General features: G+C 44.6%; 3 protein-coding genes, 1 long non-coding RNA gene and 1 pseudogene across 4 annotated transcripts; 1 reads left to right on the top strand and 4 right to left on the bottom strand.

Annotated features, from left to right (window-relative positions):
• Window positions 1-13,030: 13,030 nt before the first annotated feature.
• Window positions 13,031-16,119, bottom strand: LOC125521773. Its single transcript, XR_007289426.1, has 3 exons — window positions 15,840-16,119; window positions 15,712-15,755; window positions 13,031-15,161 (listed from the first exon to the last, which is right to left on the bottom strand). It is a non-coding gene; the product is annotated as an uncharacterized LOC125521773 (long non-coding RNA).
• A 5,588-nt stretch (window positions 16,120-21,707) lies between these two features.
• Window positions 21,708-26,087, bottom strand: LOC125525804 (annotated as a pseudogene).
• A 1,145-nt stretch (window positions 26,088-27,232) lies between these two features.
• LOC125525124 lies at window positions 27,233-32,443 on the bottom strand. Its single transcript, XM_048690147.1, has 15 exons — window positions 31,980-32,443; window positions 31,603-31,881; window positions 31,304-31,483; window positions 31,070-31,205; window positions 30,475-30,809; window positions 29,958-30,087; window positions 29,373-29,507; window positions 29,050-29,094; window positions 28,885-28,964; window positions 28,691-28,787; window positions 28,188-28,277; window positions 28,047-28,094; window positions 27,903-27,968; window positions 27,656-27,824; window positions 27,233-27,576 (listed from the first exon to the last, which is right to left on the bottom strand). Exons 1-14 carry the CDS (start codon window positions 32,402-32,404, stop codon window positions 27,660-27,662), a joined length of 2,211 nt encoding a protein of 736 aa, XP_048546104.1. The 5' UTR covers window positions 32,405-32,443; the 3' UTR covers window positions 27,233-27,576; window positions 27,656-27,659.
• A 91-nt stretch (window positions 32,444-32,534) lies between these two features.
• Window positions 32,535-34,670, top strand: LOC125525125 (NADH dehydrogenase (ubiquinone) complex I, assembly factor 6). Its single transcript, XM_048690148.1, has 2 exons — window positions 32,535-32,683; window positions 33,462-34,670. Exon 2 carries the CDS (start codon window positions 33,490-33,492, stop codon window positions 34,396-34,398), a length of 909 nt encoding a protein of 302 aa, XP_048546105.1. The 5' UTR covers window positions 32,535-32,683; window positions 33,462-33,489; the 3' UTR covers window positions 34,399-34,670.
• A 3,901-nt stretch (window positions 34,671-38,571) lies between these two features.
• On the bottom strand, window positions 38,572-44,114 carry LOC125524242 (NAC domain-containing protein 7-like). The gene is made up of 5 exons (XM_048689319.1): window positions 43,661-44,114; window positions 43,243-43,424; window positions 41,515-41,710; window positions 41,110-41,384; window positions 38,572-40,989 (listed from the first exon to the last, which is right to left on the bottom strand). The coding sequence occupies exons 3-5, from the start codon at window positions 41,678-41,680 to the stop codon at window positions 40,420-40,422; spliced, it is 1,011 nt and encodes a 336-aa protein (XP_048545276.1). The 5' UTR covers window positions 41,681-41,710; window positions 43,243-43,424; window positions 43,661-44,114; the 3' UTR covers window positions 38,572-40,419.
• Window positions 44,115-72,089: the final 27,975 nt, after the last annotated feature.

Here is a 72,089-nt window from a genome sequence, read left to right on the forward strand (position 1 = left end):
CGAAATACGTGGCCATGGAATATTTGGGGCTTAGGAGGATGAGCGTGCAATGTGTGTCACTGCAGAAAACACGGAATGTTAAAAGAAAAACGATCGAAATCTAAGAATTCATATGTTACGGGGCGGTTGAGGGGAGGACTTACTCGGGAAAGTAAGGCACGAGGAAGTTATCCTTATCTTGGTTTGCCAGAATGACGCCTTCGAGGTAAGAACTCGCGACTTGCCGGTCCCCAGCGCTGCCCAAGATCTTGGCACGCATGTAGAAGGGGTCGACTATCACGATGTCCAGGGTCTTGTCGCGAATGATCCGCATCTCCATACTCAGCGAAAATAGCCGAACGAAGGTGTAGTGCAGCGGATGAAGGTTCAACATAGCGTGGATGTCATCAAACCGCAGGACGATCGTACCCCCGATGGAGTTATCCACAAAGCCCTTGCCCTCTGGCACCTTGGCCGCGAAAACCGGGTATGCCACATCCTTCTCTCCGAGACGCCGCTTCTCCAAAGAAAGAATACTGTCATGCAGACTCCGCATAGCACCGGTTGCAGCATCGAGCACATTTCTCGGTAGCATCGGCCTACCCGCCACATGCACCCTCCTCGAGATATCCTCAGGTGAAGGTGGCCCGTCCTGAGCACGGATCGTACTCGGTGCCGGCTGGCCCGCACCCTTGTTAGTCTTTCTTTTGCGTGCCTTCTTCTCCTGTAATGGGACCGAGTTCTGCTCACAGACCGCCTTCTTGAGTGTGTTGGGGCTGATCATATTTTGCACCTCGCCTATCTGAGGCTCGGTGAAGTCGGCAGCTGGAGGCGTCTCCTGAGAGCTGAACTGCAGACGACGCCTGTTGCAACTTGGCTTCTCCGCGGTACCAGCTAGATCGCGCACGTCTTTTGTTGGGTTGGGTTCTTGAGAAGGAGGCCCCATGAAGTCGCCACCGTACCCATGATCGGCAAAGTACTGATCGACGTTGGCAAATGTATCATCGTCATCGTCGTCGTTCTGATCCTGTGCCATATGCATGTTTGGATCCAGTGGCATAGGGATGTCCGGCACCGTTGCGGCGGTCTTGCCATGGGGCCGACTTGGCGCCGGCACGACTGGCGGTGTTGTCTTTGGGGTGGTGTCCCCCGCCCCCAAACGAATCTGGCTCTTCGGCCAAAGCAGGGGCCAGCTCAGGCAGGCGCTGAGGGTCATCACGTCATCATCGTCGGCCCCGACGGGTCGAATCGGAGGTAACAACTCGTCGCAGCCTGGCAGCACCCGAACCAGTTGAACCCTAAACAAGTTGGGTGGCATCTGGGTACCGTGGAACAAGGGGTTGCCCGGTTGAACGATTTTGCCCTTGGCGACATCGACCAACTCGTTGTTCACGAAGTGCAGGAGAGTGCACGGAACGTCGGCGGCGCCCTGCGAAAACATGTAGGGCGTTAGGGATGCCCAGTCAAAGGCAAGGAGATGAAGTCCTCGGCCGAGAGAGGCTTAATTAGTTACCGTGATGATGGCGTCGAGCTCGGCTAATGTCGAGGCACCGCCAACGGCGGGCGCGCAGTTGAAGGAGGGGCCGCTTGCTGCAGAGGTGCCCGCCGGCGTACACCCGGGTGCATTAAGCTCCTGTGCCGGCGTCGGAGACACCAATGCCGCCTCAGCCGGAGACACCAATGGCCCCGCCATCGCGTTCTGCGAGTTGCTGGCCGTGAAGCTAGGAATCGGGGGCGGCCCCTGTTGGCCGCCCGTAATCCACGCACTAATCCCCTGGATCAAGGTAGGCACAATGGCGGTGATCGTCGCTCCGAGTTGTTGTTGCACTTGCTCTTGGACAATCTCCGGAATCCGCGCCACCTGTGCCCTGAGTTCTTGAACCTCGCACGCCTGGCTTTCCGAGCTGGTCTTTTTCTCCTTTCGCCCACCAGTGTTATAGTATGACGACCATTTTGTCGACAAGCCTTTGCCGGCCACACGACCAGCTGACGTCGGCTTACTGAGCTTATCCTTGTTCTTCATTACATTCAACGCCCTATTTAGAGTGGTGTCCCAAGGGTTGCTCTTAGTCGACCCCGCGCTACTGCTTTCAGTCGCCTGCGGAAGGAATGTGAACCATTTAGAAATTTGGCTTCATTAATTAGAATGCAACCATATGGAGCTAATTACGCGGGGGTGTATTCCTTACCAGAACAAGCTCAAGCGCCCTGGTCTTTGGATCCGTGGTAAGCTCCTTTGTTTTCGGGTCCTTCTTGTACCGGGCCCTGACAAAGTTCCTGGTCTGCTTGTCACCGTATTTATCGAAGAGGGGCGGTAGGCCTTGCTCGGCACGGTCCGCCTCCTCCTTGTCCCATATAGGCTCCGCCACTCTGTAACCGCCGGGACCGAGTGTGTGTTCCCCTAAGTTCAGCTCCCGCATTTCTTTCCCCCACTTACTTGATTCGGAGTTTGCGGTGCTCGAGCAATTGATCTTGAAGTCGTTGTAGTCATCTTCGGTGATCAAAGGATTTTTCTCCTTGATCTTCTCATAACTCTCACCTTTCTCGATCATTCTCTTCACATTGCTTTTCCAAGTAGACAGGGCCTTGCTCATCTTCGTGAGGGCAGCATTGTTCACTTTATTCCCTTTGAGGCTTGTGTTTTCAAATTCAGCGGGGAACTTGTATCGTTCGTGCAGCTTCGTGAAGAGGAGGTTGCGCAAATTCCCTCGGTCAGGATGCGTCAGGTTCTCGGTGTTGATCGAGACGGTGCTCCGGAGAATGCACCAGAGCTGAAGCGAGTACCCCTTGACTATTCGTTCGGGCGCCGTTGGATTCCCGTCGGAGTCCACTTCAGTAACTTCCTCCTTGAGGGTGCGGAGCACGATCGGGCGCCGGTCCTTCCGTTGCCTCTTCGGTTGGCTGCCATCTGTGCGTGCGCCGCCATCATCAGTGGTGGCATCCTCGGCGGCACCATCAGTGGTGGCATCAGTGGGATCATCCTCGGCGGTACCATCAGTGGTCTCAGGATCGGTGGGGAAGGCGGCGTCCTCATACAAGTGAGGTTGTTCCTCCATCTCCTGGGACAGCTCCCAGAATTTCTTGCCGCCCGAACCCCCGGCCTCATCGTTGTTGGCCATGTTTCTCTATAAATAGGAACAAAGTTTGGTCAAAAAGTTGGTTATTGTCAGGGAACAAGATCATGGTCTCATCATTTAGGGTTTGTCGACACCGAGGCATCCTAAAAGCTAAGCTTTTATCATTGAGGGTTTTTCGACGCCGAGGCACCCTAAAAGCCTAAGCTTTCATCATTTCGGTTTTTATCGGCACCGAGGCACCCTAAAAGCCATGCATTAGTCACAAGTACGCCGGGGCACTTGATCCTACTTAATTAACTACTAAGATACCCCGGCCCATGCATTAGTCACAAGTACCCCATATGTCCTATTTTTAGCAAAGTCATGCTAAAATTCACGGAAAATTTCAGCATGACCTTTGCTGAAAATAGGACATATGGAGTACCCGAATTTGCCGGAACGGAAGTTAATCGACATTCCAGCAAACTCAAGGGCCTCTCGGGTGGACAAGGCAAAAAAGGCCTCCATCACAACATGGAAAATACATTGGCATGTGAAAAAAGGCCTCCATTGCTTAGGATGCACTGCCACTGAAGCATTGGGTACAAGACTGTTACATGAAAGTAAATGCAGCAGTTGAAGCAGAGATTGGTGTACAAGCAAGAACAGAGCAAGTTCTTCTTATCCTCTGCAATTATAATAGGATCCAATCAAATGGATAAAAGGAGAATTGGTTCATTGCAGGCAAGACTGAGCTGAAACAATCAAGGGAAGTGATCAGCAACAGTACGAAGGCTCTGCCAGACGGTGCTCTGAGCCGGCTGGACACATACAAGAAACTAGAATGACTCAGTCAGGTCACTATGTGGCTGAGCCTCTTCAGTCCATGGTTTCGCTACTTATAATAAGGCCTGATGTATTGTATTTTGAGTGTCAACAAGCAATGATCAGGCATTAGCAGACAGCCGTATAAAACCAGCAACTTTGCAGTACGTAATCAGGAAGCTCGGCAAGGTGGCGAGTAATCAAATCAGATCAATTAGTGTGCTAGAAACAAGATGTTGACTAATCGACCAAATTAACCGTGTGCTAGAAACAGATCTGGATGAAGAAGATAGAAAACCCAATCTAGTAAAAATTCCGAAATGTCCACAACCTCCCAGGAAGAAAAAAAAACAAAAACACGTTGTAAATAATGCTCAGAAAACTTCACTTTTTACCCACACAAAAGATGAAGGCCTTTTCCTTCAGCTGGTTGGAAGCTACACTTTCCAGGTTTGACAACAGTTGATCAACTAGGATTAAAATTAAAATATGCAGGCAAAAACATGAGACGACTGTTGTTTGTACCAAGTACGGGGTAAATGAGACGGGTGCCACTTGATGCAAACAAGCAACAGAGGCACACTACTTGGCCACAAACAAACAAAAATGTAGTTGATCAACTATGGATTATTATTCCCCTCAAACAAACAAACAAAAATTAATGGACTGTTATCGTCCTGGGGACAGTGGAGTGGAAAACATCAAAACCTAATTTGTCAGACACTCTCAACATCTAGAGTCCTAACCAATAGTTCTGAGCAAAGAAACATTTGCATAATCAGTTTATCATCATCACACATGGCACTGACTAGCACAAGACTCTGGCAGAGCATATAAACAACTGGATCAAACATTTCAGATTAATGACCGAACACATAAAGCAGCAGTGGAGTATTTTGTCTTTGGGGACACACTGGAGTTTTCCCCTTGTAGTTTAAGACAACTATTTTGTCTCGGAGACACTGGAGTTTTCCTCTTGTAGTTGAAGACATCCAGGGTGGAAGTGGGAAAACATCAAAGCCTAACCTATCAGACCCTCTGACATAACAACTATTCCTAACCAATGGTTATGAGCAAAGAAACATAGGCAATATCAATTTACATCATCATAGCCGGCACTAGCTAGCAGAGGACTCTGGCAGCATGCAAACAACTTGACCAAACATTTCAGACAAATGACTGAAAATAAACTGCAGCACAGAGAAGAGCACTACTAAGCTTGCACGTTGATATAGAGTACTAAATGGCAGAATGATCAGCTAAAATGGCGGTAAATGTGAATAAACCAATTCATTCTATTACATCGTGCAAGCTGCCTGCACCTCATCATAAAGCCCACTGGCGAATCTCAACTAGCAACGAAATCAATCACAGTAACTAAATCGATCCAGCACAGAAAACGAAGCCGACAGGTCCGTAGAGCCGGCCGTGAGGAGGCGTAGGGGAGGGAAGGGGAAGGGAAGGGCGGCGGTTGCTCACCTGCGCTTGGCGGCGGGAGGGGAGCGGCGATGAGGAGGACGACGAGAGGGAGCGGGAGCGCGAGCGCGAGTGGGAGGAGCCCGAGGACGCGGAGCGGGAGGAGGAGCCCGACGAGGTGGATGGGGCGGTGTGGACGGGGTGGCGTCCGGGCCGCCGGCGACGAGGGGGAGGAAGGGGAGAGGGAGGCGGCGGGGGCGCGTGGGCGGCTGCGACGCAGTGGGTCGGGGCAGCGGCGGCGGCGGCGCGGTGGAGGAAGGGAAAGGGAACTGGCGAGGGGGAGAGGGAAGGGGGGATCGGGCGAAGGGGGAGAGGGAAGAGGGGATCGGGCACAATACTAATGGCACACCACCCCTCGGTGCGCCATAAGTACATCCATACTAATGGCGCACCTCACCGTGGTGCGCCATTGGTAGTTTTTTTTCTTATAGCAATGGCACAATACTAATGGCGCACCAGCCCTCGGTGCGCCATAAGTACATCCATACTAATGGCGCACCTCACCGTGGTGCGCCATTAGTATTTTTTTTTGATTTCTGCTCGAGCCAACAGGTTATTTTCCACCTGACCTGATCCACACCAAGTCCCCTCTACTAGCTCGACTGGTCAGCAGCTAGTTCTCACACCAGGAGGTCCTGGGTTTGATTCCTAGGCTCCACAAATTTTTTTATGCATTTAAAATGTTGTTTCATACTTATTTGTGTTTAAATATGTTCAAACTTGTTTAAATCATAACAGTAATATTTTTTTTATAAGACAGTAAATTTTTTTAAAAAATATCATCAAACAGTAATGCCAGTGGAGCGAGGGAGGGTGCGCGGGGTGCGGGGGGTCGGCGGCGGCGGTTGAGTAGGGGAGGGGTGCGGGGGGTCGGCGGTGGCGGTTGAGTAGGGGAATCGAGGGTGCGGGGGGTCGGCGGCGGCGGCCGGTGGACCGGGGGGGTGCTCGGCGGCGAGGGGGACCGGATCTGGCGAGGTGGGATAGCGATCGAGATGGAGGGGGATCGAGATCGAGTGTCCATGAAATTTAAAAATATTCATGATAGTTCAAAAAGTGCCCATGAAATACAATCGAGAAATGAAGGCTACGATTTAAATACAATCGATCTTAGCTAGCTATCTGTTCACAATCTTCTTGCCCTTCTTTTTCGCAAATGGAGTTCTTCTGTGGAACGGACGTCCTTTAGGTAGGGTGGTCCTGCTTCTTCTTGTGGTGTATGCTGCTACTTCATCATCGTCGTCATGTTCGATCCTTGGGTCGCCGTACTTGTCGAAGTCTTGCTCATTGGCTACTCCATCCATTCCGATGATCTTCCTTTTGCCTCTCCTCACGACAACACGACTGGGCTTTGACGGGTCGGTAATGAGGAAGCATTGGTCCACTTGGGAAGTCAGTACCCATGGCTCATTTTTCGCGGTGACGTTTGCGCCCGCGGTCTTGGATTTGGCTTCGGGTATAACCATGATGGTGAAATACCGGTCTTCTTTTAGGACGCTCTTGGCCCATCTGACACGGAACATCGGGACCTTCTCTCCAGCGTAGCTCAGCTCCTAGATCTCCTCGATCCTTCCGTAGTATCTGTCCTTATTGTTACCGGTGTAGGATTCCATCGTTACCCCGGAGTTCTGATAATCATCGCTCTTCATGTCCTTAGCCTCGGTGTAGAATGTGTAGCCGTTGATATCGTACGCCTCATAGGTCATCAGGTTGTGCTCGGCGCCCTGTGACAAGGCGAATATGAGTTGTTCTTCCGCGGAAGAATCCTCATGTAAAGGGTACGACAGAAGCTTCTGCTTGAACTAACGCGTGAAACATGAGTTGTGCTCTTTGAGTATATCTCCGTCCGTCCTTTGTTGGCCTCGGTCATTGTACGTCTTCTTAATAAAGGTTTTGTGCTGTACCACCCAAGGATCGACCACGTCTATGTGTTGTAGCGCGACTAGGTTTGCTCTTTCAAAGTCGGCGAGTCGACCCTCGAAGTCGACATGCATTTCGCGACGACCCTCACGGTGACCCCATCCAGCGAGCCTGCCGAGGTGCCTGTTGACGGGCACACCAACGGGGTTCTCGATGCCTAGATAATTCGTGCAGTAGGAGATGCACTCTTCGGTCAGAAAGCCCCTGGCTATGCTTCCCTCTAGACGTGACATGTTGCGAACGTATCCTTTGATGACACCATTCATCCTTTCGAATGGTATCATGCTGTGCAGGAACGTCGGCCCGAGTTGGATGATATCGTCCACGATATGGACCAGCAGATGCACCATAACGTCGAAGAATGCGGGCGGGAAGTACATCTCAAGCTCGCATAGTATCACCACGATCTCTTCCTGTAGCCTTCTGAGTTGCCTCACGCCAACAGACTTCCGAGAGATGACATCGAAAAAGTTGCATAGGCCAAATAGGGTTTCACGGACGTGCGCGTCCATGATCCCACGGATTGCAACTGGAAGTATCTGCGTCATCAGCACGTGACAGTCGTGAGACTTCATCCCGCTGAACTTCAGCTTCGCTGGGTCTAGGTATCTGCTTATCTTCCCCGCGTAACCGTAAGGAAGTTTTACTCCTACGAGGCAGGTGAAAAACTGCTCGATCTCCTCCTGACTTAGAGTGAAGCACGCGGGAGAGTAGTCATTTCCGGTCTTCTTGGCCTTTTTGCCTTTGCGACGACTTTCCGTGTCCTGCTTCGCCTCATCATCATCATCATCATCATGATCATCATATATAGCGTGAAGCTCCTGCCTGATGCCCATTGATTTCAAGTCTGCCCTTGCTTTCGGCCCATCTTTGGTCCTCTCTGGCATGTTGAGCAGGGTACCAAGCAGACTCTCGCACACGTTCTTCGTGATATGCATGACATCAAGGCTGTGAGGCACACGGTGGATCTTCCAGTACGGCAAGTCCCAGAAAACAGACCTCGTTTTCCATACCTTCAGCAGCGGCTCTGGCGCCTTTCGCTTCTTTCCCGGCTCTGGCGCATTTTGCTTCTTTCCCGGCAGTGGGCAGTCTTTCCAATTTTTCAACAGCTCGTCTATTTCCTCGCCGCTCCTCGTACGCGGGCGTCCTCGGGGTTCGGTTTCACCATTGAACAGATCCTTGCATTTTCTCCACGGGTCATCGTCGCGAAGCCACCTTCGATGTCCCCTGAACACGGTTTTCGAAGACCCGGGATCTCTATCTAGCTGGCGATACGTTGTGTCATCCATGCACCTGACGCATCCAGAAAATCCATGGACCACCTGCCCCGCGACATATCCGTAACCAAGATAGTCGTGCACCGTCGTGAGCAGCGCGGCTCTCATAGGGAAATATTCTTTCTCTACGGCGTCCCACGTATTGGCTGGCGTTTTCCACAGCGTGTCAAGCTCCTCTTTCAGCAGCCCCAGATACAGATTGATGTCGTTCCCTGGTTGTTTCGGTCCTTCAATTAGCATACTCATGTGAATGTACTTCCTCTTCATGCACAACCAGGGGGGAAGGTTGTACATCCACACAAACACAGGCCAGGTGCTATGTGTGCTTCTCTGGCTGCCAAACGGATTGACTCCATCGGTGCTCGCGCCCAGCACGATGTTCCTTGGATCGTTCCCAAATTCTGGGTCTTCAAAGTTCAACGCTTGCCACTGGCTTGCATCCTTAGGGTGACTCAGCATCTTGTCTTTTTTATCTATCTCCGGATCATTTGCGTCATCTTCTCGCTTCTTCTCCTCCCTATCCGCGTGCCAACGCAGGAGCTTTGCTACCTTAGGGTCCGCGAAATACCGCTGCAGACGAGGAGTGATCGGAAAGTACCACACCACTTTTTGAGGAGCTTTCTTCCTCTTCTTGTATCGAGTGACGCCGCACACCGGACATATGGTAGACTCCGCGTGCTCGTCCCGATAAATGATGCAATTGTTCATGCACACATGGTATTTCACGTGCGGTAAATCCAGAGGACACACGATTTTCTTCGCCTCCTCCAAATTGGCCGGGCACTTGTTCCCCTTGGGAAGACGTTCGTGCCAGAATGACATGTTCTCGCCGAAGCATGCGTCGGTCATTTTGTGTTTTACTTTCATCTCCAGAGCCATGAGCGTTAATTTCAGGCGGGTATCCTCGGGCCTGCATCCTTCATACAATGGAGTAACCGCGTCTAACTCAAGTTGATCCATCTTGGCTTTCTCTCGGGCGGCAGCTCTTGCGTTATCCATCTGCTTGAGAAGCAGCTCTTGAATATGAGGGTCCTGCACCCAGCCCATCGATGGTCCAGCGTCGTCTGCTCCGCCGGCATCATCATCTTCATGATCATGCCCGTCGTCTGCTCCGGCATCTTCCTCATCATCATGTCCTGCATCTTCTACATGATGACTGTGTACAGCATCACCGTCGTGATCATCTCCTGGGGATTCTTCGTCTTCTCGCCCGCCCGAGCCGCGGTGGTTGTCTTGCTGCCCTTCCTCATTTCTTGCCCGGCCCCCATGGACGACTTCGTAGTCATCTTCATCACCTTGCAACCGATAGCCATCCATGAAACCACGCAAGAGCAGGTGGTCCCGCACCTGCCCGGATTCCGGGTCCGCAATAAGGCTCTTCAGCTTGCATCTTCGACACGGACATCTTATCTCCGTCTCGTTCTTTTGAAGCATCTCGGCCTTCGCGGACCTCAAAAACCTATTCACGATGCCTTCGGTCATCATGCGGACCATGGTCGCCTGCGGGGTAGAGCAAAACGATATTTTAGAACCAAGAAAAAATTTGGCATGAGTTTCCCTAAAAATAGGACCAAAAAGAATGCTTAATGCCAAAATTCTCGCCGAAACAGAAATGAATCAACATTCCGGCAAAATATTGGCAACTATCGCATTTCAAATACCGGTACACCTCCAAACACAAACACATATGCAACACCACAAACATATGCAACACCACGAACATACATAGATCTAGCTAGGCCATAAAAAGTGCATGTGCACATTGTTGTAGGGAGAACAACATAAATATAGCTTCCCCCCTTACTTACCTATCAAAACAAGGTAATTTAACCACTTAAATTGAATGAATCTATGGTGGAAATGAGGTGAAAAAGAGGAGGCACCCGAGACAAGGAGGAGGTGGAGAGAATGAAGTGGGGAGAAAGTGAGTGTGGGTAGGAGAGGCTGTCCAAAATATCTTGTTGTTGCCCACTTACTAATGGCGCACCAACTCCAAATACGCCATTAGTAATCCAGGTTACTAATGGCGCACCTTCTGGTGGTGCGCCATTAGTAGTTTTGCAAAAAAAAAACATACTAATGGCGCACTCTTCCACAGTGCGCCATTACTAGTTTAAACTAGTAATGGCGCACGGTGGAACAGTGCGCCATTAGTAGTTTTGCAAAAAAGGGAATAAAAAATATAATAGAAAAAACAACATTAGTGGCGTACTTTCCGGCAGGTGCGCCATTACTAGTTACAACTAGTAATGGCGCACTGTGTCTGGATGCGCCATTAGTATGTTTGGACAGGCGCACTAGTTAAAAAAAATTTGATACTAATGGCGCACCCTGGGCCAGGTGCGCCATTAGTAGTTTCAACTCTAATGGCGTATCAAAAGGTGGTGCGCCATTAGTATATACTAATGGCGCACCGCTTGTCTGGTGCGCCATTAGTGTCAATCCCATCTATAACCCTTTTTCTAGTAGTGTTGTGTATTCAAAAAAATCCCTTACTGATGAACAACACTTGGCAACAGCAACAACCACTAATTATAACTGATGGGCAAAACAATGTATATAATGAGCATAAGGATTTTCCTCCAAGATCAATCTTTGCAACCCACGGAATTCCCCTCTCATGTTTGAAGCCACATCATAACCCTGTCCTCTCAAATTAGACATAGATAAGCCAAGAGTAGCAAACATACCATCCAAAGCTACCTTCAGTGAAGTTGATCTTGTGTCAGGAACATGCTCAACTGCCATGAATCTCTCAATCACCTCCCCTCGTTTGCCGAGATACCTACACAAGACAAAGGAGCATGATTAATATAAAACTTCAACAAAATCCACCTACAAGTCTACAACAACAAACACATACAATACGAGGAAAGGTACTAACCTCAAACACATAGCCATTTGCTCTTTCATAGATGCATCTCTGGACTCATCAACAAGTAAAGCAAATTTCCTATCTCCAATATCCTCTATAATCACTTTGGTGGTCTCTTGTGCACAAGCCTTGCATAAATCCAATTGTATCTCATGTGAAGTCAGTAGATGGTTCCCTCCTGCATCACCAAACAATTTTTCCACCTTTGGGTCTTTCTTTATGAACAAGTCCAACAACTCTTTGAAGTTACCCTTATTCATTGAGCTAGCAGACTCATCATGACCACGAAAAACAAGAGCTTGTAGTGTCAAAATTTTGACAATACCCAATATAATGAAGAGACGAGCTTTGTATTCTTCTTCTCTCTTCTTAGAACCCCTATCAAACACATGTGGCAAATTTTGTCTTTGATTTTTGAAATCATCATAATGTTGTCTAGATTTATTATGAGCACTATCATGCTTGCCAACATGCTGATTAAAAACTTTAGGTCCATCCTTCCAAGATTTAAATCCATTTTTCGTGAACGCCTCAACACCATAGTTTGCAGCTCTTGGTTGCTTAAATAGAAAACAATAAAAGCAAAAGGCTGCTTTTTTTTCAATGCTATATTCCAACCAGCCGCGATGATCATTATACCAGTAATCATGAAAGCTTCTACCATTTATCTGCTCATATGTATGATTAGTTGGTTGACATGGACCCATACTAATGTACTCCCTTCTAGCAAGATCTCTAATGTCTGCATCCAAATCCTCAATTGGTATTCTCTTACCAGGGTCTGATTCAATATCACCAGGTTTAAGTTAAGCCATAACACTAGGGGCATTATCAGTTGTTCGAGTTGAAGGACCTGTTTCTGCAGTTTCCGTGGTTCGAACTTGAAAAAATGAATTCAATGTCTTGTTTCTTTTACTCATATTGCCTTCCTGTAACATTTATAGAAACAAAATTACTATCTGTCTACATAGGTTTCCACATCTAACAAAAAGTGGCATCAAGCAAACAATGGTGGCATCTAGCAATTACAGAGTACAGGAACTCTACCTAGTGAATCCTAAGTGAGAGGGCCATGCTTACAAGATTAGAATAGAGCTCCACGCCTCCAACGAACAGAGCTCAACGCTGCACTGTCTCTGTCCTAAAAGCTATACATCAGAATCCAGAAGTTCAGAATAGAGCTCCACGCCTCCACCGAACAGAGTTGTACATCGAAATCGAAGAAAACTAGGAAGCAAGGAAGGGATACCTTTGCTCTTGGCCTCTTGCTCTGCTGTCTGCTATGTGCTGCGGCTCGCCGGACGCCGGGTAGCCTGCCGCCTCGCCGAGGTCGCCGCCTCGTCGGACAGGGCAGCAGCCCGCAGCACCGCAGCGGCGCAACCTGATGCCGCAGAAGGGGGTCGAAGGGGACGGAGCTGGCCGGCAGGGTAGGCGGCGGGCGGCGCCTAGGGTTCGTCCAAGTCAGGGGAACAGGTTGCGGGTGGCTGGCTGGTTCGTGTTCGTCCAGACTCGAAGTAGACGCACAGGCAGGCCGCAGGCAGATGAGGCAGGCAACGAACGAGATGGGCCTCACGCCCCAGGCAGCCGCCTGGGCTGCCTGGGGCCTGTCTCCGCCCATGCCTGCAACAGACCCCATGGCCATGCAAACCTAGGCATAACCATAACCGAGACGAAGGCAAGAACGCAACTAAAACAGACTTAAACTAACAGAGCCAATCCCTAGGTGTAGGAACCACAGCAACCAAAGCATAGAAACATATGTAAAATCATCTCCTAGAAGCATCGCACAACAGATCTAACATGGCAAACCCTCATCCATGTCTAGGAAAACAAAGGAACGATCTCAGACCGGCAAAAACCCAGTCACGCATTTCATCGAGCAGATGAGAAGCAGGGGAGCACGCAAAACCTCACCTCACAAAGAAAGAACAAGCAAACGCGCAGGCAGACAACAAAGCAGACGCAGCAGCCCTGCAAACAAGAAGAAAGGAGAGGGAACAGACAAGAACAAGTCAGTACAGATCAATCTACAATGAGGCCAGAAGGAATTGACCAAACAAAACAAGAAACTCTCCCTAGCCAAACGCAACAGCAGCAGCGCGAGGAGCCATGACGAAACAAGCCGACGACAGGATAAGCAGGCAATGAGCAAGCCGCTGGTTATCAATGACCAACTACGACGAGCGACAATGGCGACTGGATGAGAGCAAGACAAGGAGGCACAGGCGAGGGGAAGTGGGCTGAGAGGCGAGCCACAGAGGCAGAGAAGAGCAGAAGGAAACCACGCACCCGGTCAGAAATGCCTCTCGTGGGCGCTGTAACTTCTAGGGAAACCTGAAGAGAAACACAACTCGCCCGACGCGTGGGACCAAGGATAGAAAGGGACCACCTGCAGCGAGACGAGGCCAAGCAATCCCGCGTAGCCACATGTAGAGACCGAAAACCCTGTTTTACCCAGCGAACCGAGCGGAGGTGCTCACATGACCAAGGACGACCAAACCGCCGCGCACCCACGATACCGACAGATGGGGCCAGACGCGGTTGAAGTGGAGGCGCCGCTGCTGGGTGCAAACGAACACGGTAAAAAACGCCCTGACAACCCCACGATCGATTGGCCGCAGCCCACGAGCGATCCGGCCCTGCTTTTCATCGACAGAAGCACGCCCCGACCGCGTCGCTGCGAGGCTGGCCCGCGCGCAAGCCTGGCCCACTCATCAGTTGCTCCTAGCCCCAATACGCGGCATACAAAATAATGAGCGACTGGATCTTTACCAGGTCAACGAAAAGTACTTTTACCAGGGCCAGCGAGGCGAATCGAGCGGGCAGGATGAATTTGAGACACTAAGGACACTGGAATGGCGGGTACTCTAGCTGGATTTATATGTTCAATCAAGTGATTGTGATCCCATGCTGACATTGCTGCAAAGTGAACACACTTAACCAAGATTACGATGGAATCACCTTCAAAAGGATTGATGACTCTGGATCAGTATGCAAAATTTACAATAGGCTACTCTCCTTATGTTATGACATTCAAAACCGAAGAATAAAACCATCCACTCTCCTATATTATCTGAAAACCAATCCTGCTGAATCAAAACAGTGAGTGTTTTACTTTGAAAGGACTGTGCTTCTTTGGCAGTTCTATGCTTTTACTTAAGGTACCCTGATTGTTTTTAACATTCAGTGAGATGACAAAACTTATTTCACAAAGCTGCAATGAAAATTAGAATAGTAGTGGTGATTGAGGATAACTTTTGATGTACTTTATGCGATGCTGAAAGTTATAGCACTATTACATATAGTTAGAGTTCTTGCGGAGAAGCAAAACCGAGATATTGCTGCGACACTAAGCCCCACTGGAGTAAGAAAGCTTTCTTATTCATAAACTAATCCATGCTCATTTCTGATGACACTTAATCGCGTTCGAGCTTACTATAATGCAGATGTAAATTAATTATCGCAATGAAGGGGAAACTACCATTCCGTTTCGATGGCAAGAAATGTTTTCACTTGTAATTAGTTAGATTCACGCATTTTGTAAGATAAATACAATGATGAGATCCATAAACGCCCAATCCATCTAGTTGTGTATGTATCAGTGGTTAAAGTCATGCCTCGAAGACCATAGAAGATCAACCGTGCCTTGGTAGTACTACAGCAGTATGAGAAGACAAAGGTCAAACAGGAAGCACAAACCTTGATAGCAAGCAGATGACGAGCCAGCGAGGGGAGAGGAAGTAATGATAACAACGCCTGTAGAACAAAAGGAAATCGGAAACCTGAAAGGAATCAGAGGTTTATGAAAGATAAAAGAAAAAGCAAGCATGTTTAAAAACAATAAGCAAGTGGTGTATATGTCTGACTGTATTTTGTAACCTACATATTTATTTTCTATTGATGGAGGCATCATTCCTTTATTAGCAAGCAGCAACTATCACTTGCTGCATATGTTTCTTTTAATGCACTAACTTGAGCAAGTCTTGTAGTTTACTGGGAATTAGCAAAAGGTAAGAAAATAGGCCATACTATACAAGCACGGGCATGAACCAATGGCCTACAAGCACCTAATCAACCAGGAAGAGGACCGTGTATGCATAGGACTAAACCAGCAGTACAACCGTAAAGATAGAAGGAAAGTTGTTTTCCTGACGAGATCTGAAGCAAAAACCCCATACATAGTACGACAAGCATGGTAGATGAACCAAAAAAAACAAATAGATAGGGAAGCTGGCCGCACAAACACATAGATTCATAGGCTGTTCATCAAGCACTAATCAACCAAGCGAATCAGAACAGATCCAACCTTGTTGGTTAACGACACAGAAGTCCCACGAACCAACAAAGAACCTACACGACAAGGAAACATGAAACACAGAATGGTTCAGCTCACAGATATTTTATCAAACAAGAGATGAGCAAGCAAGATCTTACCTCGCGGAGCAAATAAACAGAGGATAAAGTCAGCAAGAACGAGTTCATGTAGTAGGCCAGAAGCATCTTCTTTGTGCTAACTGTAGAAAAAAGATTCTTATGAAGATATTGTAGTGGTGGGTATTTAAACTTTTCAATATATAGAATGCACGCTCCTGCTGTAACTAAACTTCCAAAGGAAAGCAAAGTTTCACCTTTTCCCAATATAACCATGACACCACTAAAAACAGTTAACTGTAATGCGTGAATCTAATGACCTGAAATAATGAGAGAGAGAGAGAGAGAGAGAGAGAGAGAGAGAGAGAGAGAAAGGGCAACATTCCACTACTGATTACAACAAATACTGGAATGAGCAGATTTAGGTTACACTAAAATGCAGAAATTTCTTACAAACAAAAGAATGATCCAACAGATAAAAAGAGCAATTCCAAAAAAACTAAGGCAAGTTTGAGGCTAGGCATTCATATTGGTGGAAGGAGAGCCCAGCTCGCTGAGCACCGTTTTGTAAAATTCCTTGTTCGTCCTGCCAGCTCTCTCACCTGAATGGCATTTAATCACACAACTTCGTTGTGTTGTTGTAATAGCAGGTAATTCAAATTCAGAATGAAAGTGGTTATCGATGATCTCATTCTTTCTACACCATTAATCCGGGAGGGTTGCTCGTGTACTACCTATTTTAGTATGTGGTCAAGCTTTTCTAATTTGACTGTACTAATATACCCCCCTCCAATACACACAAATTGTATCGATAAGATGAAATATATTATTAGGTTTGCCATTAATCATATTTTATTAACAACCATGATGCATGTATGACAAAGCATGAGCAACATCCCTAACAATATTTAACCTCCTCGTCCAATCCATTTCAACTGCAGTTTCTAGACAATTTAAAGATGTTGCTAAGCTCCCTCTGTTCATGTATTCATATACAAGGAATCTCCCCTGAGTTGCAGAGCAGTAACCAAATAACTTTGCAATGTTGCGATGCCGAATGTGCACCAATGAGTGCATTTCACGGTTAAATTGCTCATCGTCTTCTGCCACATGGATCTTCTTCACCGCTAATAATTCACCTGTTGGGAACTAAGCCCTATAGACAGATCCATTCCCTCCAGATCTGATGCAAAAATCATTGCTGAAATTGATTGTGGCATCAACAATTTTCTTGTACACATCTTCCACATCAAAGTTCCAGATGGCGTACATCATGGTCTGTTGTACTTCATTTGATGTTTCTATCTTATTTTTCTTCCTTTTGCAATGCCATGTTACTAGTGTAATGACAAACACAAAAGATATAACAACTGGTATAATAACTAGTAAACTAGCATCAGATGTTTTCCCTTGTTTACTACTTCAAGGAAGGTCACAAGGGGGCAAAACTTTCACAACACCACACAATTTCTTATTATTCCTGAACCATTTGATTGGAGCTTCTTCGAAAAACTTAGTATGTGGCACTGACCCTTCTAGTTTGTTGTATGACACATCGATGGATAGGAGACTGGTCATGCTTCGAAATGATGGCGGAATGTTGTCATTCAGTGCATTGCGAGAAAGATTCAAGGCTTCAAGCATACCAAGATCGCCTAACAAACTTGGAATAGAGCCAACAATTGAATTGTCACTTAGATCCAACCTATCTTGTAGGTTTACTAACATCCCAAGTTCGATAGGAATTGTACCATTTAGGTGATTGTGGCTCAAGTTTAGAAAGTGAATCTTTAGGCAGTGCTCAATTGATTTTTGTATTTGCCCAGTTAGGTTGTTTGATGACAAATCTAGATACTCCAAGTTGTTCAGTGATCCAATTTCTTGTGGCATATTTCCCTGAAGCAAGTTACTAGAAAAGGCTCAGGTTAAACAACATCTTTGCGTTGCTGATTTCTCTCGGAATCTGTCCTTCAAGCTTGTTTGATGAAACATCAAGTATCCCCAGATGAGTTAATTTCCCTATACTTGATGGTATTACTCCAGTTATATTGTTGTTTGATGCACGTAGCACAGTAAGTTTGTAGCACTCACCCCAAAGATGAGATTATCTGTTGAACAATTTATTTGAACTGACATCACTATAGAGAACATTTGGATAAGTTCCCATCCCGGTGATATCTCCTTCAAGGTTATTTCGTTCAAGTTGAACCCTTACTAGGCTCTTACAACTTAGCAAGCTTGATGGTAAGGGTCCAATCATGTTGTTGCCAGTAGCAGACAAATGTTGTAGCTGACCGTCCAGCAGCAGACAAATGGTAGTGCTAGTGGTAGTAGAGCAGGAAGGAGATGTTGCAAATGTTTTTTGGTGGGTCGTGTTGGGTTGCTGCCCTCCAGATTAAGGGCTCGGCGGGCCTCGGAGCGCCGACTACGATCAACAGTTCGCACCTACGCATCCTCGCCGCTTCGTCCGGCGAGGAGCCTGACCCTGAGCTTGGGCTCGACGGTAGGATCGCGGTGCCGGCACCGACTTGGACGACATCACTCTGGCGCACACGCTCAGGCCTCGTGCAGGGCACTTAGGAGGATGTCGCAGTGGCCATGGTGAAGGCCATGCTCGGCGGCAACGCGGCGGGTCGTGCCGGCCTCATGCAGGTCACCGAGGAGGATGCCGCAGTGGCCATGGTGAAGGCGATGCAAAGGCAGAGCAATGTGTTAATATGAGGGGGCCAATGCCCCCCTCCCCAGCTTTGAACCAATTTTTGAAAGAAAAAAGGGAGGGCTTACATGGGTGTAAATTGCAAAAAAACCACCACAATTGGGGACCCTAATTCCGAAAACCACTACCATTCAGATTTTTTTTCAAAAACCCACCATCTTTGTGATGACAGTTTGCAGAAAACGTTGATTAGTTGATTAGAGCTGTTTGACGGAAAAACTGACAGCTGCGTCCCTCTATATATGATGACGTGGCATGAAACAACTCACAACGTTTGATTCAAATATTAGGCTGGTGTAGGGCCCACCCGTCATTCTCACTCCCACTCCTCTTCCTCATTTGGTCAATACCAACGCACTCGTCATGAACTCATCGGTGCCCTCGCCATCGTCGTTCTAGCCTCGGGTGCTTGCCAGGAGACTCAGGAGAGCTAGAGAAAGGGAAGGCGGAGCTCACCAGGAGCTTGTAGTCGATGCAGGGGTGGCAGGGGAGCTCGGGTTTCGATGGCTTGGTGCGTGGCGGCTATTGCCGGAGCTAGCAGGGTAATGACGGGAGGTAGGAGGAGGTTGTGGGGCTCATCGTGAAGATGCCCTACGGCACTGGGGTGTTGATGCAAAGCATCTGGGGGACACGGCGAGGTCTGGCGCTTGACTTCCTGACCAAACCGAGCTTCGTGTTGACTATGCAGACTGAGCTATGTGTTTCATGGCCATGATCTCTTAATGATTGGACTTTTGGTTGCTCTAATGTTGTCCTAAATTATGATTATTATTTGGTGTTCCTCTTGGAGTTCAGGCACCTAATGAGGTATCACATTTGCGATTGAAAAAGGCCAATTTATGTTTTTGGACTGATCACCTAATTATTATTATCTCATCAATCGGATGTTTATCAACAAGTTTTATTATTGTGCTTCGTAATCATGAAGTATATATATTTTTTTCAATTCAGGCATGCATTGCAGCGAATATTGTTCTTTTACTATATGTATGGACCAAGTGTGCTCACAAGGAGCGCTGATTGAGCGCCTGAGAGTTGAACGACCTTTTTTAATATTATGAAATTGTATTTAGGTTGACAATTGAAAATATATCCCTACTCTTACATATTTTTGCTTTCTGTATAATTGCAACTCTTTGGAATACAACAAGTATGTGTGTAGATGATATATGAGAACGTGTTCTAGAGGCTGCCCTCGTATTTTCCGCCTTAAATTGTTTATTGGAATGTTATTACTTTTTTTCAGCCAAATGTTGGTGAGATTTTCTTTCAAATGTATAAACAGGTTAACGACTTATAACATTACTTCTGCCAACCTTCACCACTCAATATCTTTTTGTACAATATCTCTTTATTGACTAAAAATTCCACTAGATGTTTAATTGCGATGAAGTGTAATAATGCTCAAAAACATTATTGGTAGCATAACATTCCGCAGCAACACGCGGAGAATCATCTAGTTAATATATATGACCTTGCCAAGTATAACTGCATGTGGCCGCATCGTCGTGCAGCCAGCCAGCCCACAAGCTCGATGAAAAGGACTTGGGGAGCTGATTCTCCTCATCGACTTTGTATAGATACTTGGAGAAGAAACTTGACATCATATCCTACTCCCTCTGTTCTCAAATATTCGTCTTTCTAGATATTTCAAACAGACTACAACATACGGATGTATGTATATATATTTTAGAATGTAGATTCAGTCATTTTGTTCCGTATGTAATTACTTGTTGAAATCTTCAGAAAGACAAATATTTAGGAACGGAGGGAGTATATGATAGGAATGATATGAGAGCTAGCCTAGCCATCGTAGCCTTCATCGTATGTATGGATACGTGGTGCAAGTTGGATATTTCATGCGTGCGCAATTCCTACGCTCAACGTCAGACCTAACACATATCGATGGTTACCCACTCTTCACCGACTCAACTGAGTTGAGATTTTCCACATAGCACTCTAGCACGAGTCTTCTTCATCTCGGCAAAGTTCGGTGCTTAAATAACTCGTGGGTGATTTTATTAAAAAAATGACAAGATAATCCTGCTGGGCAGTTTTACCGTGCACCAAATAACCTGTAATTTTCTGCACGCCATAACAAAATGAAGATTTAATATCCCTACGGACAACTCCACTGAGTCATTGCAAACTGCGTTGCCGACTTGTTTGCGAATTGTCCATTGGTGATACCTGTGAATTTGTGGGAATTTCTACTTTGGGCCAAATTGACTCAAAATTTGTGGTAATTGATCTGGTGTATGCCTGTCCCGAGAGTAGTTTTCTGTCAACAACAGTGAATTCTCTGCATAAGTTTGCTCTTTCAGCCAGAGCTTCAGTTTGTCAATCCAGATCAGAAATCATGAATCAAACTACAGACATAAGGTATGGACTCCTCACGGTTACATCAAAATTTTCATACATAAACATGCCATACCTGATACTTCTTTTGCCCATTAGATCTCCTGGACATCATATACCAAATGGGTATGGATTTGCAGCCAGGATATAGCTGCACCCTCAGGAAAAACAACACTAAATGGAAATGGAACTCTAAGAGGCAGAAAAGGGAAATGCCAAAAACCCACCGCATACTCTGGTTCTGCAAATGCTACAGGTAACGGGTATAATCAATCATACGAAGAAAAGATGGTCACACAATTTCATAATGAGCAGAGTTTGGCCCCTCCTCCTTTTTCCGGGCTTGAGACCGGCTATGCAACATGAAGCGTAACATCATCTTAGCATAGGCGGAGTTACACCCCCACTCCACACACCCCCATATACACATCAAACCCACCTAAACCAAAAACTAAAACCCAAAGAACAGGACACACACAAACACACGAAGGCACAATCTCCAATACCAAGACCCAAGATAGAAACCTAAACGACACACACCAAATAAATGGTAAAGAAAACCCAAGACCCTCTTTTAGAATTCTTTTTCCGAGTGAACAACGAAGCAACAGACTACTCGACCTCAAAACAATTTTTTTGCGTTTTTTCCATTACTACAAAAGGGAGAGAAATAAACATGTTTTTTTTGTGATTTTCATTTTCTTTTACTACAAAAGGCAGTAAAACAAACAAGCATTTTTTTATTTTTATTCTGCTAAAAAATAGAACATAGCAAAAAAAACACTTCTTTTTAGTTTGTGCGGCTTTTCCATTTCTTGAAAAGATAGTAAAATAAGTAGATATTTTTGTGTTTTTTCCCTTTGCTTAAAAGACAATAAATAGAGCAAACAAACAGAAGCCTCCCAATCCCTTTTCTTTTTCTGCTGTGATTTGTTAACACTGCTGCCCGCCTGCATAAATGGAGTAACTCTCAGAAAATGTGTTTGTGGAGTATCAATGGTTACTATTTAAAACAGTGAAAAAATAGCACGCTATAGCGTCCTGAGCAATATCTAACTAAATAAATCGATGTACAATGTCTCTCTAATAGCGTATTTTAAGGGCCACGCTATTTTGTCATAGCATGTTATTTTTTCATTGATTTAAAATGATGAGAAAAATATATGTATCGTGTGGGCAGATTTGTAGTTGCTTTTTTACAGTTGATTGGCAGTTCCTTTTATTTAATCTTGCCTAAATAGAAAAAAAAACAAGGTGCAGATAAATACTCTACTTAGATAGGGAGTACGTACCTTGTTTCGTGGAGGTGGAGTTGCATGGCTAGATTAGCTCAATCGATGTTTTAATCTGGGAAAGAAAGGAAAAGGAGATCTGTGAGATACACGGGTAGCGCTGCCCATGGAGATCAGCACTGACGAATAAATAAATATACACTTGGTTACCTCCGACGCCAGTTCTCTGTAGCCCTTGGTATGATAGAATGCTCGACACGGTTGGGAAGCATATCCATTGCACGCTTCGCCGTTTCCTTGGCCTTCTCGTCGTCCGCACGAGGGGCATATAAAGTGATGACGACTCTCTTAAGCAAAGGGAGGTTCCCTAGGCTAGCAAAGTCAAAGTCAAAGCTAATGCCATCATCACTGGACTGTGCTACGACCTCAAACTGGAGTGATTCAAGGACCGGCATATCCCCCTCTTGAAACGAGTCAAGCGTTGCTTCTGTCCTGAAGAACCTTAGCTTGGGGAACGCACCTGCACCGCCGCCAATGGTGTCATGGTGGAGAGTTGACACCGTCTCCAGCTTGAGGGCGACAAGCTCTCGAAAACTTCCAAAGACCTCCATATCTGGACTGCATACATGTAGTTTTAAATGGGACAGATTCGGAAGAAGCGAGGGATTGATCCTTGCCATCATCCCAGGTTCTAGGCAGGACATGTGTAGAACACGTATTTGTGGAGACAGAACAATCCGTTCCCAGGGGTTCTCTTCGTGACTGTGACTGGAATCCCTACACCCGACAACTAACCAATGTCTATGACTTGGATCTTGCTCAGTTTGGCTACAGACTTGGCCCAACTATTCATTCTCCTATCACCATGTACATATACGCTTTTAAAAATGCGGAGCTTCCTCAACTCTGTCAGCTTGCCCAGCTCTGTCACAAAGTTGGAGTGCCCATGAACTCCTCCTAGGCACAACTCTTCCAGAGATGTCAAATTTCCGATACAGTATGGCACTTCAATGTCTGTTTCCCAGATGTTCAAGCACTTCAGTTCACTCAATCGACCAATACTCTCTGGAAGTTCCCTTATGCTATTTCTACCCAAGTCCAGTACCAGCAAAAACTTCAGATGTCCTATTTCCTTTGGGAGCTCACTGATACCAATGCTCCCTAGTTTGAGGTGCCTCAAGTGAACTAACTTCCCAACATGTTCAAGATTATAGCTACACTTATTCAAAGTGCCATTGCCTTCCAAAGCTAGGACACGCAAAACTTCAAAGCATGAAAGTGATGGCAACAAATCAACACTGCACATGGCATTAAATGACCTTGCTTGTAATGTTGACGTGGTAGCCAGGGGCTGGGCTCTATGATGAACAACTAGCCTGCGAGCATTGCAATGTGAAGATGTATATTGCTCCTTACTATCCAATAGAGTAACAAACTTTTCCTCCTTTGACAATAGGCATATCATATCAACCATCATGTCATGGACAAGACACCCAGTTATGATGCCAATATGTTCATCTCCCTCTACCGCCATTATCATGCTTTTGTTCACCAGCTCATTGAAGTACCTCTCACCAATCTCGAATAGTCCTACCCCTGGTTCCTCATGGACAAAACCTTCGGCGACCCACTTCCATATCAAACTATCTTTTTCAATCAGATGATCTTCAGGATAGATGCTCAGATACAATAAGCAAGTCTTGAGGTGACAAGGTAGATCATAATAGCTAAATAAAAGTATTTTCCTCGTGTTCTCCACGTCTTCATTTTCTTCATGCCCAAAACCAATTGAAGTGTATACCTTAGACCAAAACTCCACAGGTTTACCAGCAAGCAAACTAGCTATTGTGATTATAGCCAATGGTATACCACCACATTTGTGTAAAATTTTATCATATACCACTGCTGGAAGATGATTATTCCATTCTATTGCAGCACAAGATAATCTTCTATGAAATAAATCCTTGGATAAATCAAGAGAAAGTGGCTGTAGCTTGTATACTTCACTGGCCATTGTGGCAACTTCGAGTGTACGAGTAGTTGTGATTATCCTGCTTCCACAATTCTTACACACCAAAGCGGTCTTGACCAGCTCCCATGTTTTTTTATCCCATATGTCATCAGTGACAATCAAGTACCTGTCATCGCCATCCATAGCGCAAGGGATATAACAGATTAGTGGAAATATTTTATAGGGCCCCTAAGTATTCAAAATATCTTTAAAATGAGGATGCATGCATGTTAGCCTACTTGTTGAGGAATCTAAAGTTGCATTGTTGAATCAGGACATGGAGGGGTCCAGGAGAGAGACATGTTGCAAGTGCGGAGTTTAATTTCATTTCATCGTCCAAAATTATAGTTTTGATTAACACATTTCCCAATCTAGATTCTTTCAACTATTAGATATATTTTTGAATTGACATCGATTGTAAGAAATTTTAGAATATATGAAACAACGATGAAGGTTCAACGGAAGACGGAAGTCCCAACCCAAATTATAAACCATAATGGAGTAGGGAAACCTTGATACAATACATTATTATGCGCATACAAGCACACATTTTTTGCAAAATACACAATAGTGATGATAGGACATCGAAACCCTTATCTTATAATATGTCTCAAACCAATTGTTCTACTCATTTCTTCTCAGGATTGACGCTATTCTCTCCCATTTACTATCTGATGTATATGAAATTACATAACAGGGGGCGTACCTCTTGTTCTCAGAATTCAATAATTGGTTGCCTTCCATGCAACCCCCTAATCACTAGTTGAAGTATATGAAACTACATAATAGGGTGCATACCTTTTGTTCTCGAGTAATCCTCGGAGTTTGTTGATTAGCTGCCTTTCATCCAACTCTGAGTACTTTTGGCCGTCAATTTCAAGGAGTATGTCATTGAGAACTTTCTTCACGCTAGGGTTCCGTCCAACCGGAACAAAAGCACTGCAATCAAATTGCGCTTTATGCTTATCATACAGTGCTTTGGCAAGAGTTGTCTTGCCAAGGCCTCCGAATCCGAAAATAGAGAGTATCTTGAGTTGCCCGGACCCATCAGCATCCCCATCACTCATCATCTTGGTTAGCTCATTCAACGAATCATCAATACCAACGAGCTCTTTCTGGTCCTTGTACAAAGCCAATAGGCGAGGGTCAACAGTGGTTGCGCCAACTGGACTAGCAACCACGTCGTTGACCCTGTACCTATCACGTCGGTCAGCCGCCTCCTTGACGCGGAGCTTGATGTCTTTGATCTCATCGGAGATCTCATGGCGAGTCTTGCTCTTGCTGAACAAGTCTCCCATCTTCTTCATGAGCTTCTTGAGTTTGCGTGGCTTGATGGCAGGCTCAGCTCCCTCGACGCGCACCAGGAACTTGTCGACGACGTCCTCCATTCTGAATGACAAGTCCCTGACTTGGTTGGCCCAGAGCTTGACCTGCTCGTCGAGCTGGTCTCGCGGCACGTCCCCAACCTTGCGGAGGGCAGCATGCATGCTCTCCAGCTCTCTCTCTAGATACCCAACATCTTCCTTGACGCCCGTCTGCAGCTTGTACTCCTCCGTGAGGAGTTGGCCAAGCTTGAGGAGGAGGCTGCCCATGGCCCCCGTCGCGAGATCCATGGTCGCTCTCAGCAGCTGGGTTGCTCGATTTGTTTGTGCGCAAGCAACTGAGTCAGATTTATGAAAAAATAGCAAGCGACAGTAAGAAAATGCAAGTGAGTATGGAGAATATGCTGCTACAGGCTGCAGATCCACTTGCTGCTGTTGGATTTGAGAAAGAATCTATCTATGAGAAAATAGAAGGAGATGGAGATTTGGGAGGGGACTCACCTCACGCACCTGCAGACTTGCTCATGGAGTCAGGGAAGTAGGGGACTAGTGGAGATGGGGAGGAGCTAAGGATGAAGAAGATGTGGCCATTCAGGGGACACTAGGGGAGGAGCAATTGAGAGGAGGAAGAAGACCTGGACGCGACCAGAGGGGAACGGGGCTCCAGATCGATCCTTAGAATTGGGCCTCTCCCTCTCCCTTCGCTGCTGGGCCCTGATCCCTATAAAAAATAGTTTGGGCTTTTGAAAAGGGGTGGCCACAACTAAATGATTTTTCTTCTTTCCCTAAAAAAAAAACAACTAAATGATTTTTCTTGGTGAGCAGCTCGCCCCATGGGTTGTCCAAGGGCCACCGTCCAAACCGTGTTGGCATCCCAAGACATGTTCAAACATACTCCCTCCTCCGTAAAGAAATATAAGAGCGTTTAGATAACTAAAGTAGTGATCTAAACGCTTTTATATTAGTTTACAGAGGGAGTACAGTAGTTTTTTTATTGCACATCTGAATCATGACACCTCTTTCAGATCTGAATTTATGTCGTTTCTTTCTTCAGTTAGGTGGCTGGCTATTCTTATCAGTTGGGTGGCGGGTGGCTCATTTGGGGCACAAGAAACCCAGCCGAACCTCCCTCTACAGATGCAGGGAAATTTGAAAAGCAGGGCTTGCCATGGTTAGTTATAAACGGTGCAACAACTAAATCATATCATGAATTGCAAGCAAGGCTACGTTTGAATGCCACTCTCTATTTTTATCTTTTGTTATTTTACCTTCATGTACAGGCATTTGAAAAATTATATTTACAAGCGGTAGGATAGTTACTGTTTTCCCTTGAAAAAACAAGTTCAGAAGAGTCTCCTTTTTTTCCTGGAAATTCAGAAGCAACTTCTCCAATGCACAACTTGGACATTCACATCTGAATGAAACTTAGAGAGGAAGAGGCAACCACAACAGGTGGGAGTTTTAGAAATTATGGATATTTGAAATTTTCTCAAAGTTCCAAATTCCTCAAGTCTGAGTTACTGGAAGTTTTAAAATTTCCCAAGTTCTAGAAATTCGAAAATTTGGAGCTGGATTTTCCAGAAGTTAATGGAAAGTTTGACCAAGGGATGACTTTCCCAAAAAGGAAATAACACCTGGTCGGAATTGGCCCATTGAGGGACTAACTGGCGGGTGACTGCCAATTAGCATCGCCAGACCAGGAACTTAACCTTCTCTTCTCAACAGATAAAAAAGGAACCAGATCATCTATCAGCCCGCAAAAACCATGCGTAATTCTCGGTCAATTCCCCTTTGTGGCCTGTATGGCACGCTGAACATTTTCTGAATAAATATATATACCTCGAAAATATATACAAATCTTGGACTGAGCTTATGCACAAATTCATATCCTAGAAATTCCCACTTGTCTGCACAGAGAGAGAGAGAGAGAGAGAGAGAGAGATCATATTGTCTATCAACAACTGCTATTCTCCTTGGCTCGAAGTTGGAAATTCAGAAGTGCCTTTTTTTTTGTGAAATTCGGTAGAATATTTTTCCTTCAACTTCTCCGGTGTACACCTTGGAGAGATCAAGCAAAATCAGAGGCCACATACTTGACTACACTGTGATTTTGCCTTCCGCTGTACAAACAAAACTCGATTTGTAGCGAGGTTTCATCACCCTGCAGAATATACAGCATGAATCTTAGGCAAGCCCTTCCGGTTCAAAGAGCATCCTCCATCACACAATCCTTTACTAACCTTGCTATGTCTTATGCTCCAGCAGACTATCCCAGCGGCTTTTGAGGATCTCGTAAGCGTCTGGACAGGGAAGAGCTATTACAGAGGAGGAGCTGCCGTTAGTTGACAGCTCGACCACCAGACCCAACCGCAGCAGCGTCTCCATAGCTTTGTCGATAGGCATTTCAATCTAAAAGGATATCAGAACCATGCTTAATGATTTCACGACAACCGCAGAATACATGAATAGAAGGTGTCGACTCCCAACCTTAGCATTAAACTTCTCATACATAAACTGTTCGCACATATCCCTGATGCTTGCGCGAGATGACACCTGCACGGATGGAATCAGGACAAGGAATCAGTAAATTAAATGTGACAAGTCTCAAGTAGTAAAAGCAGCAAGGCATACCTTATTTCTGCCAAGTAACATAGCATATGCCAGGAGTGCTTCTTTATACTGTACAAAAAGAGCAGATGAGGGGATTTTCTTGCTCAAATAGAGAGTCAAAATGCATAAAAGTTATGCTTTGGGCTGTACATTAAATGTTACCTGTTGTTGCTCGGAAGCATCAAGAAGAAAGTAAACTGAACCAAAGCCACTTGCTAATGTCTTTTCGTAGAGCGTCTTATTGACCAAAAGCTGAGAAGAGGTATTGATGTCAAACAAACTATATCTTCTGTCGCACTGAGAAGCACATAAAAACCTTGGTTTCCTAAAGACATTAACTTAACAAGCTTTGCCATTTAAAATTGTATCATTGTTTTTATGCATGTACTCATGAGTCAGTACTGTTGAAGTGTATATGTGGATTTCCTAACCCTTTCCATCAGTTCGGACTATTGGTTGCGTTGGCTAGTGCATGAAGCTTAACAAGTAGTCCCTCTGTAAACTAATATAAGAGCATTTAGATCACTAAAGTAGTGATCTAAACACTCTTATATTAGTTTACGGAGGGACTACTAGCATACTAGCTATGTCTGTCCCCCTTTGCAAATCGAACCATATAAACACTTTCACTATTATGCAAATATAGATTAATATAAATTTTCTACCTGGTACCTATCTCTGGTCTGTTTGTATCCCAGAGTCACACGGAACACGAGTATTGCGAGTGCAGTAAAAGCAGCTAGATCAAGAAGGAAAGCTGACCTGCATTACATACCATGGAAGAATGCAAACAACGTTACTTGTTTTGAGAAAATAAGAAAGAATTCTCTAATATTACTGATGCAAACTACATACTTACGGAGATGAGGCTAAACTCTCAAATTTGTAGTTGACAACATATGCCAACAATCCTATAACGGTGGCTATATCAAGCCTTACCTGTATTAAGGAAAATGTTATCTCAACAATCTAAAGTGCAGGAGTCAAAATGAAAAGGAGAAAAAAAGAATCAAGAGGGAATTACTGTATCAAGGATGCGGAATGACAACTTTTTGTGAGGGAAAACCACCTGCAGACAAGGGTAGTTACTATGATATTTGGCACTATTCTCTTAACACAGAAGATAAACATTTCTCTTGTGTTTTCTCGAAATAGAAAGTACTGATGCTAAATATATTCTTAATAGTGCATAGGCTTTTGGATGCAACGTCAGATTGTCAGTACTGAAATCTGCATTGACGAGTTTGTCCAATTTTTCCATCTTAATAACCATAATAGATAGAGATTATGAGCATTATACTCTACATGTAGGTAAACCAAATGTGCCCATGAGACTGATGCGCTTACTGGCAGATCTGGGATGGGTATTTTCTCGTAAATTTTCAACTGCGGCGGCAGCATCTGCATCTCAGAACTCTCCTTCTCATTACTTTGAGCAGAATCATCGGAATAAAGTATGATCAGTTCTTCGAATGCTGGTTCCTGGCAAATAACTAAATGGAATTATGTCTCTTCGTTGCAGACTATTTTGATAAATGACATTTATGTAGCTTATGAGCATCCCAAACCCACAATAAGTAAAAAGAGAATAACAGATAATCATCAGAATATTGTCAGTTTGCAGCTAATGAAAAAAATGTCTGGGACATTTGGGGCAAATGTTGTGTCCACGATTTGTTTACATTTAAACTGTTTCTTATGCTTATGCTTCATTACACAAGGTGCTTCATGGCACATATGAGACTACAGAGTGCAAGCCAATTCTATTTGCACGTGAAGCAGGATTCAATGATATAATAGTGCTCGAAGCTTTGAACCACTCTACCCTCTCTTTTTCACACAACACGGTGAATACTTCACAATCATAATATAAATAGTCATATCCATAACCTACTGGTAAGAAAGGGTGTTCAGATATCAAATACTAAGTACCTGGAGAGTAGACTTGGCAAATAAAATGCCAAAAGAAGCTTTTATTATCTCCCAAATATTGTTGTCACAAGCTTCTCTGCTTGCTGGCTCCCATATGTTTGCAAGGGTAATTCTAGGCAGAAAATTTGGCCTGAAGCAAAAGCAGAATATATCTCATAAATTCATAAACATATAGCGGTCAAGTACCAAAGATGCACCCCAAATAAACAAGGAAAACCCTGTAGTATAAATTTTAATGTTGATTATATCGCATTTCAACGATAATATACATAGGAAAAGAAAGAAACCGATAAATACGGGTGACAGCAATACTTCTGGGGTTCTTGTGGCATAGAAGAATGTACACAAAGGAAAATAAGAATTTATAATTAGCAAGTGGTTATGAGGTTATATACTTACAGTCAAACCCTGGTCTCCCCTAGTACTAATGCTAGATTTGCCTAAGTTCATATAAAGCAGAAGCAAAGATGTGTCCCTAAAATAGCATACAAAAACCTGCATCTACTCGGAATCTAACCTCACATAGCCTTCAGATTGTTTTGCTTCAGTATCAGATTTCAGCGTTGCCTCTGGCAGAGATGGAATTAATCCTGTCCATGTAAGCACTCTTCTTAGGAGTCTGCCGCGAGGACCAACAGGTGACAGGAATCCTTCATAACGAGAGACTGCCCTTTGTGCAGCAATCCAAATAGGAAGATCTGCATCTGGTAATTGATCTGGCGTAAGCTTGCCCCTAGAATAGTTTTCTATCAACAAGAGTGAATTCTCTGCATAAGTTTGCTCTTTCAGCCAGAGCTTCAATTTGTCAATCCAGATCTGAAATCCCGGGCTCCCTGTTGATTTTTTCAATGCCTGGCAAGAACTAAAATAATCACATACAATTAGCTAAGAGTTGCATGGGCATGCTGAATCATAGAAGTAACAGGTCTAGCAGTCATTATATGTTTAGACAAGAGAATAATAACATGAATAATAGTGTATTCAGCATGTTCTAGCCGTGCAGGAAAGTTCGCTACAACAATCTAAAGGAGTACGTGTATAAGTGAGTTCAGTCAGAGTGTGACATAGTGAATGTGATCAAATGGACTGTCATGAGGGGAGGATTGACTGACCTCATTGGTCCATTTCCCCAGTTTCCCCAAGGGTTTGGAAAGGCTGAAGAAAATTTTCTGCAACAGTTTGGACTGTAGGTAATCAAGCTTCTCCACCAACAGCAGGCCTTTTTGGCTCTCGGTCGAATACCCACGCCTGCCAAAGTCAAAGAATTAGTCACACCATGGGATCTCCATTTCCCTTTTGCATATACGCAACAGTCTGTGAAGTCACCGGACCAAATTAAAACTCACCGGAATATGATGGCATTAGACTCGGCTGCCTTCTTCCAGTCGACGTAAACTGGCAGCGTCAGGAGGTAATCACTATTGAGGGAGTAGGTCAGGAGCAGGTCCTGCGCGGAGAGCTCTTCGAACTGAGCGTTGCGCAGGAGGTTCATGAAGGCGCGCTGGAAATGAGTCGCAAAGGCAACCCTTTTTGCATCACACAGATCAATGAACCATGCTTAGCTAGCCAGCAGTAGCAAGCAGCAGTCCCAATTTCAATCGGTTGGGCAAGTATAACCACAGAAAATTAGAGCAGATTTTACTACCTGGTGGGAGATATGGGAGCTGGATCCGGTGATAAGCCAAGCAGAGTCTTCCAGTCCAGGCTTCGGGAGAGAAACGACATCCTGCCGTCGTCGTCGTCATCGCCGTCCTGGGACATGCCGAAGAGCCCCGAGCCCCTGCCGTTCACCGATGACGACGCCCTGCCGCCGGAGGCTTTGCCAGGCCCATTCTCCTCGTCCTCGTCGTCCGGGAGCATGTAGTAGGCGCGCATCTGCTCGAGCGTCTCCTTGTGCTCCGCGTGCAGGACCGCGTCCAAGCACCTGCAGCGCATGAGCAAAGGGCATGTGAATTTCCCCATTCTTTACATGCCGATCCCATCATCTGGTGGTAGAGGAGGGGCGCGGGAGTGAGTACTGGCCTCGCGAATCGCCTGAAGTCTTCGGCGGCGGGCTGGGAGGGGAAGAGGGAGAGGGCGGCGTCGAGCAGCGCCGCCTTGGGCACCGCGATGTAGCGCTGGCGCGGCACGTTGATGCCGCCCTTCTTCCCCTCCTCGGAGTCCCGATCCTCATCCCCGCCGTGCTCCTGCTGCTGCTGCGGCTGTTCTTGCTCCTCGCCGTCGGCGGTGGCCGCGCCGGCTTGGAATAAGGCGGGATCGGGGCCGGCGTCGGCGTCGGCGTCGGCGCGGAGCGGCTCGAACTGGACCGGCGAGAGGTTGCCGACGGAGCAGCGGGCCGTGGTGGTGGAGAAGGACGACCTGGCTGCGTAAGCCACTGGCACCGGCGCCGCGGAGAAGGAGGAGATCGGGACGGCCGCCGGCGCCGGGCTGGCGCGCAGCAGAAGCATCGTCCGTCTGGTGGGTCGCGCGCGAACAGAACCGAACGGAACGGGTGGCGCGCCAAGGATAACGCCCCCGCGGTGCCGCGGCCCGCCACGTGGGGCTCCTCCTTCTGATGGGCCTCGCGGAGAGGCCCGTGGGCGTAGCCCATCGGACCCGCTCGGAAGGCCACAGAGAGGTCACAGCCACGATCCAGTCCATCATCCACATCGGTCCTGCTCCTCCCTCCCGTCTCCGGCGACCGTGATCTGCTCTGCTGCTCCGGTGGTCTCCGCCCCGCCGCCACGGTATGCTACCCCCCCCCCCCCCCCCCCCCCCCCCCCCCCCCCCCCCCCCCCCCCCCCCCCCCCCCCCCCCCCCCCCCCGCTTTTCTCCCCACCTCAGCCAGCCGCGCGGCACTCTGAGCCCTGCCGCAGGCGTCGCTTTCGTCTCCGGCGCGGTGCCTGCCGCTGGCCGCGCGCTCCCCTACTTGCCCCGCGCCCCTCGCCGCCGTATGTGGTCGCTGGCACCTAGAAGAGCACGGGGCCCGCATCTCTCGGCTAAGGCCCGGACTGGATCTGTACCTTAGCTCCTCTGCTCGTGCTATGTGTATTGCGTTGCTGCAACCGATTGCTATTTGCTAGTGACTACAGTACAAACGAGTCCAAAATTGGTCCATTTCTGTTACTGGTGAGACACCTCGCTAGCTGCTAACTCACATTCCCATCTCCATGAACGACACCGCCAATTCTAGAACCGACTGCAAGTTCCAGTCCAGTGCACATCTCTGATTTTGGTTGCGATGTGGGCTAACTGAATCCAGTTTCATCAGGATCTCAAATGCAAATACAGCCCCTCATTTTCACAAGTTCCACTGCGCAATTTTCATTCATGCTAGCACTACATATTACCCTGTTAGGTGGATCATACTTTTTTCTTAAGACTGTTAGGTGAAAAACAATCAGATTCTATGCTTAATGCTTTGCTTGCCAGTTTACTCTGCCAGTACCTGTCCAGCGGTTCCATCCACCGATCTTGTCATGCACACATCTGACTTAATACAACTGCATTTCCTCTTCGCTGCAGCGTCTTATACACACCTGAAGCAGACCTCATGAGTGGGGGCACCGCGGTGAGCGGCAGCCTGCGGACGGCCCTCTCGTACTGCGTCCAGCAGGTGCGCAGCTACGACTACCACAACTACCTCTGCCTGCTCCACCTACCTCCGGCCATGCGCAAGGCCGCGTTCACCTTCCGGGCCTTCAACGTCGAGACGGCCAAGGCCATGGACGTCGTGTCCGACCCCCGCAAGGGCCTCATGCGCCTCCTCTGGTGGAAGGACGTGGTCGACAAGGTCTGCGCCGGCAAGAAGGTCGAGCACCCCGTCGCGCTCGCGCTCTCCTCGGTTCTCTCCGAGCACAAGGTCAGCAAGCACTGGCTCAAGCGGTCGCTGGAGGCGAGGATAAATGATGGAAACCGGGATGACGACGCCATTCCTGAGAATATTCCGGAGCTGGAGAGGTACGCGGAGGACACCCAGTCGACCATCCTGTACATGACGCTGCAGGCTGGTGGGATACAGTCCACCATTGCTGATCATGCTGCGTCGCATATCGGCAAGGCGAGTGGGCTGCTGCTGCTGCTCAAGGCGCTGCCTCACCATGTCAGCAAGCAAGGGAAGATACCGTACATCCCGGCGAGTGTGGCCGAGGAGTGTGGGCTGCTTGCCCGGGAAGGTGGCCGGACAGAGGTCAGGATGGGCGATGCGCTCCCGGATGCAGTTTTCAAGGTTGCGTCTGTTGCCGAAGCTCACCTGCAGAAGGCGCGGGAGCTGGCCGCGTCTGTGCCAGCAGAGGCTGTCCCCGTGCTCCTCCCAGCCGTGCCGGCCCAGGTCCTTCTGGACTCCCTGCGGCGCCGCGAATTCAACGTCTTCGACTCACGCTTGTCCAGTGGAGTCCATGGCATATCCCCTCTGTGGTACCAGCTGAAGCTAAACTGGCACTCGTGGCGAAACAAGTACTGAATGCATACATACATTTTGAAGCATGTTTGTTGAAAGCGCAGGTCAGCGTGCGTTTTAGCCCAGACTAAACCTGGGGTGTCCATTTACTGAAATGTAATAAGCTTGATGATCAAGAAAGGCTCTGCTACCTGCTGCAGCTGGCTGTTTCTGAGCAATTTTGATGTAGCTTCCTTTTTCACTGGAGACATGCTTTGTTGGGGGTTGTTTGTTTCATTTGTATTCGAGTATCGACATGAGGTGGATGAATGTTATTTGTTGAGCTTGTCCTTTCAGTTGTTGCTTGCCCAGATTGTTCCAATACAAGGAGGGTTGATGGATCCTCTGGACGTGGGGCTTGACTTGTTGCACTGCCATTATTAGTTCGATATTCAATGACCTCTGATACAGGAAGAGAACCTAAGAGAGAAAGGGTTAGGCAGCTACCCTAAGATGACTTGACAAGGATATGAACCTGATACTTTAACTCCATTGGTGCAAGCTTCAGATGTGTGGCGCCCACTATGAAGGCATAAGCAGAAGTCATGATCACCTTCATTTCGATCTCAGATTTTCAGGTAATGCATATATGTGTGGTTAAGGATCTACTCATATGTCTTGATTGCTATATTGGTACTGTGAATTCAGTTATAAGATAATCAGGCTGGCTAACATTTTTTAGCATATTAAATAAGAGTTGCTAATGATTTGGTATAGAAAATTCTTGTAAGCAATGTAATTACATAAAGAAAAGAAGTTCCTCATTGTATCAGAAACTAGTGCCTATCTCAGCCTCATTTTTGGCTTTCAGCAACTTTTTGTTTGACTTCCTTATCAGTCACAGTTAGGTACGACATCACATCTCGCTTTTCTCTATGATGTTTCTGTTTACATATTATTATGATCTAAAAGGAAATAAATAAAATGAGGTTGGCCGGTGGTTCTGATCATGCTCCTTGCACGGCGCTTCAACTGTTGTTGGATTCATTGCTCCCCTGTTTCTCTTACTATTTCTTTTACCTTCTCTGGTGACTGAATTTTGACAGGGTTGGTCCAAAGTCCAAATTTGCTATCAATTTGAGAAATACTTTACTCTTGCTGCAAAAACCTTAATGTTGATGTGTCAGCAACTGTTTGACCTGCTGTTTATTGTCTCCTTTTTATGCAGCCTTTCTTGACGACAAAATATATTCTCACAATTATTTACATTGCAGCTTTTCGCTTCTTTTGACAACCAGAACCGCTGTAAAGTTTGACAGTTGTATAGCCAGTCAACATGATATGTCTTGAGAAACTGATCAGTGAAAATGTTCCCGAATATCATGCAACTATAGAAGTGCTTAACTTTCCGAGGGCATTAAGAATAACTGGTTAACACATCTTGTTACATCTCGTGAGAGTTTTTTTTTTTTTTTACATTTCAAGTGCTAAATGAATTCCCAAGTACTATTAATAATAGGGAGTCGATCACGTAACTTGCAAGAACTTGAACCAACTACAACAGCAAAGAAACATATGATTTGCTGAGATAGAAAGTGCTTAGCTGGTCGGGTTTTTTTGTACAGCTATCAGTACTTGGTCAGATTTGTTTGTGCTGCTACTGAATTGAATGGTGACTTACTTTTTGCTCCCCCCCCCCCCCCCCCCCCCCCCCCCCCCCCCCCTCCTGTGTCAAGGTAACTGACATGCGCTCTTAGTTCTCATAGAAATGTGTTTTAATACCGTGGTTGCTTCATTTTGTCTTCTACTTTATGACCTGAGCAAATCCTTTCAGTTAATGACTTTAGCTGCAACTAAACCCTGTTGTGCAATGCTGATGGAATTTTATATTATTATTTATTATTGTCCGCAGAAAACTCTAGCTAATATCTCCTGAAATTGAAAAGGCTATGCATGTAGCTCTTGGCAAGGCAACTGAAACATATAGACTTAAACAACTGGCTATGCAACCACATCTTATTTGCCACTTTGAGGTTTGGATAAGTTCAGCACTATGCACGAGAAGTCAATAAAGTAAGTAGGCAAGTTGCAAACCTTGGGGGTTTTAGGGACAAACACCTGTGCTCAATGCTTAAAAGTAACTCAACATAGCCCTTTTCCATTGGGACCTTCACCCCTGCTTTTATTCTGGGCGTTTGGTCCCTGGTGGAGTAAACAGCAATCACTGGAGGAAGAAGCATTGTCCCCTTGCTTGCTGCTTGGCTCCACACCACATGCATATGCTTGCTTTGCCCCTGCCTTGGTAGTAGTAGTATATTATTGCTTGCTCCTGGCTGGGTAATGGCCTTCATGTGTGGTTGGGTCTATGGCTCTATGCCCAGCTCAACTCATGAGTATACTGCATTTGCAGCTTGGTCCTGGGCGCTGTTTGTAGGCATGCCATGGTAATTTCCACTGTAAACGGAAAATCATGTGAAGGGCATGCCATTGTCCAGCTTGCTATTGTTGCATTTGCTGCCACTGTAAACGGTAGCGCATTGTGGTGTTCCTGATCTCGGCAGCCTGGTTTCAATCTGGCCGAATCACTGACAGATTTTTAACTAGTACTGTCGTAACTCCACACAGGATATTTCAGCTTGTACTGTCATAGTTAACCATTCATGATCCTGATCTTCCGTCAAGTTTCAGTTTAACCGAAGCTTTCAGAAACCCTGATAACAGCAAACAATATTTGCAATTTATATGTATATATATACCGTTTATATGTACTCTACTCAATATTTTTTCTGTAGTGTGTCACATAAGGAAACACATAGGAAATGTGATGTGTACTCACGCAGGCATGCAGGGCTTGACATCACCCAGGAAAAAGTAGAAATGGAGTATGCTTGCAATCTGATAGCTTCTTCCTTAAGCTTTGGTCAAAGGTAAGGGGAACATGTGCTCATAAGCTCAATCATAGCACCATGCTATTACTAGTTTGGAGTTAAGACTAAACCTAAGGTAATGGCATACGGAAAGGATCGCCTGCTAGTTTCTTCTGGTTTCGGTCGGCCCGCATACCCCAGGTAGAGAACATATTGAGCTGAACTTTTTGTCTCTTTTGTTTTTTTTCTAAGTTGTACTCTATCGATGATTCCTGAACCAGATATTCCAATATTTCATTTTGTTTTCTACAGATATTACACTAAAGCTGTTTCACTGCGACAAATGAAAATCATGTGAAGCAAGCTGGACAATAGCAAGGAGCGGAAATGGCATCTTGATCTGAACTGGGTGGCCTGCCCTTTGGATCTCAGTGCTTCAACTAATTACCGAGACAGGAGGAATAAAATGGGGTGATCTTGGCAAATGGTGGATCTGCCGCATTCATCATTCCGTGATACACATGGGATGAGCGCAGTAATGATGTAAGTACCAGGATCGTTTTCCCTTCCATTGCATATAGCTTCTCAAATCCTTTTCTATTTGTTTTGCGTGGGAGCAAAAGGCCATATATATGTGCATCATTGTTCAGACACTATTATATTTTGCACGCAAGAGATATGCAGTGTGAAAACAGCATAGTAGAAGGGAGGATTAATTAGGAAGATGGAGCAGAAGGGCTGCGTGCATGATGGGTCCTCACATGAGAGCTTTCACGCAGGCATCATTTTATCTTCCTCTGCAAACAAACATCACCATCTCCCATCTGTCCCTCCCTCCTCACTTAATTATTCCTTCCCGCCCCGCCCCGCCCCCCTCATCTCATCCTCTCGAGTCCCTGCCTTTTCCACACCATCTTTTCAACCTCATACACGCGCACATAATTATATCATATTGTGTTCCCCGCCGCGCTTTCTTCTCCTCTGACATTCCGATCAGTACGCTTCATGCATGTGTTCCATCATGCCGACTGCTTCGCACAAGCTGAGCAGCACTGAGTGTTGAGAGGGGAGATTGCGGTGCGTGCATGGCTTGTGGCCAAGCATAGGGTTCGTTCTTGCATGGACTATATAAGCCAGGCAGGCAGTCGGCCAGCCGGAAGGTAAGTTGGTGGGAGGCATGCATGTCATTGCTGCTCTTATGCGTGTTTGCCATCCCCTTAAAGCAGTGGCTGGGAAGCATGCATACATCCCCTGCTTCGCCGGTACCACTCAGGCCGGCCGCAAGGGGTCGCTGTCCATCTCATCCCGGCCGGGCTTTCTTGTCTCTAATGCTGTCATCTACTTGCTGCTTCAGCATCATCCTTGGGCCATAATCACCAGCGTGTTATCTGTGGTAGGTGAGTTCCGTATATGCATTACTGTTCTTCCCTTATTGCTACGTCGTTGGTTAGCCTAGTTAATATCTCCGGGCTTGTGATTGACATTTACCTTTTCTTTTAATTCTTCTCCAGAAAGTCATTCCTTTACCTGTAGCTCTTTTTGTCGAAAAACACTTGGCCTTTGTGGCTCAGTATACAACCAGCCCAGGGCCCTATAGATTAACTGCTTTGCTTTTAAGCCCATTTCATACCTTTGTAAGTTGCTGTTTGAATGTCTCATGAAACAAGAGTGACTGTTTTCCCTGAGTGGTAGAGCTACTCTGTTCCTATTAACATAAAGTACTTGTGATGTAGATAACTAGTTGGACAGAAGATTTTTGGTACCTGTCATTCTGTTAACATTACCTTCCATGGAGAGCTATATCTGAAGACATTATCACAGATACACATATATATGATGTCAAGTATATAGGTCATCCCTGTCAAATATATGATGTCAAGTTTAGTTAGTTCTCTTCTCTCTATCATACCTATCCAACATCATATAACCGGACTGTTCTGTATCATGATCTGGAGAAGTTCCTCCATGCATGTCGGTTTTCTTCTCCATATATGTTTCTTATGATTGAACTTAACCGCTTTGTTGATCTAAGTTATTATTCTGCTCTGAGACTACTCATTCCCTGCGACTATGACGCCATGTTAAGTTTTCTGATGTCTACATGTTTTTGGCGTCAGTTATTTGCTAGTACCCATAATCGTAGCAGAGACCTACATTTCATTGTTGCTTCTGTGAGTTATTTCAGGACTTTGACATAGAGAATGTTTGGTCTATATGTGTTTATTTATTTAGGTACGATCGTAGCAGAGTAGAACATAGCCTGTATCGAACTAGATAAAACAATGTGAAGAACATGTGAAACTAACATTTCAGGCCCATGCATTAGTAACTGTTGAAGTTAAGACTTCATATAATATATGCACTCCAGGGACCTAGATAATTTTCTTGGTGATCCTCGTGAACACACATTGTTCAAGCAAGCTAAGCTACCACTGTACGTATATAATCAAATATACAGCATGCATGTAATCATAAATACTTCATCATAGCCCTTTGTTTCTGTAAAAGAATTAGCTGGTGATGAACTAAATGCATACTCACATGCATCCACATAGAGAAGAATGATGGCTCACCCTTCGGACCACAGAGGGAGAATGATTAGTCATACTTATTAAGATTAAGTAAGTGTTTACATTGTTTGCATCTTTGCCTAATTTATTTGAATGTAATATTGGTGTCTTATGTGATCTAGTTATTCTGAACAGTCTCTGCTAGATCTTCACGTTGTCATTTGTACTTCTTATTATGGAAGTACTAGAAACATGCAAGGTTTAGTCTGCTGAATTTTTTTGTTCCCTGACATGAGGCTTATAGCAACGGACAATAAATGTCATGTTATAAAAATGAGCACAGTCGGTGTTCGAGCATATATATTGGCACAACTGGCCGGCATATGGCTATCAAGTTCGTTGAGAAACCAACAGATTAAAATTACATAACTGAACCGTGTTGCCTTTTACAAATCACAATTCATGAAGCCTTTATGGTCTCCATGATATTATTTCATATATATAGCAACACACTGATATGTAATTGTATATTTAGTACAATGCCCCTGAAACACGTAAGCAGCACAACACTACACACAGCATATGTAATAGTCTTATTTACATGGCGTTATGTAACTCAAAATACTTATCTGTCCAATAATTGATATATGATCATCATCCTTATTGTAACTCCTTAATATAATAATTATAGATGGGATGCTAGTATATTCGATTGGTGCCGCTGCTCATCACTTCCATGGATCAACTTGACTGCTCGATGTTGAGGTCGACGCATAATCAGTTGCCAACTCTTGTGCCTTCTCGTTGAGCTGAAGAATGTCTCCTTCATGAGCATAATCGACACTCTTGGCTGCATCATTACTAAGCTGAGATGCGACGAACTTGTCCAGAACTCTCCAGTCAGTGGCAGCTTGGTCGTCGACGGCATGGTCAATAAGTTGAACATGGTGGTGCTGGGCATGGTGCACATTGATTTGGTGATCGTCTGGCGATACCAAAAGAGAGTGGAAGGAAGAAGGGCTCTCTAGCTCGTGAGGGATGGTGTTGAGAACATGATGATGGTTTGGCATTTGATATTGCAGCTTCAGCTCTCTCTTGTAGGTGTTGTTGAGCATCTGGAGGTGTTGTTCTTGTAGTGCCATGCTGTGGTGAGGTGGCATTCCTCTCATGGGAGAGTTGAGATCATGCATGAAGGGCCCATCATCGTCGACGTACCAGCATGGCGCATCATGATCTAGATCTCTTCTTGTTGTCGGTAATCTCTTCTTGAACACCCTGCATACTACCCACCCTTCCTCCTGAAATTTTGAAAATTAATTAGGCTATATTAATTTGTAGAGGAGCTTGCAGGTTTATATTCGAGTCAAGATGGACAGAGATCGATGTATATCAAGTGAAATAACATAGCCATAGCTTGCCTGTGGAGGGCCGTTCTCATTGGTCTCGAGGCGGTACTCATGCATGATCCAATCGGATTTCTGGCCATTGGGAGCTCTGCCCTTGTAATACACCAGGGTCTTCCTCATGCCAACCAAGCAGTGCTTTGCATAGATGGGCTTGTCCCTCCCTGTCGCCTTCCAGAACCCTGCAGCAGTCGCGCGGTTTGTCCGAGTCCCCGTCGGGTACTTCTTGTCCTTGTGGCTGAAGAAGTACCAGTCGCTCTGCTCCTCCTCAGGCCCTATCCTGCATTTCTCTGTACACAAATGAATGTAAGCTAAATCAGCAAAAACATATTAATTTGTGTTGTCAAGACTCAAGACTACATTAAGCTGTCATTGCTAATTGGACTGCATTATATTATTGTATATGTAATATATATACACCTTGGAGGTCCCATGGCTCTATCTTGTAGAGATCAACATCCTTGATGACGTTTAGGTCGATCCTCCTCGAGGCCACCTTCTTGCGGAGGTAGTAATCCACAAGCTCCTCATCGGTTGGGTGGAACCGAAAACCCGGAGGGACCTGCGGCTGTGTGCTGCCACTCATGTTGTCCGATAGATCAGTGTACAGCTAAACCTGTAAGGTGTATGAAAAATCCAGTTAATATCTAATTAATTATATCATTGTATTATTGTGACGTGTGTAAAAATGAAGCATGCATGCAATGCAGAGAAGACAGCAAAAGATCAGATCCAGAAAAAAGTACTGCCCATCTATACACATAAGCATGCATGCTTGTGTTAATTTAACTGAATCTGATGGAGATCGAGCAAGCAAGCATGCCTAGATGTGTCTTGTGTGGGAAGCGTGCATGTGATAATGGACGGGTGCAAAGTAGTGGTAATGCTGGGAGAAAGCATGATCATTTGTGTGACGCATGCATGCTACACATGCTGAGAGGCATCACTCATTGCACCTTGTGGAATGTTCCCCGGCTTCTACTGCTCAAAGGTAGATCTCATCATACATGCATGTGTGTATGTTTGTCCCTGCTCTAGCTAGCTACTTGTATAGTGAACTTATATATGTGTCTGTGCTACTTGTATTTGCACTTGTATTAGTTTGCAAATAGTTGGGTCATATATAAGCACTTGTATTAGCTTAGGTCCCAGTCAAGGTGCTCATGCATTTATGATCATATGTGCTAGATAGCTGGCTGGTGGGCATGCTTTATGCTTGGATCAGATCTAAGTTGTAAGATCTATTTGGAGGAGACATTTAGCATGGATGTGTATGTATAATGTTGTAAGTTCAAATACGCATCGTCATGTGCAAGGGAACATGCATGCATATACTCCCTCTGTTCCATAATTCTTGTCGTCGTTTTAGTTCAAATTTGAACTAAAACTATGACAAAAATTATGGATCGGAAGGAGTATATCCTTACTCATTTAATTACAAACATTTCAAGTTTAAATAAACTAGACGTGCACACACATCATCTCAACATGCATGTACTTACAATAGACACATTGATCAGTGTGTTATATATGATAATATGATCCCTTTCCAGAAGAATTTAAATGTATATGTACATACTTCTCATCACAAAGAAATCTTAAGCATAGATTATGTAGCAGAGAAAAACACATCATATCCATTCTCCACAAGAAAATAGAACATACAGACACTATATATATATATATATATATATATATATATATATATATATATATATATCCATCCGCCGCAAGAAAATAAAACACATAAACACAATATATATTTGGGGAGCTGAAAATAAAAGGTGGTAGCAAGCTCGTAGCTCACACAAGTTTTGAAATCAAATATGTAAATGATATCCATATATGTATGCTAGATTGAACTTGCATCTCGTCAACACAAAAATTTACTCTCATATGTAAATATAGGTTTCTGCAAATGATAAGTCCATATTGAAGAAGATGCAATCCATTAAATGTATGAAATTCTTGCGTATATTGGTGTGCTAGTAATATAGAGTATGTTGCATCTGTGATCAATTTTAACGTACTGATCAAACAGAACATCTCTACTTATCATATCATATATAGATAAGAGTTGATCTAGGGTTCCAGGGAAGACATGTTTTCAGAACAACTGAAGTCAACATATATGTCTAGGTTTTATACCTTTTTCTTTGATCAATGGAGATCAGTAGTGAGACGCGTGATGGAACCTTGTAGAAAGAATTCCAGAGATCTGGCTAGCTAGCTAGGGGAGCAGCAATACAATAGCTAGTAGACAGGGATGAGCTTTTTGTCTCAAGGCTTGTCTCTCTGATCTGCCTTTCTGATCCCTAATAACTCATTGTCTGGCTCAGATCCCAAGAAGAATGTCGACGACGACCGCAGAGAGGAGCACGCGCACACACGGCAGGTACAACACAACAATAACAAACAGCATCAGAGAGAGTTCAAGGACCTTGAGGAATAACAAGACAAACTAAGAGCAACAAGAGCTGAGATGAATCTAGCTAAGCTAGCTCCTCTCAGGCAAAGTACATGAAAAAGAAAACATCATCAAGGCTCAGCTCGATCACATATATACCTGCTGCCTAGCTGCAAAGCGTTTGTCGGTCGGTCGATCTGCATGCACCCTTCAGCAGAGTTCTTGGCTGATTGTTGGCTGCTTCTTCGTCCTCCACCTCCTTCCCTTGATCCTGCTCAGCAGGTAGCTGCTGCAGAGAGGAGAGAGGAAGAGGGCTGCAGGAGAGGAGGAGGAGAGAGAGTGGAGGAACGGGACGGGAACGGGGTTGATAAATGTAAGGGGGCAGAACGGGATAGGATGATCAGACGAAGGAAAAGCTTAGCACAAGGATTGATTAATCTATGGCCGCCATGGCTCAGTTGACAGCCACGCAGCTAAAGGTAACAAGATTAATATCCAACCATCAAGGCTAGGCAGCGATCGATCCGATGAACCGCGGAGGATCGAGCTGCCTGGCTAGGGTGAAAGGGAGGGCAATGGAGGTGGTGGCGAGTGAGTGAGGGAGAGGGAGAGAGAGAGAGAGAGGGGTGGAGAAGAAGAAGACGTAGCAGAACAGCGACCCCTGTGGCCCACACGCAATGCTAGAAAAGAAAGAGGGAAAGGGACCCGACCACCCACCAAACAAATCCCTCCCGTCCACCCTTGTTGCCTCGCGCCATCATTCCCCTCCTTTTCCAGTTTCTTTTCATAAAATATCCCTCCAAAAGCCCAATGCCAATTGCTACTGCTCCTCTCCTCTCTTCTAGGTTTTGTGGCTAGCTTGATCCGTCCATCCTTCTGCCTAGTGCCTCCAAGTGTGATGGATACTATAGCTAGTGCCATTCCACTTCCTCTGGCCATAAACCGTACGGCGCTCGTATATTTGGTGATTCAACTTTCACCACCAGTTAGTAGTCCAAAATTGTGGAGGCTATATATGTATATATACCGCAAAATTTGGATCATCGGATATGCACTTGGAAATAGTTTTCACCGGTACGACCGACTGGATACACAACCCTTGTGTTGTGGGTTTAACCGATGGACAAAGTTAAATCTCGAAACTCGATATTTTAGAGCGCGCGGGGGTACATAGTATGAAAAGAATTTGAGGGGCGTATCTTAAGGGTAGGACTTCGATCGGATATGTAAGTCTAGTCTTTGCAAGATAATGACATTTATACTCCTATGATGATGAGAACGGCTTTCGCCCACCGTAGATCCCTCAAAATACTCATGTGATGAGTACTCGATCCGCCGCGCGATCTCATGTCTGCACACCGAAAGAGATGTTTTCACGCCTTTACCGCGATTGAGATCCCTTTCTTAATTAGCTAGATCTTTTGTTTGAAACCAACGTCTCGAATTATCTTTCCCCCACGCAAAATAAACATTTGGAAATATCGTCGTTAACTTGACTCCAATATCTACGACTATCTGCATTGACAAATGTTGGTATATATGTTTATTTTTAAGAAGAGTCTAATATAACTACATGATTCATATATATGCCAAGTAGATAGAAAGCTAGGCATGCAGGTAGCAATCTCATGCGTGATAAGTGTTCATGTCCCTCCTCATTACATCCATCGTCGTCTCTGCCTATAGCTCCATCGTCATCCCACGTACCTGCCCTACCTAGGCTGTATGTGTAGAGCATAATGTGTGGGTCAAGCTTAAGCCTGGGGGGTGTAAATAATCATGTGCTTGTCCCTATGTATGTCACTGATCATTAGTGATCATGCATGGTTCATGATCTACCCGGGCCGGCCGGCAGGTGCATTACAGCATTAGTTTGTACGTACACACGTAGAGTGATAGGAGAAGATGAAGACCACAAATGACTAGAACCCCATGTATATGGATAGGCATCCATACCGCAAACTTTGATCATATAGAGTTGATTGCCATCATTATTTCTATCGAAATGGAATTGCTGCGCCCGCATACATGCAGCAAAATATTATTAGACCTGCAAGCATTACAACAGTTTTTAATCTTCACAAAATTTATATTGATTTTTTTAAAGTATCATATGTGTACGTAGAGTATGCAGTGAAACATATGCCTGTGCTATGACAACAGAATTATTTGCCTTTATTTTTGCACCAATCACGAATAGTCATATTCTGAAACCAAAAAATTGCATGTATGATTTTCGTCCCGTAAATTGCATATGCATGAGCAATTTTATTTTTCAAATAATGTAAAATAACCCTGTAGGGACAACAATTTTATCATTCTAGAAACTAGTCGGCAGGTAAAGTGCTTCAAGATATGATGTTTTTGGGGAATTAAGTGGGTCCAAAATAATTCGAGGAGAAATGTGAACCAAACTAGTAAACGGCAAAGGGGTTTTTTTGGCTCTGATTTATAAAAAAACTCTGAAATAAAAGAGAGGACAACTTTCCATGGAAAAGCTAATTTCATCACAAGTTTTTCCCTTTTGAAAAATCGAAGTGATAGACCATGCACGCCGGCCCAGTTGGGAGAAGTGTCTAGGAGAATACCCCATGCGTTCCTGGCTTGCACCAAAAAGGTATAAAAATTTCTCAAAAAAAAACAAAAAGGTATAAAAGCTGATGTTTCTTACAAGATTTTTTTTTTCAAGGAAGTGATAGACCATGCATGAAAACAGCAAGTGGGGTACTACCGGAGAAGTGTGTAGGAGAATACATTCTTGGCTTGTGCGAGAAAGGTGGCGTGTTGCATTCATTCCCTCCAACACCGCCCCCATGACAGGCGTGAGCTTCATCCGATGATTAGCCTCACCCGGTCAGCCACCACATTCTTTATCCTTTCGTTTTTTGCACGCCCCTTCTGCGCGTGTTGCATCCTGGTGCGTGGCATCTTTGCTGTGAGTTTCTACCCAATATGAAGCTCTTTCTATGCTCTCATTTTTTCAACTCTTAAAATGGGTCTTGCAAACAAGACTCTTGTGGCAGAGGCTCGTGCTCGAGCGGAGCATGGGGACCTGGGTGCCCCGGCCACCACTGACCCTGGGCTCGGGCCGAACAGTTCTGCATCTGGACCGGTACCCTTCGATGCCCTTCGCAGGGAAGGACACGGAGGGGGAGGCCGCCTACGCGCCTTCACCCCACTGAGCACCAGATGGTGGTGCATGGGGCTAGTGTTGGGGTTCCTCCACGGGATCCCGCAGCCGCCGACTCCCCCGCAAGCGGGGGCGCCGTGGCTGCCCAACAAAGCAGACTCCCGGACCTGCGAGGGATGGCTTACTGGTGGCTTTCTTCCAAAAGTTCTGAAATGTCCTACAGCCGGTGATCGTATTTATGTTTCATGAATTTTATATTGGGACCTTCCATATGTCTCAGATAAATTTTGGTGTCATATCATTTATCCCCAAATTAGTTGGTGCGATGGATATTGGACATTTTAGGCCGATCACGGTGATTAACGTGCTTGAATAGATTTTTGCGTAAGTATGTGTGACATGTTTGGCTCCCCTGGTGGAGCGAATTACTCATCCTCTCCAGACCGCATTTCTAAAGGGTCGGCGAATCCACAATGGGATTCTAGCATTCACGAGATTGTCCACTAGCTGGCGTCACAGGGTCATAGGGGCGTCTTTCTCAAGTTGGACTTCCAAAAGGCCCATGACCATCGGGATTAGTCCTTCTTGCGCCTAGTGCTACATCGTCAAGATATGCAAGCTCAAAACAATGTTGTATCTGCGCTCCAGACACAAGTCCATTCCCTAACAAAGACCCTTTATGAAACAAGGAGAGACATTGTTCGATGTTGTCAAGATATGCATGATTTTGAAACCAGACTGTCAGACATTTGCTATGTTGTTCAGGAGCCTAGGAGAACTGAAGACGAAGGTTATGGTGCTCCATCAGACAATACAGCATGAAAACGTAACAATCAGGTCAAATGAACTGAGCTTCTGAACTTCTGTTGGTGCATTTATCTCCTAGACTGTTAACTTTTATGCCAACCTTCCTTTTGTTTTATAGTTGTAATTTGTTTCGGTGCGACACAAAATTTGTTCTTAACGTGCAGCCACCGGCTGAAGAAAACAGCAAGCCATTTTTGTATAGTGTAGGGTGATACGTCCATTTTGCATCATGCTTTTATATCAATATTTATTGCATTATGGGCTGTTATTACACATTATGTCACAATACTTATGCCTATTCTCTCTTATTTTACAAAGTTTACATAAAGAGGGAGAATGCCGGCAGCTGGGATTCTGGCTGGAAAAGGAGCAAATATTAGAGACCTATTCTGCACAGCTCCAAAAGTCCTGAAACTTCACGGATGAGGTTTTTCAAATATATAAAAAACATTGAGCGCAAGAACTTCACCAGGGGGGCCACACCCTGCCCACGAGGGTGGGGGGCGCGCCCTACCCCTGGGCACGCCCCCCCTACCTCGTGGGCCCCCTGGTGGCCCTCCGGTGGCCATCTTCTGCTATATGGACTCTTTCGATGGGAAAAAGAATCATAAGCCATCTTCTCAGACGAAACTCCGCCGCCACGAGGCGGAACCTTGGCGGAGCCAATCTAGGGTTCTGGCGGGGCTGTTCTGCCGGGGAAACTTCCCTCCCGGAGGGGGAAATCATCGCCATCGTCATCACCAACGCTCCTCTCATCGGGAGAGAGCAATCTCCATCAACATCTCCATCAACCCTAGTTCATCTCTTGTATCCAATTCTTGTCTCCAAGTCTGGGATTGGTGCTAGTAGGTTGCTAGTGGTGTTAATTACTCCTTGTAGTTGATGCTAGTTGGTTTAATTGGTGGAAGATCATATGTTCAGATCCTATATGCACATTAATAACCTCTGATTATGAACATGTTTATGCTTTGTGAGTAGTTACTTTTGTTCCTGAGGACATGGGAGAAGTCTTGCTATTAGTAGTCATGTGAATTTGGTATTCGTTCGATATTTTGATGAGATGTATGTTGTCTCTCCTCTAGTGGTGTTATGTGAATCGACTACATGACACTTCACCATTGTTTGGGCCTAGAGGAAGGCATTGGGAAGTAATAAGTAGATGATGGGTTGCTAGAGTGACAGAAGCTTAAACCCTAGTTTATGCGTTGCTTCGTAAGGGGCTGATTTGGATCCATATGTTTCATGCTATGGTTAGGTTTACCTTAATACTTTTGTTGTATTGCGGATGCTTGCAATAGAGGTTAATCATAAGTGGGATGCTTGTCCAAGTAAGGGCAGCACCCAAGCACCGGTCCACCCACATACCAAATTATCAAAGTACCGAACGTGAATCATATGAACGTGAATGAAAACTAGCTTGACGATATTCCCATGTGTCCTCGGGAGCGCTTTACATCATATAAGAGTTTGTCCAGACTTGTCCTTTGCTACAAAAAGGATTGGGCCACCTTGCTGCACCTTATTTACTTTTGTTACTTGTTGCTCGTTACAAATTATCTTATCACAAAAACTATCTGTTACCACTTATTTCAGTACTTGCAGAGAATACCTTGCTAGAAACCGCTTATCATTTCCTTCTGCTCCTCGTTGGGTTCGACACTCTTACTTATCGAAAGGACTACGATAGATCCCCTATACTTGTGGGCCATCAGGACTCTTTTCTGGCGCCGTTGCCGGGGAGTGAAGAGTCTTTGGTAGGTGGAATTTGGTAAGGAAAAATTTATATAGTGTGCTGAAATTTACTGTCACTTGTTACTATGGAAAGTAATCCTCTGAGGGGCTTGTTCGGGGTATCTTCACCCCGACCAGTAGAGCAAAGAGTTGCTCCTCAACCTACTGAAAATGAAAATGCTTGCTTTGAAATTCCTTTGGGTATGGTAGAAAAACTGCTAGATAATCCTTTTTTAGGAGATGGAACAAAACATCCTGATGAACATCTAATATATGTGGATGAAGTTTGTGGATTATTTAAGCTTGCAGGTGTACCCGGAGATGTTGTTAAGAAGAAGGTCTTTCCCTTATCTTTGAGGGGAGATGCATCGACATGGTATAGGCTATGTGATGATATGGAGTCTTGGAATTACAAACGATTGAAATTGGAATTTCATCAAAAGTTTTATCCTATGCATCTTGTTCATCGTGATCGCAATTATATATATAATTTTTGGCCTCGCGAAGGAGAAAGCATCGCTCAATCTTGGGAAGGCTTAAATCAATGTTATATTTATGCCCCAATCATGATCTCTTAAGAGAAATGATTATTCAAAATCTTTATGCTCGGCTTTCTGATAACAATCGCACCATACTTGATACTTCTTGTGCTAGCTCTTTTATGATGAAGACTATTGAATTCGAATGGGATTTATTGGAAAGAATTAAACGCAACTCCGAAGATTGGGATCTCGACAATGGTAAGGAGTCAGGTATGACACCTAGTTTTGATTGTGTTAAATCTTTTATGGATACCGACATTTTTCATAATTTAGCACTAAATATGGACTTGACTCTGAGATAGTAGCTTCTTTCTGTGAATCTTTTGCTGCTTATGTTGATCTCCCCAAGGAGAAGTGGTTTAAATATCATCCTCCCATAGAAGTAAAAGTAGTTGCACCTATTAAAGTTGAAGAAAAGACTATTACTCATAATGATCCTATTGTTCCTACTTCTTATGTTGAGAAACCACATTTCTCTGTTAGGATAAAGGATCATGCTAAAGCTTCAACTGTGGTTCGTAAAAGCAATATTAAAACATAAACACCTCCTGAGCAAGTTAAAGTTGAACCTAATATTGCTATTGTTAAAGATCTCTTGTATGATAATATAGATGGGCATGTTATTTATTTCTGTGATGAAACTGCTAGAATTGCTAAACCCCGTGATATAGATAAACCTAGACCTGTGGTAGGTATGCCTGTTATTTCTGTTAAAATAGGAGATCATTGTTATCATGGCTTATGTGATATGGGTGCTAGTGATAGTGCAATACCTATTGACTTATACAACGAAATTATGCATGACATTGCACCTGTTGAGTTAGAAGATATTGATGTCACAATTAAACTTGCTAATAGAGATACTATTTCACCAATGGGAATTGTTAGAGATGTTGAAGTCTTGTGTGGGAAAACTAAATATCCTGCTGATTTTCTTGTTCTTGGTTCCCCACAAGATAGTTTTTGTCCCATTATATTTGGTAGACCCTTCTTAAATACTGTTAATGCTACCATAGATTGCAAAAGGGATGTTGTTACTATCGGTTTAGATGATATGACTCATGAATTTAATTTTTCTAAATTTAGTAGACAACACCGTGAAGAAGAATTACCTAGTAAGGATGAAATTATTGGTCTTGCTTCTATTGTCGTACCTCCTAGTGATCCTTTAGAACAATATTTGCTAGACCATGAAAATGATATGTTTATGAATGAAAGAAGGGAATTAGATGAAGTATTCTTTAAACAGGAACCTATTCTGAAACATAATTTACCTGTTGAAATCCTAGGAGATCCTCCTCCACCCAAGGGTGATCCCGTGTTTGAGCTTAAACCGTTATCGGATACTCTTAAATATGCTTATCTTGATGAGAAAAAGATATATCATGTTATTATTAGTGCTAACCTTTCAGAACATGAAGAAGAGTGATTATTGAAAATTCTGAAGAAGCACCGTGCTGCTATTGGGTATACTCTTGATGATCTTAAGGGCATTAGTCCCACTCTATGCCAACATAAAATTAATTTGGAAGAAGATGCTAAACCAGTTCGTGATCATCAACGCCGTCTGAATCCTAAAATGAAAGAAGTGGTAAGAAAGGAGATACTAAAGCTCCTTGAGGCGGGTATAATTTACCCCGTTGCTGATAGTCAGTGGGTAAGCCCTGTCCATTGTGTCCCTAAGAAGGGAGGTATTATTGTTGTTCCTAATTATAAAGATGAATTGATTCCTCAAAGAATTATTACTGGTTATAGGATGGTAATTGATTTCCGTAAATTAAATAAGGCTACTAAAAAGATCATTACCCCTTACCTTTTATCGATCAAATGCTAGAAAGATTATCCAAACATACACATTTTTGCTTTCTAGATGGTTATTCTGGCTTCTCTCAAATATATGTGTCAGCCAAAGATCAATCAAAGACTACTTTTACATGCCCTTTTGGTACTTTTGCTTATAGACGCATGCCTTTTGGTTTATGTAATGCACCTGCTACCTTTAAAAGATGCATGATGGCTATATTCTCTGACTTTTGTGAAAAGATTTGTGAGGTTTTCATGGACGACTTTTCTGTCTATGGATCTTCTTTTGATGATTGCTTGAGCAACCTTGATCGAGTTTTGCAGAGATGTGAAGAAACTAATCTTGTCTTGAATTGGGAAAAGTGCCACTTCATGGTTAATGAAGGTATTGTCTTGGGGCATAAAGTTTCTGAAAGAGGTATTGAATTTGATAAAGCCAAGGTTGATGCTATTGAAAATATGCCATGTCCCAAGGACATCAAAGGTATAAGAAGTTTCCTTGGTCATGTTGGTTTTTATAGGAGGTTCATTAAGGACTTCTCAAAAATTTCTCGGCCTCTGACTAATTTATTACAAAAAGATATACCATTTGTTTTTTATGATGATTGTGTAGAAGCATTTGAAATACTTAAGAAAGCATTGATCTCTGCACCTATTGTTCAGCCACCTGATTGGAATTTACCCTTTGAAATTATGTGTGATGCTAGTGATTATGCTGTAGGTGTTGTTCTAGGACAAAGAGTTGATAAGAAACTAAATGTTATTCAATATGCTAGTAAAACTCTAGACAATGCTCAAAGAAATTATGTTACTACTGAAAAAGAATTCTTAGCAGTTGTATTTGCCTGTGATAAGTTTAGACCTTATATTGTTGATTCTAAAGTAACTATTCACACTGATCATGCTGCTATTAAATATCTTATGGAAAAGAAAGATGCTAAACATAGACTTATTAGATGGGTTCTCTTGCTTCAAGAATTTGATTTACATATTGTTGATAGAAAAGGAGCTGAGAACCCTGTTGCAGACAACTTATCTAGGTTAGAAAATGTGCTTGATGACCCACTACCTATTGATGATAGCTTTCCTGATGAGCAATTAAATGTCATAAATGCTTCTCATACTGCTCCATGGTATGCTGATTATGCTAATTACATTGTTGCTAAGTTTATACCACCTAGTTTCACATACCAGCAAAAGAAAAGGTTCTTCTATGATTTGAGGCATTACTTTTGGGATGACCCACATCTTTATAAAGAAGGAGTAGATGGTGTTATTAGACGTTGTGTACCTGAGCATGAACAGGAACAGATCCTACGCAAGTGTCACTCCGAAGCTTATGGAGGGCACCATGCTGGAGATAGAACTGCACATAAGGTACTACAATCTGGTTTTTATTGGCCTAATCTCTTCAAGGATGCCCATAAGTTTGTCTTATCTTGTGATGAATGTCAAAGAATTGGTAATATTAGTAGATGTCAAGAAATGCCTAAGAATTATTCACTTGTTATTGAACCATTTGATGTTTGGGGCTTTAACTATATGGGACATTTTCCTTCCTCTAATGGTTATACACATATTTTAGTTGTTGTTGATTACGTTACTAAGTGGGTAGAAGCTATTCCAACTAGTAGTGCTAATCATAACACTTCTATTAAAATGCTTAAAGAAGTTATCTTTCCAAGGTTTGGAGTCCCTAGATATTTAATGACTGATGGTGGTTCACATTTTATTCATGGTGCTTTCCGTAAAATGCTTGCTAAATATGATGTTAATCGTAGAATTGCATCCCCTTATCACCCTCAGTCTAGTGGTCAAGTAGAATTGAGTAATAGAGAACTCAAATTAATTTTGCAAAAGACTGTTAATAGGTCCAGAAAGAATTGGTCCAAGAAACTTGATGATGCATTATGGGCCTATAGAACTGCATATAAAAATCCTATGGGTATGTCTCCGTATAAAATGGTCTATGTAAAAGCATGTCACTTACCTCTCGAACTAGAACACAAGGCTTATTGGGCTATTAAACAACTAAATTATGATTTTAAACTTGCTGGTGAGAAGAGGTTATTTGATATTAATTCACTTGATGAATGGAGAACCCAAGCCTACGAAAACGCCAAGTTGTTTAAAGAAAAAGTTAAAAGGTGGCATGATAAAAGAATACAAAAGCGTGAGTTTAATGTAGGTGATTGTGTATTGCTATACAACTGTGGTTTAAGATTTTTTTTGCAGGAAAACTTCTCTCTAAATGGGAAGGTCCCTACGTTATTGAGGAGGTCTACCGTTCCGGTGCCATAAAAATCAACAACTTCGAAGGCACAAATCCGAAGGTGGTAAATGGTCAAAGAATCAAACATTATATCTCAGGTAATCCCATAAATGTTGAAACCAATGTTATTGAAACCATAACCCCGGAGGAGTACATAAAGGACACTTTTCGGAACGTTTCAGACTCCGAAAAGGAATAGGTATGTGGTACGGTAACTAAACCGACTCCAAAACAGTTTTAAGGCAATATTTCTCTGTTTTGGAATATTTAGAAAAATAGAAAAATAAGCAGCAGTCCAGAAAGGACACGAGGGCCCCACGAGGGTGGAGGGCGCGCCCTACCCCCTGGGCGCGCCCCCCTACCTCGTGGGCACCTCGTGTGCTCTCCGGACTCCGTTTTCTTACAGAACACGTATTTTGGTCGGTAAAAATTCATTATATAACCTCCCGGGAGTTTTGACTCCCGTATCATGCAAAAATCTCTTGTCTTTGTTTCGAGCTGTTTTCTGACCAGGGTTCTCAAGGCCAGGCACTATGTCGTCTCCCTCCTCCTCCAACCATGAGGCAATGATGCTTGGCTAATGAAGATAGAGTTGAAGAGAGAAGAACCTATGGAGATCCACAAGGATGAAGGGATCAAGAAGGACATGGAGGACCAAGTTCCAGCAACAGAGGACACCCTTCAACTGGATCACAATCTTCTTACCCCAACAGAAATCGAAGCTTTCAATATGATTGAGTTGGCTCGTATACAAAATAAGTATCTCACACGTGAAAATAGTTTGTTGAAGGAGCATATCATCGCACTCAAGGGCATTATCCGCAAGCTAGAAGACCTCCTACGCTCAATGTGCGACTATCCATCATCAACAACTCCACCTTCTTCACCAACAAAGAAGAATTGAGTATCTGGTATGGGCACTCCACTTGGCAACCGCCAAGCTTGGGGGAGTGCCCCGGTATCGTATCATCATCACTTTTATCTTTACCGTTTTTCTTAGTTTGATCCTTTTGGTAATATCTTGATCTAGTAGAATCAAAGTTCTTAGTATGATCTAGTTGTGAGTTTTGCTTTCTTATCCTTCTATGTAATCGAGTCCATGAGCTATATAATAAAATATTAGTGTTGAGTCAAGGGCTTGATTATTTTGCCATGATCCTAAAGGAATAAAAGAAATAAAAAGAAACAAAGAGATCATGTGAGTCTTATGGAGAGTAATGAGCTCACATAGAAAGAGTATGATGAATAAAAGTTATTGAGGGTTGACAAACATAGTTTTGGTCATCATTGCAATTAATAGGAAGTAATAAAGAAAGAGAGGTCTTCACATATAAATATACTATCTTGGACATCTTTTATGATTGTGAGCACTCATTAAAATATGACATGCTAAAGAGTTGACATTGGACAAGGAAGACAACATAATGGGTTATGTTTTCTTACATCTGAGATAAATTATACCGTCTTGGATCCTCCAACATGTTGAGCTTGCCTTTCTCCCTCATGCTAGCCAAATTCATTGCACCAAGTAGAGATACTACTTGTGCTTCAAAATACCCTTAAACCAGTTTTGCCATGAGAGTCCACCATACCTACCTATGGATTGAGTAAGATCCATCAAGTAAGTTTTCATCGGTGCAAGCAATAAAAATATTGCGCTCTAAATATGTATGATTGATTGGTGTGGAGGAAATAAGCTTTATACGATCGTGTGATATGGAAGTAATAAAAGCGACAGACTGCATAATAAAGGTCCATATCACAAGTGGCAATATAAAGTGATGTTCTTTCACATTAGGATTTTGTGCATCCAACCATAAAAGCGCATGACAACCTCTGCTTCCCTCTACGAAGGGCCTATCTTTTACTTTTATCTCCTTTACTGCAAAAGAGTCATGGTGATCTTCACCCTTCCTTTTTACATTTTACCCTTTGGCAAGCACAATATGTTGGAAAGATCCCGGTATATATGGCTAATCGGATGTGAGTTTTCATGAACTATTACTGTTGACATTACCCTTGAGGTAAAACGTTGGAAGGCAAAACTATAAGCCCCTATCTTTCTCTGTGTCCGATTAAAACTCCATACCCATAAGTATTGTGTGAGTGTCAGCAATTGTGAAAGACTATATGATAGTTGAGTATGTGGACTTGCTGAAAAGCTCTTATACATTGACTCTTTCCTATGTTATGATAAATTGCAATTGCTTCAATGACTGAGATTATAATTTGTTAGTTTTCAATGAAGTTTACGATTCATACTTGATATTGTGATTGAATTATTATTCTAGCATAAAAAATCATATCATAAGAATTATATAAGTTGTTGTTCTAAGAATGATCATGATGCCCTCATGTCTGTATTTTATTTCTATCGACACCTTCATCTCTAAACATGTGGACATATTTTTTGATTTCGGCTTTTCGCTTGAGGACAAGCGAGGTCTAAGCTTGGGGGAGTTGATACGTCCATTTTGCATCATGCTTTTATATCAATATTTATTGCATTATGGGCTGTTATTACACATTATGTCACAATACTTATGCCTATTCTCTCTTATTTTACAAGGTTTACATAAAGAGGGAGAATGCCGGCAGCTGGGATTCTGGATGGAAAAGGAGCAAATATTAGAGACCTATTCTGCACAGCTCCAAAAGTCCTGAAACTTCACAGATGCGGTTTTCCAAATATATAAAAAACATTGAGCGCAAGAACTTCACCAGGGGGGCCACACCCTGCCCACGAGGGTGGGGGGCGCGCCCTACCCCTGGGCACGCCCCCCCTACCTCGTGGGCCCCCTGGTGGCCCTCCGGTGGCCATCTTCTGCTATATGGACTCTTTCGATGGGAAAAAGAATCATAAGCCATCTTCTCAGACGAAACTCCGCCGCCACGAGGCGGAACCTTGGCGGAGCCAATCTAGGGTTCTGGCGGGGCTGTTCTGCCGGGGAAACTTCCCTCCCGGAGGGGGAAATCATCGCCATCGTCATCACCAACGCTCCTCTCATCGGGAGAGAGCAATCTCCATCAACATCTCCATCAACCCTAGTTCATCTCTTGTATCCAATTCTTGTCTCCAAGTCTGGGATTGGTGCTAGTAGGTTGCTAGTGGTGTTAATTACTCCTGGTAGTTGATGCTAGTTGGTTTAATTGGTGGCAGATCATATGTTCAGATCCTATATGCACATTAATACCTCTCTGATTATGAACATGTTTATGCTTTGTGAGTAGTTACTTTTGTTCCTGAGGACATGGGAGAAGTCTTGCTATTAGTAGTCATGTGAATTTGGTATTCGTTCGATATTTTGATGAGATGTATGTTGTCTCTCCTCTAGTGGTGTTATGTGAACGTCGACTACATGACAGTTCACCATTGTTTGGGCCTAGAGGAAGGCATTGGGAAGTAATAAGTAGATGATGGGTTGCTAGAGTGACAGAAGCTTACACCCTAGTTTATGCGTTGCTTCGTAAGGGGCTGATTTGGATCCATATTTTTCATGCTATGGTTAGGTTTACCTTAATACTTTTGTTGTATTTGTGGATGCTTGCAATAGAGGTTAATCATAAGTGGGATGCTTGTCCAAGTAAGGGCAGCACCCAAGCACCGGTCCACCCACATACCAAATTATCCAAGTACCGAACACGAATCATATGAGCGTGATGAAAACTAGTTTGACGATATTCCCATGTGTCCTCGGGAGCGCTTTACATCATATAAGAGTTTGTCCAGGCTTGTCCTTTGCTACAAAAAGGATTGGGCCACCTTGCTGCACCTTATTTACTTTTGTTACTTGTTGCTCGTTACAAATTATCTTATCACAAAACTATCTGTTACCACTTATTTCAGTACTTGCAGAGAATACCTTGCTGGAAACCGCTTATCATTTCCTTCTGCTCCTCGTTGGGTTCGACACTCTTACTTATCAAAAGGACTACGATAGATCCCCTATACTTGTGGGTCATCATAGGGTGTTCCCTATATTTGCACTGGTGGCGAACTTTGATGCCCACCGGCTGTAGTTAACATGGGCCTCCTACGGGCCGTAGAAACAATGGGCCTTATAAGGGCCGTGGAAACAATGGGCCTTCTACATGGCGTAGAAACAATGGGCCTTATACGGGCCGTAGACACAATGGCCCTTCTATGGGCCGTATTATCAATGGGCCTTCTACGGGCCGTATGATCGGTTGGCCAAACATGGGCCAATAACCGACCATATTATGGCCGTAAATGGGCTAGAGTTGAAGTCATTCATGGGCCGACCATAATGGGCCGTCGTTAATCGGTCGTAATTTGATGACGCTATGAAAACGACCCAACGTATTAACGGGCCACAAACGGGCCGACTGTAACCATGGGTTGAATTTCGCCCATAAGCAGAAAATGACAGTAACGGGCCGTAAGAAAACGAATGTGGAAATGAGCCCAAGAATAATGGGCCCCGAGAAGGCTAAAATATAACATGGGCTGGAAATGGCCCAACGGAATAATGGGCCGTTAATGGGCATAAAGTGATACACTGTTCATTACGGGCCAGTTTCACCACGTGTCGTTAATTGGTATGAAGTGATACATTATTCATTATGGGCCAGTTTTACCACGGGTCGTTAATGGGTCGAGAGTAATACAAGGGCCTCATATGGGCCGAAAGTCGCCATGGGCCATACATGGGCCGGAAGTTAAAACGGGCTGGAATTATATTGGACGGCCCAGATGACGCTACTGGGCCTAATTCGGATAGGCCGTAAACAGGCCCTGGGTTAGCGGGTTGTAAATGGGCTATATGCGAACAAGCCGTTAACATGCTTGTCGTGGGCCGGCCCGCCATCTTCTGACCAAGTCAAACGGGCCGGTCTTTTCACAGGAATGGGCCTCTGTTGGGCCGTGCCACGTGTCGATGTATCATAGGCGCTTTGGGTCCAATGAGTGGATGATATCTGTCCCAACGATGAACCGACACGTGTTTCCTCCAGCCAATGATGATTTTACACGTGGAAAATCCCCATTGGTCGGGGCTGTTAACGGGTTATCGGATCCAAAACCGGACCCGATAGCTTAACGGTGTTCCGTTACGGTGGATGCCATGTGTCGGTCACCCTTGACTAAAGCACTTCTGTGACGCGCGATTTATCGTCATGCATGGAAGTGGACACTTCCGTGATGATAATTTTGGTAATGTCATGGAACACTTCTACGACAGCACAGGTATGACTATCTTGATTCTGTCATAAATTTGTCATGGATGTACATGCATGACAGAAAACGTGACCTACTGTGACAAACACGCATCATCACGGAAGTGTATTTTTTTGTAGTGTACACCGAACAAGCCCCTCAAAGGATTATGTTCCATAGTAACAAGTGACAGTAAATTTCAGCACACTATATGAATTTGTCCTTACCAAATTCCACCTACCAAAGGCGCTTCACTCCCCGGCAACGGCGTCAGAAAAGAGTCTTGATGACCCACAAGTGTAGGGGATCTATTGTGGCCTTTTCGATAAGTAAGAGTGTCGAACCCAACGAGGAGCAGAAGGAAATGATAAGCGGTTTTCAGCAAGGTATTCTCTGCAAGCACTGAAATTATCGGTAACAAATAGTTTTGTGATAAGGTAATTTGTAACGGGTAACAAGTAATAAAAGTAAATAAAGTGCAGCAATATGGCCCAATCCTTTTTGTAGTAAAGGACAAGCCTGGAAAAACTCTTATATGAAGGAAAACGCTCCCAAGGACATATGGGAATTATCGTCAAGCTAGTTTTCATCACGTTCATATGATTCACGTTCGGTACTTTGATAATTTGATATGTGGATGGACCGGTGCTTGGGTACTGTCCTTACTTGGACAAGCATCCCACTTATGATTAACCCCTATTACAAGCATCCGCAACTACAACAGAAGTATTAAGTTAAACCTAACCATAACATGAAACATATGGATCCAAATCAGCCCCTTACGAAGCAACGCATAAACTAGGGTTTAAGCTTCTGTCACTCTAGCAACCCATCATCTACTTATTACTTCCCAATGCTTCCCTCTAGGCCCAAACAATGGTGAAGTGGCATGTAGTCGACGTTCACATGACACCACTAGAGGGATGACAACTAAATCTCATCAAAATATCAAACGAATACCAAATTCACATGATTACTTATAGCAAGACTTCTCCCATATCCTCAGGAACAAATGTAACTACTCACAAAGCATATTCATGTTCATAATCAGACGGGTATTAATATGCATAATGGATCTGAACATATGATCTTCCACCAAGTAAACCAACTAGCATCAACTACAAGGAGTAATCAACACTACTAGCAACCCACAGGTACCAATCTGAGGTTTGGATACAAGAGATAAACTAGGGTTTGAGATGAGATGGTGCTGGTGAAGATGTTGATGGAGATTGACCCCCTCCCCATGAGAAGATCGTTGGTGATGATTTCCCCCTCCCGAAGGAAAGTTTCCCCGACAGAACAGCTCCGCCGAAGCCCTAGATTGGTTCCGCCAAGGTTCCGCCTCGTTGCGGCGGAGTTTCGTCCCGTGATCCAGCTTATGATTTTTTTCCTCGACGAAAGACTCCATATAGCCAAAGATGGGCATCAGAGGGCCACCAGGGGGCCCATGAGGCAGGGGGCGCGCCCGGGGGTAGTGTGCGCCCCCCACCCTCGTGGACGGTGGGTGTCCCCCCTCTGGTACTTCTTTCGCCCAATATTTTTATATATTCTGAAAATAATTCCCGTGGAGTTTCAGGATTTTTGGAGATGTGCAGAATAGGTCTCTAATATTTGCTCCTTTTCCAGCCCAGAATTCCAGTTGTCGGCAATCCCCCTCTGCATGTAAACCTTGTAAAATAAGAGAGAAAAGGCATAAGTATTGTGACATAATGTGTAATCACAGCCCATAATGCAATAAATATCGATATAAAAGCACGATGCAAAATGGACGTGTCATGCCCCCCTCCACAGATTTCCACCTCGATCATATCGTTGTAGTGCTTAGGCGAAGCCCTGCATCGGTAACTTCATCATCATCGTCATCACGCCGTCGTGCTGACGAAACTCTCCCTCGGCCTCAACTGGATCAAGAGTACGAGGGACGTCACCGAGATGAACGTGTGCAGATCACAGAGGTGTCGTGCGTTCGGTACTTGATCGGTTGGATCGCGAAGACGTTCGACTACATCAACCGCGTTACTTACCGCTTCCGCTTTCGGTCTACGAGGGTACGTGGACACACTCTCCCCTCTCGTTGCTATGCATCTCCTACATTGATCTTGCGTGATCGTAGGAAAATTTTTGAAATACTGCGTTCCCCAACACCATTGCCTTTAAAGATCAAGATATTTGTGTCGCAACTACCGTGTGACTGTCTCCACCCTCTGGGACTGAGGTGCTTAAGCTTCATGGCCCAGGTAATTCCTTATGCCCCTGTGCGATGTCCCAAAAACTGGGACCCACGTATTGTTCTCTTGAGCAACGGTGAGGGCCCTCTGGTGTTTCGTTTTTGAGGCACTATGGGCCGACTGGGAGGCCCTGGACTTTGGGGAGTTCCTTGAGACCAATGCTACCTAGACTGACCGAATTCGCCACTTATTTTGGCTTGTCTTTGGGGCGATGTCATGGACGTTATGGACGACTTGTAATAAAATGGTGATTGAGCGGGTCTTCCCTAGGTCTCTGACCCGTTCTTCAAATTCCTTACTTTCTTGCACCACTGGCACCAACTTTCTAGGCAGCGTGACCGCGTCTGTCTTGGGCTCATGATGGATGCACTTCTAGCTACCAAGCGCTGCTTATCCTCTTCGTAGGGCTTCCTTCGTGCCTGCCACTTGGTGCCTTTTTTCTCTACTTATTTTACGGATTTTTGGGCGTGATTGTGATGTTGCCCCAGCCATCGTATTTTCTATGATTCTTGGGACTCGGTTGTATGGATCTTTGCTTTATCTATAAAACGAGGTGAAAGCCTTCGAGGAGGAGATTCTTTTGGCAAGGGGACAGTGAAAAGAAAAAATATGGACTGGTCAAATGGACCATGGTTTGTCGCCTAAAGACTAGGAAGGTCTAGGCTTCCTCTGCCTCCCGCCAGCGCCGTCGTCGGTCCGCCTCGTCTCCGATGGCCTTAGGGCCATGGAGGCGGACTGGGTCCCGACCCTTACTGGTGGGAGGGCTCTGTTTTTATTTAGATCTTTCTTCGAGTTTTGTTAGGGTTTGTGTCTTGCTCGGGAAAGTGAGACGGTGGCGGCTCCCTAAAGATGGAATAAGATTCACCCCACCAAGACCCGTTCCAGTGGTGGGTCTAGTATCATCGGTGGGCGTGCGGAGGTGTGTATCCGACGGATTTGGTCGTTGTTCGTCTATGTTCGTGTGTCTTCAGGTTGGATCCTTCTAATCTACGCTACTGTTCATCGACAATGATTGTTGTTATGTTGCATTGGTCCTATGGGGCCTTATAATTATGACTTCCCGATTGTCTACTACAACAAATTATGCCCGGCTTCGGCGAGGGAGGGGTGATGACAGTGGTGTGCCTTAGCTCGCTTAAGTGCTTGTAATCGTCGCTAGATGGTCTACGTGAAGGAAATATGCCCTAGAGGCAATAATAAAGTTATTATTTATTTCCTTATATCATAAAGTTTATTATTCATGCTAGAATTGTTATTAACCGGAAACATAATACATGTGTGAATACATAGACAAACAGAGTGTCACTAGTATGCCTCTACTTGACTAGCTCGTTAATCAAAGATGGTTATGTTTCCTAACCATGGACAAAGAGTTGTCATTTGATTTAAACGGGATCACATCATTAGTTGAATGATCTGATTGACATGACCCATTCCATTAGCTTAGCACCCGATCGTTTAGTATGTTGCTATTGCTTTCTTCATGACTTATACATGTTCCTATGACTATGAGATTATGTAACTCCCGTGTGCCGGAGGAACACTTTGTGTGCTAAACGTCACAACGTAACTGGGTGATTATAAAGATGCTCTACAGGTGTCTCCAAAGGTACATGTTGGGTTGACGTATTTCGAGATTAGGATTTGTCACTCCGATCATCGGAGAGGTATCTCTGGGCCCTCTCGGTAATGCACATCACTTAAGCCTTGCAAGCATTGCAACTAATGAGTTAGTTGCGGGATGATGTATTACGGAACGAGTAAAGAGACTTGCCGGCAACGAGATTGAACTAGGTATTGGATACCGACGATCGAATCTCGGGCAAGTAACATACCGATGACAAAGGGAACAACGTATGTTGTTATGCGGTCTGACCGATAAAGATCTTCGTAGAATATGTAGGAGCCAATATGGGCATCCAGGTCCCGCTATTGGTTATTGACTGGAGACGTATCTCGGTCATGTCTACATTGTTCTCGAACCCGTAGGGTCCGCACGCTTAAGGTTTCGATGATAGTTATATTATGTGTTTATACGTTTTGATGTACCAAAGGTTGTTCGGAGTCCCGGATGAGATCACGGACATGACGAGGAGTCTAGAAATGGTTGAGACATAAAGATTGATATATTGGAAGCTATGTTTGGATATCCGAAGTGTTCCGGGTAAAATCGGGATTTTACCGGAGTACCGGGAGGTTACCGGACCCTCCCGGGAGCTATATGGGCCTTAGTGGGCCTTGGTGGAAGAAGAGGAGAGGCGGCCAGGGCTGGGCCGCGCGCCCCTCCCCCCTAGTCCAAATAGGACAAGGAGAGAGGGGGCCGGCGCCCCCCTCCTTCTCTCTCTCTCTTTTCCACCTCGCGAATCCTATTCCAACTAGGATTGGGGGAGAAGTCCTACTCCCGGAGGGAGTAGGACTCCTCCTGGCGCGCCCTATGATGGTCGGCCGGCCTCCCCCTCTTGAACCTTTATATACGGAGGCAGGGGCACCCCAGAGACACACAAGTTGATCGACGTGATCATATTCTTAGCCGTGTGCGGCGCCCCCTTCCACCATAGTCCTCGATAATATTGTAGCGGTGCTTAGGCGAAGCCCTGCGACGGTAGTACATCAAGATCGTCACCACGCCGTCGTGCTGACGGAACTCTTCCCCGACACTTTGCTGGATCGGACTTCGGGGATCGTCATCGAGCTGAACGTGTGCTAGAACTCGGAGGTGCCGTAGTTTCGGTGCTTGATCGGTCGGGCCGTGGAGACGTACGACTACATCAACCAAACGCTTCCGTTGTCGATCTACAAGGGTACGTAGATCACACTCTCCCCACTCATTGCTATGCATCACCATGATCTTGCGTGTGCATAGGAAATTTTTTGAAATTACTACGTTCCCCAACAGTGGCATCCGAGCCTATGTTTTATGTGTTGATGTTATATGCACGAGTAGAACACAAGTGAGTTGTGGACGATATAAGTCATACTGCTTACCAGCATGTCATACTTTGGTTTGGCGGTATTGTTGGACGAAGCGGCCCGGACCGACATTACGCGTACGCTTACGCGAGACCGATTCTCCCGACGTGCTTTGCACATAGGTGGCTTGCGGGTGACAGTTTCTCCAACTTAAGTTGAACCAAGTGTGGCTACGCCCGGTCCTTGCGAAGGTTAAAACAGCACCAACTTGACAAACTATCGTTGTGTTTTTGATGCGTAGGTAAGATTGTTTCTTGCTTAAGCCCGTAGCAGCCACGTAAAACTTGCAACAACAAAGTAGAGGACGTCTAACTTGTTTTTGCACGGCATGTTGTGATGTGATATGGTCAAGACATGATGCTAAATTTTATTGTATGAGATGATCATGTTTTCTAACCGAGTTATCGGCAACTGGCAGGAGCCATATGGTTGTCGCTTTATTGTATGCAGTGCAATCGCGCTGTAATGCTTTACTTTATCACTAAGCGGTAGCGATAGTCGTGGAAGCATAAGATTGGCGAGACGACAACGATGCTACGATGGCAAGGTGTCGCGCCGGTGACGATAGTGATCATGAAGGTGCTTCAGAGATGGAGATCACAGGCACAAGATGATGATGGCCATATCATATCACTTATATTGATTGCATGTGATGTTTATCTTTTATGCATCTTATCTTGCTTTGATTGACGGTAGCATTATAAGATGATCTCTCACTAAAATTATCAAGAAGTGTTCTCCCTGAGTATGCACCGTTGCGAAAGTTCTTCGTGCTGAGACACCACGTGATGATCGGGTGTGATAGGCTCTACATTCAAATACAACGGGTGCAAAACAGTTGCACACGCGGAATACTCAGGTTATACTTGACGAGCCAAGCATATGCAGATATGGCCTCGGAACACGGAGACCGAAAGGTCGAGCGTGAATCATATAGTAGATATGATCAACATAGTGATGTTCACCAATGAAACTACTCCATCTCACGTGATGATCGGACATGGTTTAGTTGATTTGGATCACGTGATCACTTAGAGGATTAGAGGGATGTCTATCTAAGTGGGAGTTCTTTAAGTAATTTGATTAATTGAACTTAAATTTATCATGAACTTAGTACCTGATAGTATCTTGCTTATGTATGTTTGATTGTAGATAGATGGCCCGTGCTGTTGTTCCATTGAATTTTAATGCGTTCCTTGAGAAAGCAAAGTTGAAAGATGATGGTAGCAATTACACGGACTGGGTCCGTAACTTGAGGATTATCCTCATTGCTGCACAGAAGAATTACGTCCTGGAAGCACCGCTGGGTGCCAGGCCTACTGCTGGAGCAACACCAGATGTTATGAACGCCTGGCAGAGCAAAGCTGATGACTACTCGATAGTTCAGTGTGCCATGCTTTACGGCTTAGAATCGGGACTTCAACGACGTTTTGAACGTCATGGAGCATATGAGATGTTCCAGGAGTTGAAGTTAATATTTCAAGCAAATGCCCGGATTGAGAGATATGAAGTCTCCAATAAGTTCTATAGCTGCAAGATGGAGGAGAACAGTTCTGTCAGTGAGCATATACTCAAAATATCTGGGTATAATAATCACTTGATTCAGATGGGAGTTAATCTTCCAGATGATTGCGTCATTGACAGAATTCTCCAATCACTGCCACCAAGCTATAAGAGCTTCGTGATGAACTATAATATGCAAGGGATGAATAAGACTATTCCCGAGCTCTTCGCAATGCTAAAAGCTGCGGAGGTAGAAATCAAAAAGGAGCATCAAGTGTTGATGGTTAACAAGACCACTAGTTTCAAGAAAAAGGGCAAAGGGAAGAAGAAGGGGAACTTCAAGAAGAACAGCAAGCAAGTTGCTGCTCAAGAGAAGAAACCCAAGTCTGGACCTAAGCCTAAAACTGAGTGCTTCTACTGCAAGAAGACTGGTCACTGGAAGCGGAACTGCCCCAAGTATTTGGCGGATAAGAAGAATGGCAAGGTGAACAAAGGTATATGTGATATACATGTTATTGATGTGTACCTTACTAATGCTCGCAGTAGCACCTGGGTATTTGATACTGGTTCTGTTGCTAATATTTGCAACTCGAAACAAGGACTCCGGATTAAGCGAAGATTGGCTAAGGACGAGGTGACGATGCGCGTGGGAAACGGTTCCAAAGTCGATGTGATCGCGGTCGGCACGCTACCTCTACATCTATCTTCGGGATTAGTATTAGACCTAAATAATTGTTATTTGGTGCCAGCGTTGAGCATGAACATTATATCTGGATCTTGTTTAATGCCACACGGTTATTCATTTAAATCAGAGAATAATGGTTGTTCTATTTATATGAGTAATATCTTTTATGGTCATGCACCCTTGAAGAGTGGTCTATTTTTGTTGAATCTCGATAGTAGTGATACACATATTCATAATATTGAAGCCAAAAGATGCAGAGTTGATAATGATGGTGCAACTTATTTGTGGCATTGCCGTTTACGTCATATCGGTGTAAAGCGCATGAAGAAACTCCATACTGATGGACTTTTGGAACCACTTGATTATGAATCACTTGGTACTTGCGAACCGTGCCTCATGGGCAAGATGACTAAAACGCCGTTCTCCGGTACTATGGAGAGAGCAACAGATTTGTTGGAAATCATACATACAGATGTATGTGGTCCGATGAATATTGAGGCTCGTGGCGGATATCATTATTTTCTCACCTTCACAGATGACTTAAGCAGATATGGGTATATCTACTTAATGAAACATGTTGGAAATATGCCCTAGAGGCAATAATAAAAGCATTATTATTATATTTCCTTGTTCATGATAATTGTCTTTATTCATGCTATAATTGTGTTATCCGGAAATCGTAATACATGTGTGAATAACAGACACCAACATGTCCCTAGTAAGCCTCTAGTTGACTAGCTCGTTGATCAACAGATAGTCATGGTTTCCTGACTATGGACATTGGATGTCATTGATGACGAGATCACATCATTAGGAGAATGATGTGATGGACAAGACCCAATCCTAAACATAGCACAAGATCGTATAGTTCGTTTGCTAGAGTTTTTCCAATGTCAAGTATCTTTTCCTTAGACCATGAGATCGTGTAACTCCCGGATACCGTAGGAGTGCTTTGGGTATGCCAAACGTCACAACGTAACTGGGTGACTATAAAGGTAGACTACGGGTATCTCCGAAAGTGTCTGTTGGGTTGACATGGATCAAGACTGGGATTTGTCACTCCGTATGACGGAGAGGTATCACTGGGCCCACTCGGTAATGCATCATCATAATGAGCTCAAAGTGACCAAGTGTCTGGTCACGGGATCATGCATTATGGTACGAGTAAAGTGACTTGCCGGTAAAGAGATTGAACGAGGTATTGGGATACCGACGATCGAATCTCGGGCAAGTAACATATCGATTGACAAAGGGAATTGCATACGGGGTTGATTGAATCCTCGACATCGTGGTTCATCCGATGAGATCATCGTGGAGCATGTGGGAGCCAACATGGGTATCCAGATCCGCTGTTGGTTATTGACCGGAGAGTCGTCTCGGTCATGTCTGCTTGTCTCCCGAACCCGTAGGGTCTACACACTTAAGGTTCGGTGACGCTAGGGTTGTGAAGATATGTATATGCAGTAACCCGAATGTTGTTCGGAGTCCCGGATGAGATCCCAGACGTCACGAGGAGTTCCGGAATGGTCCGGAGGTAAAGAATTATATATAGGAAGTGCTGTTTCGGCCATTGGGACAAGTTTCGGGGTCACCGGTATTGTACTGGGACCACCGGAAGGGTCCCAGGGGTGCACCGGGTGGGGCCACCTATCCCGGAGGGCCCCATGGGCTGAAGTGGGAGGGAACCCAGACCATAGTGGGCTGGGGCGCCACCCCCCTTGGGCCCATGCGGCTAGGGTTGAGGGGAAACCCTAAAGGGGGGCGCCCCCTTGCTTGGGGGGCAAGCCCCCCACCCTAGGCCGCCGCCCCCCCTAGTAGATTCCATCTACTAGGGCCGCCCCCCCCCCCTAGCACCCCTATATATAGTGGGGGAGAGGAGGGACTTCATACCCCAGCCCCTGGCGCCTCCCTTTCTCCCCGTTACGTCTCTCCCTCGTAGTATAGGCGAAGCCCTACTACTGTGACGCCCTGCATCCACCACCACGCCGTCGTGCTGCTGGATCTTCATCAACCTCTCCTTCCCCTTGCTGGATCAAGAAGGAGGAGACGTCTCTCGTCCCATACGTGTGTTGAACGCGGAGGTGCCGTCCGTTCGGCGCTTGGTCATCGGTGATTTGGATCACGTCGTGTTCGACTACATCATCACCGTTCCTTGAACGCTTCCGCATGCGATCTACAAAGGTATGTAGATGCATCTGATGATTCGTTGCTAGATGAACTCCTAGATGGATCTTGGTGAAACGAGTAGGAAAATTTTTGTTTTCTGCAACGTTCCCCAACAAAACATAAGTCTGAAACATTTGAAAAGTTCAAAGAATTTCAGAGTGAAGTTGAAAACCATCGTAACAAAAAAATAAAGTTTCTATGATCTGATCGTGGAGAAGAATATTTGAGTTATGAGTTTGGTGTACATTTGAAACAATGCGGAATAGTTTCGCAACTCACGCCACCCGGAACACCACAGCGTAATGGTGTGTCCGAATATCGTAATCGTACTTTACTAGATATGGTATGATCTATGATGTCTCTTACTGATTTACCGCTATCGTTTTGGGGTTATGTTTTAGAGACGGCCGCATTCACGTTAAATAGGACACCATCAAAATCCATTGAAACGACGCCTTATGAACTATGGTTTGGCAAGAAACCAAAGTTGTCATTTCTGAAAGTTTGGGGCTGCGATGCTTATGTGAAAAAGCTTCAACCTGATAAGCTCGAACCCAAATCGGAGAAATGTGTCTTCATAGGATATCCAAAGGAAACTATTGGATACACCTTCTATCACAGATCCGAAGGCAAGACTTTTGTTGCTAAGTTCGGAAACTTTCTGGAGAAGGAGTTTCTCTCGAAAGATGTGAGTGGGAGGAAAGTAGAACTTGACGAGGTAACTGTACCTGCTCCCTTATTGGAAAGTAGTACATCATAGAAACCTGTTTCTGCGACACCTACACCAATTAGTGAGGAAGCTAATGATAATGATCATGAAACTTCAGGACAAGATACTACTAAACCTCGTAGATCAACCAGAGTGAGATCCGCGCCAGAGTGGTACGGTAATCCTGTTCTGGAAGTCATGCTGCTAGATCATGATGAACCTACGAACTATGAAGAAGCGATGGTGAGCCCAGATTCTGCAAAATGGCTTGAAGCCATGAAATCTGAGATGGGATCCATGTATGAGAACAAATATGGACATTGGTTGACTTGCCCGATGATCGGCAAGCAATTGAGAATAAATGGATCTTCAAGAAGAAGACTGACGCTAACGGTAATATTACTGTCTACAAAGCACGACTTGTCGCAAAAGGGTTTCGGCAAGTTCAAGGGGTTGACTACGATGAGACCTTCTCACCCGTAGCGATGCTTAAGTCTGTCCGAATCATGTTAGCAATTGCCGCATTTTATGATTATGAAATTTGGCAGATGGATGTCAAAACTGCATTCCTGAATGGATTTTTCGAAGAAGAGTTGTATATGATGCAACCGGAAGGTTTTGTCGATCCAAAGGGAGCTAATAAAGTGTGCAAGCTCCAGCGATCCATTTATGGACTGGTGCAAGCCTCTCGGAGTTGGAATAAACGCTTTGATAATGTGATCAAAGCATTTGGTTTTATACAGACTTTTGGAGAAGCCTGTATTTACAAGAAAGTGAGTGGGAGCTCTGTAGCATTTCTGATATTATATGTGGATGACATATTACTGATTAGAAATAATATAGAATTTCTGGATAGCATAAAAGGATACTTGAATAAGAGTTTTTCAATGAAAGACCTCGGTGAAGCTGCTTACATATTAGGCATAAAGATCTATAGAGATAGATCAAGACGCTTAATTGGACTTTCACAAAGCACATACCTTCACAAGATTTTGAAGAAGTTCAAAATGGATCAAGCAAAGAAAGGGTTCTTGCCTGTGTTACAAGGTGTGAAGTTGAGTCAGACTCAATGCCCGACCACTGCAGAAGATAGAGAGAAAATGGAAGATGTTCCCTATGCTTCAGCCATAGGCTCTATCATGTATGCAATGCTGTGTACCAGACCTAATGTGTGCCTTGCTATAAGTTTAGCAGGGAGGTACCAAAGTAATCCAGGAGTGGATCACTGGACAGCGGTCAAGAACATCCTGAAGTACCTGAAAAGGACTAAGAATATGTTTCTCGTATATGGAGGTGACAAAGAGCTCATCGTAAACGGTTACGTTGATGCAAGCTTTGACACTGATCCGGACGATTCTAAATCGCAAACCGGATACGTGTTTACATTAAACGGTGGAGCTGTAAGTTGGTACAGTTCTAAACAAAGCGTCGTGGCGGGATCTACATGTGAAGCGGAGTACATAGCTGCTTCGGAAGCAGCAAACGAAGGAGTCTAGATGAAGGAGTTCATATCTGATCTAGGTGTCATACCTAGTGCATCGGGTCCAATGAAAATCTTTTGTGACAATACTGGTGCAATTGCCTTGGCAAAGGAATCCAGGTTTCACAAAAGAACCAAGCACATCAAAAGACGCTTCAATTCCATCCGGGATCTAGTCCAGGTGGGAGACATAGAGATTTGCAAGATACCTACGGAGCTGAATGTAGCAGACCCGTTGACTAAGCCTCTTCCACGGGCAAAACATGATTAGCACCAAAGCTCCATGGGTGTTAGAATCATTGTTGTGTAATCTAGATTATTGACTCTAGTGCAAGTGGGAGACTGAAGGAAATATGCCCTAGAGGCAATAATAAAGTTATTATTTATTTCCTTATATCATGATAAAAGTTTATTATTCATGCTAGAATTGTATTAACCGGAAACATAATACATGTGTGAATACATAGACAAACACAGTGTCACTAGTATGCCTCTACTTGACTAGCTCGTTAATCAAAGATGGTTATGTTTCCTAACCATGGACAAAGAGTTGTCATTTGATTAACAGGATCACATCATTAGTTGAATGATCTGATTGACATGACCCATTCCATTAGCTTAGCACCCGATCGTTTAGTATGTTGCTATTGCTTTCTTCATGACTTATACATGTTCCTATGACTATGAGATTATGTAACTCCCGTGTGCCCGGAGGAACACTTTGTGTGCAACCAAACGTCACAACGTAACTGGGTGATTATAAAGATGCTCTACAGGTGTCTCCAAAGGTACATGTTGGGTTGACGTATTTCGAGATTAGGATTTGTCACTCCGATCATCGGAGAGGTATCTCTGGGCCCTCTCGGTAATGCACATCACTTAAGCCTTGCAAGCATTGCAACTAATGAGTTAGTTGCGGGATGATGTATTACGGAACGAGTAAAGAGACTTGCCGGCAACGAGATTGAACTAGGTATTGGATACCGACGATCGAATCTCGGGCAAGTAACATACCGATGACAAAGGGAACAACGTATGTTGTTATGCGGTCTGACCGATAAAGATCTTCGTAGAATATGTAGGAGCCAATATGGGCATCCAGGTCCCGCTATTGGTTATTGACTGGAGACGTATCTCGGTCATGTCTATATTGTTCTCGAACCCGTAGGGTCCGCACGCTTAAGGTTTCGATGACAGTTATATTATGAGTTTATACGTTTTGATGTACCGAAGGTTGTTCGGAGTCCCGGATGAGATCACGGACATGACGAGGAGTCTCGAAATGGTTGAGACACAAAGATTGATATATTGGAAGCCTATGTTTGGATATCGAAAGTGTTCCAGGTAAAATCAGGATTTTACCGGAGTACCGGGAGGTTACCG

The sequence above is a fragment of the Triticum urartu genome, chromosome 7 (genome assembly GCF_003073215.2).
Source record: "Triticum urartu cultivar G1812 chromosome 7, Tu2.1, whole genome shotgun sequence".
Lineage (NCBI taxonomy): Eukaryota > Viridiplantae > Streptophyta > Magnoliopsida > Poales > Poaceae > Triticum > Triticum urartu.

What these genes read in the sequence shown, in the direction of transcription:
- LOC125525124 (XM_048690147.1), bottom strand. Translation starts at nt 32,404, where the DNA reads ATGCTTCTGCTGCGCGCCAGCCCGGCGCCGGCGGCCGTCCCGATCTCC. An exon ending in TCTAATGCCATCATATTCCG is followed by an intron (nt 31,206 to 31,303) that starts GTGAGTTTTAAT and finishes TGACTTTGGCAG; the next exon opens with GCGTGGGTATTCGACCGAGA. An exon ending in CATTCCGCATCCTTGATACA is followed by an intron (nt 28,965 to 29,049) that starts GTAATTCCCTCT and finishes TCCTTAATACAG; the next exon opens with GTAAGGCTTGATATAGCCAC.
- LOC125525125 (XM_048690148.1), top strand. Translation starts at nt 33,490, where the DNA reads ATGAGTGGGGGCACCGCGGTGAGCGGCAGCCTGCGGACGGCCCTCTCG.
- LOC125524242 (XM_048689319.1), bottom strand. Translation starts at nt 41,680, where the DNA reads ATGAGTGGCAGCACACAGCCGCAGGTCCCTCCGGGTTTTCGGTTCCAC. An exon ending in AGAGCCATGGGACCTCCAAG is followed by an intron (nt 41,385 to 41,514) that starts GTGTATATATAT and finishes ATTTGTGTACAG; the next exon opens with AGAAATGCAGGATAGGGCCT. An exon ending in ATGAGAACGGCCCTCCACAG is followed by an intron (nt 40,990 to 41,109) that starts GCAAGCTATGGC and finishes TCAAAATTTCAG; the next exon opens with GAGGAAGGGTGGGTAGTATG.